Raw genomic sequence first — 72,089 nt, forward strand, 5'->3', positions numbered from 1 at the left:
CATCAGGATGATCCTTGGTACATATAGGTTTTATTTATATTTTAACATTTCAACCCAGTAATTTGCTGAATAACACAGGTATTTTTTCTGTGTGAAAGGGTCAACTCGGGTCATAATTCCCAGGTCTCCAACCCTGGTAACTTCGAGGGTTGGAGACCTGTGATTTACAACCCAGGTTGACCCTTCTCCCACAGAAAAAAGGACCAGGGTCGAACCGCAAATTACCAGGTAGAATTGCTTCTCTCAGTAATTTGGTTTTCTCTGTGAAAGGGGTATGACATACAAGTGGCACTGAAATGTTATGAATTTTTAGCACTTCTGACCAACCATTAGAATTCACATACATTGTTAGAAAGGAAAATGGCATCATGAAATATGGATATTACATCTTTAAATTAGCCTTCTATGTCTTATTTATTTTTTAGAAGGTAACAGAATGTGGCAGCAGAAATGTGGGTGTGTCGAAACCCCCCGACACACCCACATTTCTGCTGCCACCTTCTGGAGTTTATTCTAGTTCATTCTTTCTGACAAAATCCTTCTTAGATGGACAAAACCATGTGCACTGCAGGGGGGCAGATGTAACATGTGCAGATAGAATTAGATTTGGGTGAGTTATTTTGTTTCTGTGCAGGGAAAATACTGACTGCTTTATTTTACACTGCAATATAGATCTCACTTTGAAGAAAAACCCCACCCAAATCTAAATCTCTCTGCACAAGTTACATCTGCCCCACCTGCAGTGCACATGGTTTTGTCCATCTAAGAAGGATTTTGTCAGAAAGAATGAACTAGAATAACCTCCTCTGTTACCTTCTAAAAAATGTTTAACCCATTTACAAGTTATTGAAGGAGCTTATTAGAAAGGGTTAACAGTATCTAGTTTGACAGTCAATAGGTCAACACCAAGTAGTCAACATGAACAAGATCAACATACACAAAAGGTCGAGACATAACAAGGTTGACATTAGTTGTTCATGTTGTTTTGGTGTCAGTATTCAGATTTCAGCACATAGACCCAAAATTAATGTACTGCATCCGAGTGGGTAATGAACCATTCCCTGATGCAGTCCATGTGGATTATAATTATAAAAAAATGAATAATGCTTGTCGACCTTTTCTTGTGTCGACCATTGCAATGTGAACCTTTGGTCCATGTCGGCCTTGTCAATGTTGACCGTATATTGTTCACCTATTGACTTTTCACCAATACAATGTTAACCTTCGACCAGATACCTTGCCAATGAATGCTCACTGTGAGTGTTATCACAAATTAATCATGTCAATAACATATTAACAGTTTATTAATAATCTTTCTTTGTGAAAATATCAGTGTATCAGTGTATCAGCTGTCAGCTTCGATCCTGCAAGCAGAAATCGCATCTCCTGCATGTCAGTTGCGATGGACATTCTGCGTTCTCATGGAGATAATTTTTTGTGATCTGCATTGAGGCAGCAAATTTGTACGCAGTTTTGGGCAGCTGTGAAGGCTTCGCAGAGCATTTCTATGCAAATCCCAGTGGCAGTTCAATTAGATTCTGCTGCAGTAATAGTGTACTACTAAGAATCAGGCACCAGTTAGGGAGGTATTCAATATGGGATTCCAACTATCGGAACGTCCTGACAGTCAGAATCCTTGGCCGTCTTAATGTAATCTGACAATAACTCGACAGTTGGAATTCAATGCTCCAGCTATCGAGTGTCGGAAAGTCCATGGATCATTGAGAATGGCTGCGGATTGTGGAAAAACCATTGTGAATTCGACAATCCATGGCCGTTTCCGACAAAACAGTTCCGACTTTAACCCTTTCAGTTCCAACGCTTAGTCAGGCTCAACATCCTTAGCGCTAGTAGCAGATCCAATGGTGATCCACTTTAAAATAAGAACGTTATCATCATTCAGCATTCAATGTAGACCATTTTTGAATAATAATAAAAAAAAAGCAATGAATTTAAACCGGACCGTTTGAATTGCAAAAACAAAAAATTTGGACTGCAAAAGGTTAAAAAAGTTGGATCTGACACCTTTCAATGCTGTTGTTAACGGCAGCATTAAATAAGCGAGCGCCAATATTTCCCCTGTCAGGAAATATTAGCACATATTAAATACCCCCTCCCATAAATGTACTGAGTCATGGTATAAAGTGCAGTCACCAACTAGGGTTACAATGGGCAGTGCCAGGAAAGAGAGAATACGCTTTCTGGCTGATCCACCCCATCACTTCCCATAGCCCATCTCTGCCATCTTCCAGCCAGTCCATACCCTTCATACCCCAACACATAGCTCCAATAGTGTGTGGCTAATTACTGTGTGCTGGGTCCACCTCTAAGACAAGCCATGCACTCTTTTTACCTCCCACTTCATATGCTCATCCAGTCTTAACCTGATCTCTCTCTTCATTCGTTCTCCCTTCCTTTTGTGGAGGGAGATATAAATATTATAGATTTAGGCTCCACTGCGGGTGAGTATGTTTTAAAATGTGTCAGTCAATAATGAACAAACTTGAGTCCTAGTATGGAGAAAACATGCACTGTTAGGGCTTCTGGAGGACTGGATTTGGGGTATATTATTTACAAAAGTTTGGGTTTATATAAGTAGAGGTGTTGCCTATAGCAACCAATCAGACTGTAGTTAATATGTTCTAGAAGGTGCTAGAATCTGATTGGTTGCTTTGGGCAACATCTCCACTTCTATAAACATTGTCTAGTAAATATACCCCTAATCTCTTACCCCTTAGTTGGCACTACTATGCTGTTCTTCAGATTATGGGGAAATTTACTAAAATGGGAGTTCTATTTCCCATGGGATGTTGCTATGGGCAACCAATCAGAATCTACTTTTTTATTTAGCACCTTCCGGAAGATACTAGATAGTACCTGATTAGTTGCCAGTAGCAACATTCCAACTGAAATAGAACTCAGATTTTATTACATTCCCCTCTATGCCTAAATTATGTTGCAATGTATGAAATGTTTGCATGTAACCAAGGGATGCAGTTTAAATCCCAGCGGTCGGGATCCCGGCGTTCAAAATCCCGACGCCGGAATCCCGAACGCCGAAATCCCAACACTTTCTCCCCCCGTGGGTGTCCACGACACCCTCGGAGGGAGAATAAATTAGTGTGCCGAGCGTAGCAAGGCACCGGGCCCGCTTTGTGGCGATCACAGCGAGCCCGCAAGGGGGGGCGATCCACGTCCCCCCCTTGTCGGGATTTCGGCGTTCGGGATTCCGGCGTCGGGATTTTGAACGCCGGGATCCCGACCGCAGGCTTTTCATGCTTAATCCGTAACCAAGTGTCACAAAACAGCATTTGCATTGTGTTTTTTCCCGTTGGTGTTTCCAGCAACTATCAAATAAAGATCCACACATACAGTAGGTTCCAGAGAAGACACCTATTGTTCTTTAAGTCTAACAATGTACAGTATTGTTTATGATCTACATATTATTTTTTATTACATGTGGAGACCTTAATACATTACACAGTATCACTCCACAACTGTACATAATATCATCTCTCATATGGAAAGAAAAGCAGCCAACACTGCCTGCCTCTGACAGACAGCTAAAACAATGGCAGAATTACTGCATACCTCGAAGCGTAGCAAATCAATCATCAGGAAAGATAACTTGTACAAGGGTTGTTCCGTCAAAAGAACTTGAACAAGACTTACTGTTCTAAAACATCAGCCTTAAATATCCAGCATAGCATTGACCCAGAAGAAAGACATAGCACAAAAATGATCAGGCTGAAATAAATACAACACAAAACAAATACATTATAGAAATATTATTTCATTCTACATTCAGCAATGTTTTCATCAGTGTAAAAAAAAACAAATATACAGTAAGATATATGGAAAGATCTACATTCTATCACTATGAATGTGTCACAGAACCAAACTTCCCAATTGAGGTTTACTCTTCAGCAGTTTCAGCAAGTGCTGTAGCAGGACTTGTCAAATGCCTACAAAAAAAGTATTCAGGGCCTAAAGAAAGGACAAGGATAACTTAAATGGATTTCTGTATGTAGCTCTTAATTGCAACCCGACTGTAATTCAGGGGCACATTCATCATGTAAAAATTCTCATTAGTGAATAATACGGATTGAACTCGCTGTGGTAAACAGTAAGTTTCCTGTAAATTCAGACTCATTCATTATGATTCATTTACCTAATTACCACTGCTCTTTCTGTGAAGACAGCTTTTTGGAAGTGCGAGACACTTTACTTTATGCAAAGAGAAGATGGCAGTGTGAGGATATGGACAGTAAGGAGAGGAGGGTTCAGCACTGAGGCTATGGACAGCTCCAATGTAGAGAGATTGTAGAAATACAGAGAAATTGATTTGGAATTGCTGGGACAGCAATCCGACAGCCAATGGTGTTATCCTGCCTCCAGTCACCATTGCTCATTGCATCCAATACCTGGGCTGATATGTGTATAGCAACACCCTGCTTTTACATCACATTACTGAATATGAGCTCTGCTGCCTCTGTCATTCCATTCTTTTATTGCAATTAGCAATGCTAATACCAGGGCATTTTTTCAATCCAGGAATCCCTTAAAAGAAAAACGAACCCATCCCCCACATTAACTTTCTTGTGGGAGTAGGGCAGTCGGCAGCAATGCGGCAGAGCCACCAGATGGAAGCAGTCAGTGTGTTTGATGCAAGGTAGCAGAGGGTCTTGTGTGCCACCGTAGTGGTCGGTCGGGTGGCGGAGGGTTCCGGCGGCAGAGGTGCGGCCTGCGCAGTGTGACCTATGACCAAGTCACACTGTGCAGAGCCGCACGCCAGGGTCGGGAACAGCCCGGTGTAAAACTGCTCAAGCTCAGTCTAATCCCAAAATCCGGGGATTGCATACTCCAAATCCCGGACATTTTGGGGCCAAATCCTGGGATCCCGATGATCCCGGGATTGGTTACCCTAATTGCAATGTGAAGGAAATAGTTACATAGCCATTTAGGTGTGATGGCTTCAATCTCCCTCCAGCTAGGAGACAAATACTGACAGGAGGGACCTGTTATTAATTCCTGAGTACGGTGCTGCTTAGCAACAGGCATCAGTCAGAATACAGTGCTGTAGCAGGTAGAGCCCCAGTCTGACTGGTCATGCGACTGCGGGTGCCATGGAAGGGAGGAAGGACTCGGATGGAGCAGTGAGGTCACAGTGTGGAAGGATTTGAAAACATCCCTCTCCTGTAAAAGCTGCTGTGTACAACAGCTTGTGAAGGCATTTAGGGGACTGTACACCATCTAAGAATGATGTACAGTTACACTACAGTATGGGGATTGTGGAAATTATTGGAGAAGAACTGTAGCCAGGTGATATTAGTGATATGTCCTGCATTACATGCTTAATGAATGGGCCCCTTAGAGAGTTAAATCAAACCTTTCTGATAAATTGTTATACTCAGCCAAATGACCCTATGTGTTAACTTCTCTGTTTCAAAAAAGGCCCCCAGGGAAGTCCCATCAGAAGTTACAGCTTATTTTACACTACAAAAGAAAGTAATAATAATAATAATAATAATAATAATAATAATAATAATAATAATAATAATAAAAAACCATCACTTATGCATTGTTCTAGATTCACAGTTGTTGAGGTGCACTATTTAGTTCTCATATCACTAGATCATACTACATGACCATAGTAACTACTCCACCATTCTTGTTAGCACAAGACTGCCACCCTGTACCCAAATGCACAGTCTTGCCACATATCACTTACTTTTAAAAGCAAACTGCAGCCAAACTACCGAATACAAACTGTCAAGAAGACATATCCCACATTGGGGCAGATGTATTAAGCCTTAACAAGAGATAAATGCAAGGGTGATAGGGGGCGGGATTCTCTAATAAAGGTGGCTGCACATCGCAGGCATTCGCATAGTTAATAATCGCATATGCACTAACATATGCGATTATTAAGTCAAAAGACAGCTCTTGCAATAAGAGATGTCCTTTGCGTTCTGGCCTGCTATGTGCAGTGGTTCCCCCCTCCCTCCCTGGACCCATATCTGGCTCCGCTTCCTCCTACCTGCACTTGGAAGAGGTGAAGGGAGGAGGAGAAAACTGGTCTGGGCAGCACAGCAGGAGGCTGCCGGACACAGATGTGGGGGGGGGGGGGTGGCGCAGATCGGCAGGGGGTGCTCGCGGGGCTGCGGGGGATGTGAAGGGTTCCATGGGGTTATGCCATCTAGAACTGGCGTAACCCCCTGCAGCAAAGCCTTGGTGGCCGGGCTTTGCTGCATATGAAAATGCGGTAAAACCCCCCGAAAACTGGGTGTTTACAGCATTTTTGGTTTGCAGCATCTCGCCCAAAGAGAGATAAACATCCAGCCAATCACCATCTAACTGACTTTTTTCAAACACAGCCTGTAATATGGCAGTTAGCAGGTGATTGGCTGGACGTTTATCTCTCTTTATCACCCTTGCATTTATCTCTTGTTAAGGCTTAATATATCTGCCCCAATAGCTGAGATGCTAGGACATAATATTTTCTACAACAAATGTAAAGCAAGCAAAATGATGCCATTCACATAGAAGAAACAGAAACCTCATTCTATCTTGATAAAGACTAAGAAAATTTCATACGAAAGCAGCAATGGGATAAATTTACTAAGATGGAAGTTCTATTGAGGATGGGAAGTTGCCCATAGTGAATTACTCTTTATGCAATATTGAATGTCATTCTCAGTAACTGTACACATAGGCGAGCATTACAGCACCCTTCTTTCCAGGTGCTTTGATCTCTAGCTGCTCACTTATAGACCAAATGAGAACATTAGCTGTGAGAGAAGGGGAATTACCTCATTACCTCCCTCTCGTGATGCATTGAATTAAAAAATTAGGGTACTTGTTTCCTAGAACGGCCACACCGATTTTGATCGGGTCGGAAAAAATTGCGTCGATCGCATCGCATGCGACCAAATCGCAGGCGATGCGACCGACGCGATGGACCCGATTTTTACATTGATTCAAATGTGAATAGGGTCCCTGGGACCCTATTTTACATTGGATTCAATGTAAAATTGTCCCCAGACCCCAATTTTAACCCCCCTGATGGCTCAATTGCCCCCATTGTGAACGGCACCCCATGATTGACGCCAACCCGAAGCGTGGCGAGCGTAGCAAGCCCACGAGGGGCGGCGGTATGCGTCCTCCAACCTTTTCATACCCCTACTATCCACGTCGGCGTGGAGCTGAGAATACAAAGTGTGGCAAGCGCAGTGAGCCATCGAGCCCGAAGAGTGGCGAGCGCAGCGAGCCCCGCGAGGGGACGCGCATAACTTCACAGGTATACGCGTCCCCTCGCGGGGCTTGCTGCGCTCACCACGCTTCGGGCTCGGTGGCTCGCTGCGCCCGCCACACTTTATATTCTCAACTCCACGCCGACGTGGATAGTAGGGGTATGAAAAGGTCGGAGGACGCGTTAATCATGGGGTGCCGTTCACAATGGTAGGGCATTAATTAATAGCCATGACAAGGGCATATACAATGAGAAATGGGCCATATTGGGCCATTTCCCATTGTTTGCTATGTAAAATGTTGTTTATCGCGTCCATCGCATCTTGTGCCATTATAATGGCACAAGACCGACGCGATCAACGCGATTTCAATGTTAAAAATATTTTAACATTGAACCCTATGGCAAAATCGCGTTGATCGCGTCGGTCGCGTCGCGTGCCATGTTAGGGCACGCGACCGACGCGATCAACGCGATTTTGCCTTTGCCGGCAAAAAGCACCTGATTTCAAAGGAAATCGGGTCCATCGCGTTAGTCGTGTACCTTAACTTAAGGTACACTAATACTAACGATTGTGGCCGTTCTAGGAAACAAGTGCCGAAATTAGCATAGTGATCTCAGGCCTTTCAGAAATCACTTATTGCAGAATATTTACTAGTAACCAGAGTGTTGGTCTCTTACAATAATTCCTTACAGTGAGAATTAAATCCCTTATACTTTGAGCCTACATTAGAGTACAATGTGTTTCTAAAACAATTGCAAATAGCAATAGGTAAGAATATATAATGGATAAATCGAAAATTTTGGCCAAGGAAAATATAGTGTTGTGGTTATTAATTCATTTAATTCATTATTTAATAATGCTGTTATTCTATGCTTGTTGTATAAACCTTTCACTGCTACTGTTAAGAATTTAATTCCGGATTGTTATAATACATGCTGACACAAGATGGCAGTATAATAGAACTTATCAGCATCATATACAGTACATTAAAATGTCCTACTGGGATGCAGGTAATGTAAATGTAAACAAAATGTTGATATTGGTGTTTCAGCAATTTATATGTATTAATATAACAATGTTTTATAAATGATTATGGATCATAACTTTGGTAAAAAATATACTATGTTTAGGATATAAGTTAATTAAGAGTGACATTTAAAAAAAAAAAAAAAAACAACAGTTTTAAGAGATATTCACCCAAATTATAATTTGTAATCAATATGTCACAGACATAGGGCCTAATTCAGACTTGATCGCAGAGCACATTTTGTTTGCAAATGGAAAAAAAACACGTGCCCTTCAGGTGGGGCAGATGTTATGTGCAGTGAGATTTGGGTGAGTTACTATGTTTCTGTGCAGGGTAAATACTAGCTGAATTATTTTTACACTGCAATTTAGATTTCAGTTTCAACACATGCCACCCAAATTTAACTCTCTGCGCATGTTACATCTGCCCCACCTGCAGTGCACATGGTTTTGTCCATTTGCAAACAAAGTGTGCCCTGCAATCAGGTCTGAATTAGGTGCAATTAGGTGGCATTCCATGGAACGTGGCTAAGTCAAAGATTTTATTGACAGAAATTGGCAATTGTCATGATGTAATGCTTGAGATGCACAAAACATAATTTTGTTCTTCACTGTAATTTACAGGAGACATAAAATACTTTGCTGAATAACTTTTGGTTCATAGGATAACTATGGAAGTATAGCAATGTAATGTTAAAGATGAGTAAATCTCCTGACTCCCAACACTTATTTAGGCCGGAATAGAGACTGGAAAAGACTAAGCAAAACACTGGAAAAATTAACATTATAGAAGACATATAATTAATAGAGATGAGCGGGTCCGGATCTCCGGGATCCGACAGATCCGAATATCGCGTTTCGAGTCTGGATCCGAGCCGACTCGGGAGTTCCCGCCTAAATTCCGGACCAAAAACGAGGCAAAACATCATCATCGCGCTGTCGTATTCTCGCGGGATCTGGATTCTATATAAGACGCACGCGCGCCCCGCCATCTTTACTCCAGCATAGGAGAGGGAAGAGGGTGGTTGTGCTCTGTGCTGTATGCTGTGCTATAATAATAATATATTATTTTGCTGCTGCTCACTCGATTAGGGTCTGCAGGGGCTGCTGTACACAAGTCCAGTGTACAGGGGCTGCAGGCTGCAGTGGCCAGTGTACAAGGGGCTGTACAGGGGCTGTGTTCAGTGTGACAGGGCTTGTGTCCAGTGTGACAGGGCCTGAGTACAGTCTGACTGGGTCTGTGGCTAGTGTACAGGGTTTGTGTCCAGTGTACAGGGCAGCGGCATAACTATAGCACCGCAGTCCTTGCCACCGCGGGGGGCGCTGTGCATGTGGGGGCGCCGGGGGCTGTGGTGCTATAGTTACACCCCCCCCCCCAATCCCCCGCAGACTTACCTATCTCGCTGGTCCCGGTGGCTCCGTTCTTCTACTGAGGACCACCACAAAATGGCCGCCCCCATATAGCTCACTGTTCTCTGAAACTGTCTGCTGTATGGGGGCGGCCATTTTGTTGGTGTCCTCAGCAGAAGAAGAACGGAGCTGCCGGGACCAGCGTGATAGGTAAGGCTGCAGGGGATTGGGGGGAGGGTTGCATGGGCGGCGGGGCGGCAGGGGATTGGGGGTGCTTGGCTGGGTGGCGGCGGCGGGGGGCGCCCCCCCCTAACGGCGGGGGGGCACCCCAAAACTTAGTTACGCCACTGGTACAGGGGTTGTGTCCAGTGTACAGCGGCTGTGTCCAGTGTACAGGGGCTGTGTACAGGGGCTGTGTCCAGTGTACAGGGGTTGTGTCCAGTGTACAGGGGCTGCGTACAGGGGCTGTGTCCAGTGTACAGGGGCTGTGTCCAGGGGCAGTGTCCAGTGAACAGGGGCTGTGTACAGGGGTTGTGTCCAGTGTGACAGGGCCTGTGTCCAGTGTGACAGGGGCTGTGTCCAGTGTACAGGGGCTGTGTACAGGGGCTGTGTCTAGTGTACAGGGGTTGTGTCCAGTGTACAGGAGCTGTGTCCAGGGGCAGTGTCCAGTGTACAAGGGCTGTGTACAGGGGTTGTGTCCAGTGTGACAGGGCCTGTGTCCAGTGTGACAGGGGCTGTGTCCAGTGTACAGGAGCTGTGTCCAGAGGCTGTGTCAATTGTCCAGGGGCTGTGTCCAGGGTGACGGGCTGTGTCCAGTGTCCAGGGGCTGTGTCCAGGGGCAGTGTCCAGTGTCCAAGGGGCTGTGTCCAGTGTGACAGGCTGTGTCCAGTGTAAAGTAAGGAAAATAAATAAAAGTAATAAATAAAATAAAAACACATTTTTGGAGGATGATGGAGGAGGAAATAGTGGGAGATCAGCAACCTGATAGAAGTGCTGAAGCTGCTACCACCAGTCATGACAAGGCCGATACCTCTTTGTATTTTTTGCTCTTTGGAGCATTTCTCTTTTTTTGGGATAGTTTATTAAACTGCCACCCTGTCTGCCCCCGCAGTGCCGCTCTGCTTCCAAGATGTACCAGGTTGGAAGTGTAAGGTCCACATGTATGTGATGCCCACTGCTGTCGCTTAGTTTAGTAATCCAGCTACCTCGGTATACCCTTTTGGCCCAACTACAGTAAATGAAAACAATTTTGTAAGCTGTGAAGTGATCAAAATTGACTAGAAATGAGTGGAAACTAATGTTATTGAGGTCAATAATACTTTAGGGGCAAAAACAGGCCCAAATTCTGTTATTTTAGCCATTTTTAGCATTTTTTTCATAAAAATCCAGATCCAAAACCAAAACCCACAAGGGTGGTTTTGCCAAAACCAATCCAGATCCAAAACACGAAGGGAGATCCAGATCCAAAACCAAAACCCGAAAAAGTGGCAGCCGCACATCTCTAATAATTAATAACTAAATTTGCTATTCGCATGTATCACCCTCTACACGTGGACACATCTCCTGTATGTTGGTATTTAAGTTGATTTAGCTCCAAAAAAAAACACCAAAATACTAGGCCTTGCAAATTTATTTTTTCTCTAATGGACAAAACTATGCTCCAGTTAAATATGGGTGATGTTTTGTTTCTGTGCAGAGTAAATACTGGCTGCTTTATTTTTACACTGCAATATAGATATCAGTTTGAAGTACAAACCCAAATCCAACTCTAACTCTCTCTGCACGTGTTACATCTGCCCCACATGCCTGTTCTAGAGTCTTTTCTCTCTAGTGCACATCCGTCATCTTCCCTCAAGCAGGATACGAGTACTCTCTAATGCCCCGCAACATTTTTAACATTCTGCCCCCTTTTTGGTCCTTTTCTTTAGTATTTTTGTATGCTTGACAGTTTCATGGTATTGACATTATCCAACTCCAACAACTCCAATGCACTTGTTGTATTGCAAATTTGATGGTAAATTGTAGCAGATGATAACCTCACGGGATGCTGACTGGACTCGTAATACCAAAAACTTGGATTAAAGACATGGCATTTATAGGAGGGAGACGATGAATCAATAGCACAGTATATGCTGCTTTTATACACCTTTTGTTTATTTTTGCATTCAGCATATCATTCAGAACATTGGCTGGCAGATGGCAGCAGAGAGCTTCAAATGTTAGTGTTCTTTCATTGCACTGCGGCATTCTCTAATCAGCTCCCAAATTGAGGATTTTCAGCAGTACAGAGACACATTTGTCAAAGCAATGAACAACAGAGAGACTTTCATATTACTAGATTTACTCCATGAAATCTATGCAGACAACTGTTAGGCTTTTGTCATGTTTAAGTGGCACGCTCCTGAAGTATAAGGTCTACGAGGTTCATGTAAGGTTCATGTAAGGCAGTCAACTATTCAGTAGGTCATTGAAACACTATATTTGTCTAATTATCTTCATAAAGATTTATTGGCCAACTCGTCTCTTACCTCTTAACCTCTCACTTAAGTTGCCCATACACTAGTCCAGTTTGCCCATTTTTCACCTGATTCCGTCCCATCAGGCTGAGAAATCGGTTGAAGTGGCCAGATCAGATGGTTTTTATATTCGATCCAATGCGCTGACATGTGCGCATCGGGTCATAGTTGGCCCTGCTGCATGTCCGACCACCAACTCAGAATCCATCCTGGCAGCAGGGAAAGGGATTGCATGTGATATATCCAGTGGCGGATTAAGGCGGGGGCGATAGGGGAGGTCGCCCCGGGCCCCCACACATCAGCGGGCCCCCACACTCACGGCACCGCTGCCAAATGATACCGGGCAGCATCTGAGCGAGTGCTTAGACGCTGCCCAGGAGTTCCCAATCTCCGGCCCGCAGTCTGAAGCGGGTATAGGCAGTCCGACCTGTGCAGCGTAACCTCTGACCACCACGCTGCGCAGGCCACACCGCCCATATCCGCTCCAGAGTGATCCCTCAGACCTCACCAGTCCTGTTGCAGCTGCGGCCGTCTGTCCTACGGGTGGCTCTGCTGCTGCTGGTGCCGGCAGCACCCACCCGCTCCTGTCTGCCCTGCTCCCGCTGATGTCTGCCCTGCTCCCAGCTGCACTCCCACCCTCCCATGTAAGTAAATTAATGTGTGGGGCGGCCTGGGGGGGACATCGTCGGCGTGATCTGGGGGGGGGGCATCATCGGTGTGATCTGGGGGGGGCACAGGGGGTATCGTCAGCGTGATCTGTGTGGGGCCCAAACAAATTTGTTGTCCAGGGCTCCCACAGACCTTAATCTGGCCCTGGATATATCACATGTAAAAAGACCGCATGTGATATATAAATCATAAATCTGCCCTGAACTAACTTTATTCTACTTTTCCTGTCTGAGGACTATACAAGCTTTGTGCCTCATCATTGAATATGCATCTAGACTCAAAAGTAGTTAACATAATAATTCATATTCACTAGCCCAAAGCTAATCCCTGATCACTTTACTAACTTTCTTCCATTGCTTGAAATAATCACAAATATTTTTACTCATTTCAGTTCAAAAGTTTTCAGCACTAAGGGGGTGATTCAAGACTATTCAGAACCATCCGTTTCGATTTTGGAGGGTCTGCGTATGTGCAATCATATATTTGCGCATGCGCAGACCCCGGCAAAAAAATGCTTCAGCGAGTTGCACACTCACTGGGCCGTTCGTTGGGGGGAGGGAGTGCCGGTGGCAGACGGCGGCAGGAATGGGGCTTGCCCATGGGAAAGCCCAGCGTTTTATGGACACCTCCTTGAAAATGCTGGACGGACCCTTGTGAATGCAGGTGAGCAGGATAAATCATTTGATGGTCGGCTAGGTTGTACACATTACACCACACAGCAGTATCTGTTATAGACATTACACAACAGAATAGTGTCCATCATACACATTACACAACAGAGTAATGTCCACTATTCACATTACACCACACAGTATTGTTTGTTATTGACATTGTGCACATAAAAGTAATCATTATACTCATTACTGTATGCCATGGTAGAGCATCTTATACACCTTATACACATTATCCCCATGGTAGAGCCGCTTATAGACATTATACCATTGTAGAGCCCCTTATAGGAGATGTAGACAGCATCTTGGCGATCAGGATGCCAGCATTCACTATACCAATGCTGCCATCCCGACTACTCCATGACCTAGGATTCTGGTGCGGGAATCCAGATTGCCGGGATGCCGAAAAGTATGTGGAGAGCTCTAGCATGCGGGGAGGGTTAGGACACTAAGGATGAGGATGTTTTTTGCTGTTTTTATTTATTTTCAAGAAATCCCAAACCCCAGATTCAGATTTTAAATCAGAATTCTGAAACAGAAACTGATTCATTTCAGGTTGTAATTGCAAGGATTTGCAGAACTTTAACACGAATTGGTAGCATGCAGGGGGCTGCCATTACAATGCAAGGCTGCCCCATGATACAAACGCGAAATTTTGGGTTTGTATTGCTTTCATGTGCTTTGCTATATAGCGAACAGTTCAGGCGCTACCAATAGCTACCAATAGCCTCCAGTCCACGTCCTTTTCCGCTCCACCAGCTGTTCGTCTCCTCAAATGTAAACAAAGGGAACTCCACCGACGCGTTTCGAACCTGGAAGTGGACAATGAACAGGGGGCCCCGGTAAGACCTTGTTCCACATATCTCAGAACATCTTTCCGTCCAGCCCTAACCGGTTCCACACAGCCCAGTAGTCTCACTCAATCTATTTCTGTTTTTAAAACTGTATGTTTTATAATAAAGGATACTTGTTTAAATATACAGGAATCCAGAATTCATTCCTTGGTTCGGGAGAAAAACCCACAGGAGAAAGAATTTGCTGTATGCGCTTTGATATCCACTACACTGTGAGTACATAGCTTAGGGGGAGACTCCGATTTATACCATCCGATTGCAGTTTCCTGATGACTCTGGAAATATCTGTTTGAAATGCGATTTGATCTACTCTTTTTGTGAGTGTAATTGTAAGGGGGAGATACCCCGGTATATTGAATATTTGCTAAAAATACCGTTCATATCATTAGATAAAGTGATTTGTATACCAAAGCAGGATTACACGAGGAGCACGGCTCTCTCTCTTTTTCATTTCATATACCACAACAAGAAAAATACTACGGAGATATTTATCGGGAGCTACCAGAAGTTACAGGGGAGTACTAGCCTCTCTTTCTTTCCGTTCCACAACCATTAGCGCCCATATTCTTATTTCAAAACACTCTTCCCAACACGAGGAATCAAACGGTCTCTAAGCATCTGGTAGAAAGCTGCTCCAAAGCCATCTGGGCCGGGGAATTTACCTTTCTCTAGGGATTTAATAAGAAATAATAATTCCCGTTCAGTAACAGGATCGGTAAGAGAGTCCCTTTCTTCACTGGTAAGCGATGGTAAGTTAGCTTGTTGTAAGAACTGTAAACCCTCAAGGCGGTCTATCAGATGGGGTCTCATATAAATGTTTGTAATAAGACTGAAACGCAGCCGAAATTTCAGGGGTCCCCGAAGCTAGAGATCCAGAAGGGCTGGCAATCTGTAAAATGTTTAGGGGTGTGGACTGTGATCGCACCAAATTGGCCAGCAATCTCCCAGATTTGTTACAACCTCCAAAATACTTATTGCGGTGAATATCATATGTAAATTGGGCTCGCTCTATACACAGCGCATCATAGGCATGTTTGGCTTCAATATAAAGTTTCCGTGCTGTCTCAGAATTGGTCAAGATCAAATCATTGTAGGCCATGGACAAACGCCTACTGTGTTCAGCAATGATTAGGTTCATTTTTTTGCATCTCCTGGCCACATACTCCATTATCCTGCCCTAATAATTGGCTTGGATGCTGCCCAAAATAGCTGAATATCCTCTAGATGTGACTCGTTATCAGAAGAATATGTAAGGAATGCATTTTCTAAGTGTGCCTTAAAGTCCGTAGAGCGAGCCAAATATGCTGGGAATCTCCAATTATATGATGTGACTATGGAGTTATGAAGAGACAGTGTAAACCATATCGGAGCATGGTCCGACAAATCAATAAGACCTATCCCTGAATCTATAACCCATTGATAAAGGGAGTTTGAAACCAGTCAAAGATCAATACAGGACGAAGTATGATGGGGGTGGGAAAAGAATGTGTACTCTCGCGATACAGGATGTTGGCACCTCCAGGGATCACATAGCTGCAACGGGTCAAGCAATAACAGTAGGGGGGAAGGACAGCTCCTGCCCCCAGTAGATAACTACTATTTTAATATTTAATGTCCAATTTTTTTTTATAAACACTACTGAAGCCCTCACCGTTTTTGCCTTTGCCACTGAGAAAGCCTCTGCTTTGAGTCTTCCTCACCAAGAGTGCTAGCACTAAGGTACACTTCTACCCACAAACCCACAGTGCCGTTTGCCAGCCTTTAGGAATCCAGGATCTATAGGATAATTTGTGGGGGGCAACATCCTATCTTCCCATCAATATTGGTGTAAATGTGAGGTGTGTGTAAAATAAAGTTATACTTTTCTGTGTGTGTGTGTGTGTGTGTGTGTCTTTTCTTTTAACATTCTATTTACAGGTGGACTACAAGTCCCAGCGGGCCCATTAATGCCCCGTATGCTGGGACTTGTGGTTCTCCAAGTCCCAGCATGTGGGGGAGGACTGCTGGCACTTGTAGTTCTCCTGCATAAAGCAGTGTTACGTATGTGAGATTTAACCCTATCAGGCCGGCATCCACTAGCCACGGATGCCGGTGACAGCCCCAGGCTTCAGCCCTGGAAGGGTGAAGCCTTTGGGGGACCCCTTTATTGGGGGGGGGGTCCCCACTCCTTCAGGTACCGCGTCCAAGGCTGACCAGCCACGGTGCTTATGTTTCGGCCGGGGGACCTTATATAAAAAGTGTCCCCCGCCTGTGGCATGACATTGCGGGCTGTTGGAGCCCAGTGCTGGTTTCAAAATACGGGGGACCCCCATATTTTTTGTCCCACGTATTTATGCTCAGGAGGGGGGACCCCACGCCATTTTTTTCCCCAAAAAACACTTTAACACATTTTTTAACACAGGACCATGCACAGATCGCAATGATCTGTGCAGGGTTGTGGCCAATTCGCATATCAGAACCTGATATGCGGCCGATTTGGGCGAAAATATCGCAAAGTCAGATTTTTGCATCTCATTATATGTCACCCCAGATGTTTAAGTGTCAATCCACAATCCAGTACAACTCCAAGATTCCGCACATGATCAGAGTTTTGTAATTCTGTACCTCCAAGTGTCAGTCCAGTTGGGTGGCTGTGCTGCAGTCTTGTCCTTTGATGTTGAGGTCCTATCATAAGGACCTCTGTTTTATCAGGATTCAGTCTCAGCCAACTGGCACTCATCCATTCCTGGAGCTCAGCTAGACAGCCATTTAGGGTTGTTATTGGGTTTTCAGTGCCCGGAGCAAAGGACAAGTACAGCTGTGTGTCATCTGCATAGCAGTGGTAGACAAGGCCATGGCGCCTAAATATTTCACCCAGTGGCAGCATGTACACTGCAAAAAGCATGGGGGATAATTCTATTCCATTCTCCCCCATAGAGGGAGAATAGAATAGGTGGCAAGCGTAGTAAGCCACTGTACTCGCAGCATGGCGAGCGTAGCGAGCCCGCAAGGGGCTTCCTTGTGCTCTCCCCGCTGTCTGAGTCCGGGCAGTTAGGATCCTGATGTCAGGCTAATGACTGTCAGGATCCCGACTGTCAGGGTCCTGTACAACACCCCTATGATTTGCATCAGTTCCTACCCCATGGAGCTTACAATTTCAATTTCCTTAGACATACAGGCAATGGAAGGGGGCAGGGGCAGCAGATCTGTTGGAGTGGTTTGAATCCCCCTCACCCACTGCAGACTAGAGAGAACTGCCACTGCAGCAGCCATTCTCTCTCCATCACACTGCTCAGTGCGGAGAGGCAGCTGCAGTGGTATACGGCCACTAGGTCAGTCACAGAAAGGTCGGCATTCATTAGGTCAACACCCTCAAAAGGTTGACATGACTTTAGGTCGACATTGTCATTAGGTCGACACAAAGCATTAGGTCGACATGTGCAAAGTTGACAGTCAAAAGGTCGACATGGGTTTTTCATGTGTTGTTTTTTATATTTGAGCCGACAGGTGGTATTTCATGCCTGACTAAGGCATGGAGGGGGAATAAAATAGTGTGCTGAGTGTATTAAGGCACTGTGCCCGAAACATGGCAAGCACAGCGAGCCATGGGAGGGGATGCGGTGCACCAATATGGTGTCCGTGTCAACAGTGTTGACATCCAGGATAAAAACACATGAAAAACCTATGTCGACCTTTTGACTTTTTAGCTTGACCATGTTGACCTAATGCTTGTATCGACCTAATGACCCTGTCGACCTAACCCATTTTGACCTTTAGAGGGTGTCATCCTAAGGCCTGTTGACCTTCAATGGTCGACCTAATGAATTTCAACCTTCCTGTGATTGACCTAATGATCCCAACCCTCTTTGGTTTTGAAGCATTGGCTTATCTATATTGGGTGTGCAGTGCACATGGGCCCCCTATGTCCAGATGGGCCACAGAACACACCATGCACTCATCTAATTATATTGACAGATGTGTCCTCCCTCACAACATGCATGTTGCAGGATAGCCGGAGCACACATACTGTATGCATGCACCGACTATGCATTTAATATACATGGGGACAATGTAGTGAAGTATGCTGACATGCATACACATCACGGGAGTGCTATGAAACACACATACCACTGCAAACTATGAAGACATATCTGTATGCCTCTGGAGTCCATCAGCAGCCATGATGCAGACAGGAATTACTGGGAGAATGGAGCAGCAGCAATTTTCCTGGTTATGTGCATAGGGGTAGGGATTTCCCATAGACCTGCTCATGCACAGTAGATTTAGATTTTAGATATAGAATTTACTTTGTTGCCAGAGAAAAGGAGGCTGGCACATAGATCACTTTTAGGGGGTTATTCTAATTCAATAGGTCCCCCGCACGTTCTCACGCGGTAGGGGGAAGGGCAATTGTTCAAAACTGCGAATGCACATAGGTTTTTATGCGCATGTGCAGCCAATGTCTGCAAGCGTTCACAGTGTTCGCACACAGAAGTATAGGTAGGGGGTGCAAAGAGGCGTGGGGCAGCGATGACGTGGGTGCAGATGTCAGTGGATGTCAGCTTCCCGCACAGGGCGCTCACAGGTCTGAGACACCATTAAAGTTGTCTCAGATCTGCGAGCGCTAAAGAAATCTTTCGATGATCGCCGAACATCGAATGATTTCTACCCCGTACCCAAGGCTGCGAATGGATGATTATGCAAATCATTGGTATGCCTGTGGGGGTTCGGGGGGGGGGGGGGCAGGCTGCCATGCGGGCAGCGTCTGGGGGGACACGCAAGGCAGCAAATTTTGGACTTTAAAACCTCTCTTAAACCAGGAATTCTACAGTAAATGATATAACCTGGTTAATACATTATCGTAATTGTTTCTCATCTTTCTCAGTATGCCTCAATGACTAAATCACTTTGAGAGTATGAACTCTGTCAAATGTTTAATGTTTGTTTTTAACAATATAATGACAAGGTTGGTTGACAACACTAATTAATATCTCCTAACGTTTGTTACGAAAGACAGGTTCTTGGTATTTCTTTTCAAAATAAATATTTATTGAAACAGAGGAATCATAATATACAAATGGAAAATATAATATTTACAGTTTCAGTAATATATTTAAACAAATATACAAAACAAGTAGCATATATTTACATAATAGTCAACAAATTACATTAACAAGAATGCAAATTAAATGATAGGAGGATAATGTGCAATCTTACAAACATTGTCTTTTTACTAATATATATATATATATATATATATATATATATATATATATATATATATATATATATATAATGTGTTGTTTGTTTATTACATGATGGGTTTGCGATTGATCATGTATGCACATTTACCAGTCTATCAAATGTTAAGTGAATGCTGTTTAATTAAAGAACAAGTTATATAAATATCTTCTCATTTAAGAAGTTTTTTCTTTGTTTTGCATTTACATGAGGGAGTTTTGTTTCCTTAATACACCAGAGCTTTTTGGTTTCTTTTAAGCACCACTCACTCTATACATACTGTTTGTGCCCTAATGTTGCAAATTAGATTATTTGGGCCATAAAGATGCTATAGAAGGTACTTACTGGGATCAGGGGTTTCCATCAATGTTCTTACAGAGGACTGGAAGACCTGACGCTAACACTGGGGTTCTAGGTCACAGTGTATGAAAGCAGGTGTAATCAATAATGTTTGCATTGCCATAAGTACTACCAACAAGCCTGGTAGATACCTATTGTACAGTATATTAGCTTAACGCAGAGACCTCTACCTCCAACATGCTGTGATATGTAATTGTTCCAATACCTTTCCCATTAAAGATTAAAAGGTGGTTGCGATTTCACATGGTTGTAATGAGATTGGTGGACAATAATTTGATTCCTGATATCCTCTAGATTGTCTGGGAGGAGATAGTGTGGATCCTCTGTTTTGCAGATCCCGTTTGAGTTCTCTGTGCATCCGCTCATCTGGTATGCTGTTAATATGGTAATAAGTGTCCTTTAGTGTATAGTTAGGGATATGAACATTAGGCACTCTGGGGTGATAATAAGGGTTGTAGTAAGTGGGAACTAATGAATAAGACATTGAATATCCCTTTTCACATTGATCTGTGAAATTTCCATGGTAAGGAACTTTTTTGCTTTGATGATTAAAATGACTTTCTGCTCCTTGACATATTGCAGAGCTTCCGACATATGTGGAACCTTAAATAGAAAAGAAATCAGTGTTATTAGTCTATAGAGCTGAAACTGTAATGTTATAAAACTATAGATATCATTTGTTCAAAGGAAAACAACATGGAGCTCTAGTCTTATAGGAGATGTATGTAATATTTGTCCACATTTTTATTAAACCTCAACGTGTAAATATAAATATAGACCAAGTTATAAATTCTTTTTATATTGAAGTATAAAAAAATACTCAATAAAAACTTACTTATTCTGTACAAATATTTCTTATTTCACATTAATGCATATTGACCTCAGTATCAAAAATAAAAAAGGATGTACAATATACCTGAAAAAGATGTTCTTAAGATGACTAAAGTAAGTGGTGAAGGTGTTTCTTTACCATAGATATCTCCCAAAGACATCGACAGTAAGTGGCCCATATATGCATATGCACATACAGTATGCACACTATCTGGGTAGAACAGTAGTGTATGACAAGTGTCTAGCTGACCATGAACTGCTTGTGCTTACATTCCTAAGCAACATGTGTCACCCTGTATTCTTATTTTGCAAACAACACACTTTGATAAATTAATGTTGTATTCTTTACTATGAGTCTTTCTTTGAGAATAGTTGGCAAGTAGAAGTGTGTATATGTAATAACTATCTGTAATAACCACGGGCATTTTAAGAGAGGAGAGGGCCCTTGTGCAGACTCCAATGAAGCCCCTCCTCTCCGTCAGTGCAGTAGACTATTGTGCATATGTCTTCGGGAACATGGTGCCTGCCCTAATTTCCTGAGGACCCCCCTATTGCCCATGTGCGAATACACCAAACAAAGCCTGCAGTGGCCATTTTCCCAGAGATGTTTGCTACTGCGCTGCTGGACTGACAGAGAGGTGAATATGATTAATAAGGTACAGTGTTTGCAACGTGTGTGCCCCCCTGGGCCCAGGGGCATGTGTGAACAGCACATACTGCACCCATTATAGAGATGTCAGTGGTAATAACTGTGGGGCAGATTTAATAAGCCTAGTAAAATGATAATGTGGCTGGTACCTTATTACCGGCCAATCAGCCCCCAACTGTCTTTTTTTTCTTTAAACCTAGCCTGTAACTTTAGAGTTAGGAGCAGATTGGCCACTGATAAAATATCAGCCACTTTATCACTTAACAGAACTTAATAAATTTGCACCTTAGTTAGGTGCATAAATAGTATCAGCAGTTTAAAAGTCTCTGATACAAAAATATGAGCAAGCTATATACTAAATACTAAATACTATATTTACTGTGCATGAGTATTGGTTTTTGTATTGTGTATTCCCTAGTGATAACTCTAAATGAGCAGCAAACAGCTATAAAAGAAAAAGTACAGTTGTTACACAAATCTGCTTGAGCTAAAACTTACTGGTTGGTTTCTGCATGGTCACGCCATAGTCCTTCTTCCCACTTTCTCCACTGGTGTCAAAGTCACTGTCATTGAAGTCACTGTCTCCTTTGCCACTGTCCTTTGTACTAAGTTGTTCCACTTGACAACTCACACTGGAAAAAGAAAAATTATTACAGCTCCAGAGTCTATTTAATTCAGGGCAAATAGTATTGCTTGGTCCATGAACCAAACGTTGTAAATAAACTAATATTCAAATAACTTTCTACAGTAATTGTCTTTCTTTATAGCCAAATTGATATTGACAATACAGGTTAAGTAACATGGTTCTAGAAAAGGAATGCATGTATTCAGTGTTTCCCAACTATTATCACATCTGCCCATGCTACAGTATGTGGTCCATTCACAATTATTGAAATGCGATTTTACCATGCAACATTTCCATAAATTCTGTAATTAATTTAAACCAGTTAATCAAATTAACATAAAGAAATCTATACCCTCCAGCAATTTACTTCTCTGTAACCTTTTATTGTCTACTATTTCTATGGAACCTTAAATGATCAGTTTTATTAAATGGCTCTAGAAAAATAACTGATTAATGCTCTTGATAATAGCAGTTATTGATCTTTTATTTACCTTAGACTCCTTGTAGTGCTGTCTCGGTCCAAACTGGAGGAGTTATATATCCGTGCAGAATCTGAACTCTGAAAGAAAAAGTAGTAACATAAGCATAAACTAAAAATGCAAATCCATCAAATATGTACCTCATCTGCATTACAGTCACCTTGGTAAAGCCATGTTGTACTATAGGTGGGAGATTTAAATATTACAGAGAAAACACTAGGCAATAATTTAAATGATTTTGCCGATTAGGATGGGTCGGAGGGACATAATGTTTAAAACCTTGACAATGCAGCTGTTGTTGAACTACACATCCCAGCATGCCCTGCATCAGTTTTAGCATGGCCAAATAGTCAAACTGTAGCAGGGCATGCTGGGATGTGTAGTTCAACAACAGCTGGAGTGTCAAAGTTAGCCTAATATGTACCCAACTTTAGATTTAGGATTTCTTATGTCAGGGCATCTTGGCCCATCTAGTTTGTCCCTTATAGGCATTTGTGTGCTACTTGCAAAAACACTCAAATTTACATATAAAACACTTAGGGGGAAATGTACTAACATGTGTATTCTACTTCACATGTGATGTTGCTATGGGCAACCAATCAGATCCTGTCTACTATCTTCTAGAGGGTGCTAAATAAATAGGAAGTAGATTCTGATTGGTTGCCAATAGCAACATCACATGTGGGGGGAAATTTAATAGGATGAGAGATTCAGAAAGTGAGAGATTTGGTAAGAAATCTCCAGTTTTTTTAAAGCGGCAATCATTTACACTTCAGAATCAAACTGGTTTTGCAGTGTAAATGATTGCTGCTTTAAGAAAACTGGAGATTTCGTACCAAATCTCTCACTTTCTGAATCTCTCATCCTATTACATTTCACCCATGAAGTACAATACACATGTTAATACATTTCCCGCTTAGAATACATTATGACTTTGTATACTGTTTACAGTATATATTAAATACTATGGGGGAAATTTACAAAGAAGGAAGTTCTCTTTCACATGGGATCAGAATCTTCTTTTTTATCTAGCACCTTCTAGCAGATAATAAAAAGTATCTGTTGCCATAGTTACATCCCATCTGAAATATAACTCCCATTTAGTAAATTTCACCCTATGTGATATGTAATATGCAATTACACGCCATACTTTGCTAGGGAAAAAAAAACATAGCTAACTATTGTAGATGAAGTATGGCAATGTACTGTAACATAATAATATTGCTATCCACTTTGAGGAATTCTAAAGGAACCAAATAAAAGTATTACTTACATTTGAAGCTGTCTGGAAGTCCTTGCCATGGTCTGTGCTCGATAATAAACTGCCATCCTCTGACTCAGTGTTGATTGACAGCTGACAAGAGTCAGACTTAGACATTGAAGAGTTGTATAAGGTATCTTTAGTTGGAGCCGTCTTGTTTAGTAGCTGGTCTTTAACTTCTTTTGTCCTTTGCTGGTCAACATCTAGCTTAGAATTACTAGATTTTCTTTTACAAGAGCAGGCGACAAATAAAATGGCAAAAAGAAGCAAAGAGCAACCCCCAGATAATACTGCAATGAAGATAATCGACAAGTCCTTCTGTTGCTGTTCTTCTGCGGATGATTGCATTATAACTATCTCTACACTGGAGGGTAGTGAGTCTGTCAGAGTAAACTGCAAAGTAGCATTGCAATGCAGTGAAGGCCTTCCACTGTCATGGACTGCAATTACAGCACTGAGGTCCTTAACATGGAATGAATCCATTTTTCTGGTTAATGATAACTCACCAGTCACTCTGTTTATAGCAAAGAGTCTTTGGGTGTCTTGTACAATAGAGTAAAACAGCTGAGCGTTCAGCCCTTCATCCTTATCTGTTCCTTTCATCTGCAAAACTAGATAATTTTCTGGAGCAGTGATTGGCAGTATAATTTCAGCAGAGCCATTGTCAAGCACGGGGAATGTAATAACAGGTGCATTGTCATTGACATCAATTATCTTGATTTTAATCTGTGTACGAGTTGAAAGCAATGGTACACCATTGTCAACAGCCTCTACTTCAAAGTCCAGTTGTTTAAGTTTTTCATAGTCCAAAGACCTCACAGCACGTAGTACACCTGACTCCGAATCAATGGCAACAAATGTAGACAAGGATTGTCCCATGATTTTTGCATCAACCAGTCTGTAAGATATTTTGCCGTTGAAGCCAAAATCAGGGTCTCTGGCCACCACAGTGGTAAGGTAAGCCCCAGCAGAATTATTTTCCAGAATAGATACTGCATACATTTGCTTAGTGAATTCAGGAGCATTGTCATTTTCATCACTTACCCTAATAGTGTACTGCTTTATTGTCTTCAGTGAAGAGAATCCCAGATCTTCAGCGACCACTGTCAGGTTGTACTCTGCTATCTTCTCTCGGTCTAGAGAGGAAGTGGTAACGATCATGAAGCTCTCCTCATAGGCTTGCTGCAGTTTAAAATGTTCGTGCCCATAGAGTGTACAGTGAACTTTGCCATTTGGGCCAGAATCTCTGTCTGTGGTGCTGATTAGTGCCACAAAGCTGTCCTTAGCCGCTGCTTCACTGATGTAGGATATGCCCTTTTTCACAGAAGTCAGTGGTGTGATGGTGATAGCAGGGGAATTATCATTGACATCTATGACATGGACAGTTACTTTACATGTAGCTGTTAAGGGGTTAGAACTCAGATCCTGAGCTTGTACATCAAATTCATAGGTTTGTTTCGTTTCATAGTCAACTTTACCTTCAAGAGTTACACTGCCTGATTTGGGATCAAGTTTAAAAAGATGACATACCTCTGGCGAGACTTGGGGGCTGAAGCTATAAACTATTTCTCCATTAGCCCCTTCATCATCGTCAGCTGCATTCAGGTCCATTAGCACGTACCCCACAGGAGCATCCTCCATTATGTCTACTGTGACAGCACTCTTCTCAAAAACAGGGCTGTTGTCATTAAAGTCCAGAACACGAACCTTAACCACTGCACTGCCTGAAAGTGGCGGGCTTCCTCCATCCATAGCAATCAGTTCCAGGGTGTAGGTGGATTCTCTTTCTCTATCCAACTCATTCATGAGTACCAAATCGGCATATTTAACCCCATCCGCTCTGGTCTGCACATCAATACTGAATTGACTATTCGCAGAGAGTTCATAGTTCACGATTGAATTTGTTCCAATATCTTCATCTATTGCTATTGGCAAAGGAAACCTGGAACCCACAGGGGAATTTTCAGAAATGTCCACATGTATCTCAGAGCTGGAAAAGTGAGGTCTGTTATCATTAATGTCTCTTACCTCTAATTTCACATTAATTAGCTTTAGCTGGTCTTTGGAAAAACTGACCACATCCAGGGCAAGGATACAGTTTAGAGACTGTTGGCATATGTGTTCTCTGTCTATCTTCTCTCCAATACTTAGCTGCCCGTCACTTTCCTGGACAAGAACAATTGAGCTGTTAAACTGCTTCATGAGATGGAAATTGCTCGCAGGTCCGTCTCTGGAGTTAAACATAAAGTGGTCTGACAAAACTGCAATTACTGTTCCTGGGGCTTCTTCTTCATAGATGTAGTAATGAGCAATTTCTCCAAAGGAGAGTGAAGTCATCAGACCCAGCAAGAGTACTGGCAGGAATCTTAAAAGTTTCAACATTTTCAGTTCTCCTCTTTTGATTTAAACCTTTTCAAAAAGCAGAGTTAAAAGTCTTGTGGTCTTGTATCTTGCAGAGTAAAAAAGTTGCATCAATGAAGTCTGCCAGCTGTGAAGTCACTCGGCACAATCCTGTTAAGTGGCTCCTGTGTTCAGGACTGGAGAGTGTGGATAACTGCCTGGCCTGATCTCTTTCCTCAGGTTATATGCTCAAGGATATGTAAATTAACCTCCCCCTTCACCAAGTTCTTGTGCCCCCAAGACAAATGGTCACTGAGGCTGAGCAAATGAGGCTGTCATTAACAGAGATCTCAGTTGGAGGCCAACTAATATACAGTTATATTTTGTGACATCTTAACAAACCCATGTTTTTCTACAATACAAGTAATCAGCAAATGCCAAATGATATAGAACACATAGAAAATTCAATAAACCATTGCTAAATACTACATTATATGAAGGTTGCCATTGATTGTAAATGTTGCTGAAAAAAGCAATATATGTTTTTAATGCTATAAATTACAACTAAGAAAAAAAGAGTTTATTTTAATTGCAGAAAAAATATAAATAAAAAAAACACACATAGAAATCCAGACAAAAACACACAAATATACTTATATATAAACAAACATACAAACAAACAAACAAACAAAGAAACAAACAAACACCTATACTAATCACTTTCTGTGCCCTTTCATTAGCATTCCATTTGTATTTCATGAGCTAAAATACTGTAGAATGTTGAATTTAAAACACATACAATTAAAGTGATTATTCTCTAATTGGTACTTGTGTAGTTTCACGGCTCCCGATATATCGGATGCGATATCGGCCAATATATCGATGCGATCCAAAGCAATTTTTTACCTGTTCATAACCCCACTATCCACTACATGCAGAGTTAATTTTATATAGTGTGGCGAGCGCAACGAGCCACCGAGTCCGAAGCGTGGTGACCCAGCAAGGGAACGCGGATTACTGCGCTCGCCACACTATATAAAATCAACTCCATGCGTAGTGGATAGTGGGGTTATGAACAGGTCAAAAATCGCTTCGGATCGCATCCAATATATCGTCCGATATCGCATCTGATATATCAGGCACTGTGCAACTACACAAGTACCCTCTAATTATATAGACACAACATACAAATGGAGCCCCTCTTCTTCAGCTCCAGGGCTCACCAGAATGATGCCGCTGGCTGAGAGGGACTCCATCTGACTGGGACGCACAAGCGTCTCACACGCACGTGCGTCTCACGCGCACGTGCGTCTGAATCACTCGCCGTCGGGGATCGGGAACCTTGGCCATCTCTTCTTCAGGGAGATGGGCAGGGTTAGGGGGGCGATCCGGGGAGGCAATGGGGACCTCCGTCAGAATGGGGTGCGCGCCCCCTTCCAGCGGCGGATGGTGGAGGCTGGCTGTTGTCGATTTGATCGCCAGCACGAGCCTGAATCAGAGGGGCTCCATCTGCACATGGGTCCAGAAAACTTGTGGTCTATATATTTTGTTAACTTTATAAGGGTTATTGAGAGAATATACAGTTACTATATACATTGATTAGCATGGCACATTTTGCACACCACGTAAATGCAATAAATTCTATAACTCTTTATTTGAAATTACAATATGGGAATCACATGTTGGTAGATGGCAGGAATTTGTACAGTATAGCGGCCAATTGGGGTTGGACCGCGATGTTAGCAAAGTTCCTCCAAACTGCATGGTATGCACCCTCTCTTGCATTTGAATTGCTTAAGGGTCACATATGATAAGCTTCTGCGAGCAGCTTACTATATGCGATCCAAGCTGAATCAGGCCCATAGATGATGAATATGTGATCTATTGTACTGCATAGTTAGGTCTACTAATTGTGGGAAACGTGTCTGTTTGAACCCTTTCCTTCATTTTGCTGGTAGTGGTAGCATACACCGATGCTTCATCACTCACTTTGGAGGCAATATTAAAGTGGAGAGTCTCCACCATTGGCAGCTTCTACCTCTGTGTAAGAGGGGGGATGATGCTAGCCACAATGCTGACCCCCCCCCCCCCCTCCCTCGGTTGCCGCCGCTACTGGTCCCGGACGATCCCTTCTGCTGCTGCCCCCGCCCTCACCAGTCGCCACTGTGGTTGTGGGACCGGCGAATGCTCAGTATCATCATCAGGACTGTGCTTGCGCTGGCCCCCAGCTTCTATGAGCCGATTTGGCAGCAGCCCACAGTAGCTAAATCCCGGTCCCAGCGCATGTTCACTGCAGATGACAGGCACCAGGACCAGCCTATGCACAGTATTGGCCGTGGTACACATATCCCGAATTCTATGGGCTGCAGACGAAGCATAGGACTGTGCATAGGACTGGCGCAAGATTTTATGGTGTGACCAATGGTGGTGTCCAAAGACACATTAAGTGGTATTTGAGTACCTCCATTGTCAGTCCTTGCCCAATTGGACATATTGCTATACACCAGGGAAGGGATAGCACTAATGCAGTACAGTATGCTGCAGATGCAATTAATTGTTATATCGCACCCAAATTTGATTCAGTTCCTGTTTTAAAAATGTTTTTAAATACTGTAGGACAAAAACCTTTTTATCTTGTAAAGTATTTATAATACTGTAATACAATACAAATTCCAATGTGAAGAGAGATTTCAGATTCATCTAAAATATCTAAAAATATATTTTCCATAGCAGCACCGATATATGTCAAGCAGCACAAACCTCCACTTTAATACATAAAGGAGGTCATTCGGTTCATTCACACAGGGGCCGATGTTTTTGTTGTGTGCATGCGCATAATGATTTAGGGGCATGTGCAGGGTCCCTGGGCGAACGGACTCGTCGACTTGCATACTCACCAAGCCGTTTACAAGGAGCAGTGCGGGCCTGGGAGTAGGGCGCGGAGTTGGGTGACCCCATGAAAACGTTGGGCGTTCCCATGGAATTGCGGGCAAGAAGAGGTGTGACAGCCCTGTCTTCGACCAGAAGCCACTGACTTATATTTGTGACCCCTGGAGAAATCATTCGATGGTTGCCGACCATTGAATGATTTTTCTGGATGCGGACACATGCGAGGGGATGTTTCTTTGTGTGGCATAGTTGCAAGTGAAAATGGCAGTGGGGGGGTGTATTCGCCTGGGCAGCGTTACAAGGACTCGGTAAGCGGCGAGCTTCATCACTTACCAAGTCAATTAGAATCAGGGCCAATGTGTGCTAAAAAATGTCCTTTGTAAGCAGACAAATTTTGTATCTGTCCCAAAGTATTAAAGGTGTTATAGTGCGTACACACTGGGCAATTTTCAGCACCGCCTATATCGTAAATGTATACAAATCGTTTAGTAAAATCACATAATGTGTACCCAGCTTTACTTTAATAACTAGGAAAATATATTAAAAAATCATATACGGCACTAAACAAAAACATGTAAATCTATATTATACATATGCAGAGGCTACATCCCAATAATTAGGGGAAATTCTAAGAAACTAAAATAAAAAGCCAAACCTATTAACAATAACTAACAATATGATAAAACAGTATAATTCAAAATAGACTTATGCCCTGGAAGCAATTACTATAAATAATACGCATTTATTATAAAAAATATATTTAAACCCTTTTTAATAATTTTACAAATATCACATTAGATAAAAAAAATCCTGGTACTTGTGTATTATAGCGGCGCCCATCGCATCGCATACCATAAGGCATGCGATGGTATGCGATGCGACGCAATATCACGCGATATTGTACAAGCCCGAGCCCGAACTTTGCAAGCGCAGCGTGACCCGCGAGGTGACGCGGATACCTTCACAGGTATCGGCGTCCCCTCGCAGGCTTCAGAGGTATTCGCGGCCCCTCGCGGGGCTCGCTGCGCTCGCCTCGCTTCGGGCTCGGTGGCTCGCTGCGCTCGCCACACTTTCTATTCTCAACTCCACGCCGACGTGGATAGTGGGGGTATGAAAAGGTCGGAGGACGCGTACCGCCACCCCTCAAATGGCTTGCTGCGCTCGCCACGCTTCGGGTTCACGTTTATAGTGGGGGGGGTGGCGTGGGGGTGCATTTAACATTAGGGTGCTTATACAATGTTTCATCGCATAGGGGGCAAAAATCGCGTCGCATCGCATCGCATGCCATCGGGTGCACGGCATGCGATAAAAACATTGCGCGATGTACATCGGGGGCGCCGCTATAATACACAAGTACCAAAATCCTTGATAAAATATGAAATGCTTGGAATTCTACTATATATAAATCAATAGCTTTTTCAGTAGAGCACCATTGTCCCCTCTTAATACCCTTTCACATCACAAAGCCAAGTCGGACCTGGGATCGCAATCCAGGGTCCATCCCAAGTCCAGTGCTTTCACACTGAACCCAGTTACCCATTATACATAGGATGACACGGGTTTAACCCTTCTTATAACCTGGGTCGAATTATCGGGTTGCTTGACCTGGGTTATAAGCTATGATTCTTTCACAGTGCACCTCGACTCGGGTCCATACGTCACCAACCCAGGAATAACCCGGGTCCGATGTGAAAGTAGAAACCAATTATTTTAATTAGAGGGAAAAGTATGTTTAATGTGTATAATTGAAGGTTCAGATTAGTTTTTGTTACTTCATACCCTGTATTTTAAAGTATATTTTTAGAGCTCTCTTTAAATAGAGAAATTATATTCCAATTGTGATAGATTTTAACTTTGTCGCCGACAGTCGAATGATGTTTTTAGGGTTTTGCAAATAAAAGTCAGTTTAGTCTTTTATTTGACATGTAAATGGCTGAGAACAGGGCAGTCCGCTGACGTCATGTGACGACAGGCGTCCTTCTCATGCAAGCTTTGACCTACCTGCGTTCGCATGGGGGCACCCAGCGTTTTTCTGGGCACACTCACCCTTTTTGTGGACATGTCCAGGAAACGCTGGGCGTCCGCATGCGCCAGCCTCCTTGTCCACCCACTGCCTGCCAACCTCTGTGTGTGCACCTCGGCATCTGTGATAGTGGCCGAAGGCGTTCACACAGCAACGCTGCACATGCGTATATTCACCGATACGCATGCGCAGAGCCGCAACTTCGGCCCCTATCAAAATTCGCTGTGGGACGCAGGAAGCTGAATCACCCCTAATATATAGTCCCTCCATTGCTATAAAAAGTCATTAAAACAGAGAGTGATTAGAGGTAATCATTGTTCAAATGTTTGTGTGTATGTGTGTGTGTGTGTATGTGTGTTTGTGTGTATGTGTATATGAGTGGGTGTATGTTTGTGCATGTGGGTCTGTGTTATTTTATTCATTACTCTTATATATTCTGGTTCATTACAAATTAATATAATGGCGAGGACTGAGGGCTGTTTCCTCTTTGGAAGCTCATTGATAGCAGGACAGTACTCTCCATTCATTGAAGCAATACCCTGAAGTTATCAGTTCAATCACATACAAATGAACAGGTAATTAGACCAAATGCCTTTAGGTCATGTAATACAAAGACAGTATACATCCTAGGTACAGCGATCCCATGTGTTTACCAGATTCTGAGTAACAGATAACAATTCATTACTATATGTGTGCTCTTAATTGGAAGGATAGATACTCAGTCTTTCCAATTGATTTCTTAATGATAAACCAGTAAATGTTAATGCCAATATCAGTATAATGGATAGGGCATATGACTACAATAGTACAATACAGTACTGTAGGTTTGACACATTTGCTCCTTTTGGGGACCATTTGGAATATTAGCAACATGCTGCATCTTTTGGTGAACATTCTGTAGACTTTTGTCGGACAGTTTGTATGGTGAATTATCCACTTACACGTGAGCACATGCTGTATGTTTTACAGCTCCCAGAAAAAACACATAAGTGACAAGAGGGCACGTGATAGACATGACAATTTGTTCCTCCTGCTCAATTTGCTTTAGTCTTGCTGCTGTCACCAGCAAAGCTGAAAAACATTTCCCCCCCGTAGAGCGATCTGTTGTCTCCCAAACAGGAGCCAGTTATACACTAATTCCTCCAACCCACTTCTAATTTAGACCAGAAAATTGGATTTTAACCATGAAACCAGCAATATAAGCACTGAGATAATAGAAAGCTCTGTTTAGTTGGATTAAAACTAGCAGATGGCAAATTTTGCACGAACACACAGAATGGGAAAGTAGTTTTATATAGAGCCATTATACAATATAACAATGTAACAAAATGTTGTCTGTTGCAGAGGAGAGCTATCACAAAATCCCAAATATGTCTCATAAACCAAGGCGGTACAGAGATTATCAGTCTGCTGAGACTGATAGTTCTACAGGGGATAGGGATCTGCAGGCTGCTAACCTCTGCTCTAAAATATCAGGTACTATATGTGTTTAACTGTTTAGAGATACATGGCTGACTTGGGAATGATTCAGAGATGGACGCAAAGTAGATTCTGTATGTAGGGGAGCAGTTATTACAACTATGAATGCACCTAAAGGGCCATACACACTAGGCTGACAGTGACCCAGCCAACACAGATATTGGTGGCGGCAGGACTGGCATCGGCAAGTGCATACACACAAGGGGGACCGTGTGTATGCACTTGTCGTTATCGCTGCGAGTGAGCTTGTGTCGTTACCGATGCACAGCGTACACAGCGTTCAGAATGTGACCAATATCATCTAGTGTTTATAGGCCTTAAATCACACTTAGCATGTGCTGCAATGGTCTTGTGGCAGCAATCGTAGAGATCATTGATTTGCAAAATGATTGACAGTCGGACAATTTATAGGAGTTGAAGGAGGAGTGCTGACTTAAACGCAGGCATGCCGTGATTATTTCAGAGGAATGGCATATATATATATATATATATATATATATATATATATATATATATATGGTACTGCTTCCCTAGCACGGCGCCCGTCTCATTGATTGTATGCCTTAAGTTTAAGGTACTTAAGGTATACAATCAACGCGATGGACCCGATTTTTTAATCTCATGGATCTTATGCATCCATAATATGCATGAGATCCATGAGATAAAAAATCGTGAGCCCCCAATAACCATTGTTAACGCCACCAGCACTATCAACGCCAACCCGAAGCGTGGCGAGCGCAGCGAGCCGGCGAGGGGCGGCGGTACGCGTCCTCCGACCTTTTCATACCCCCACTATCCACGTCGGCGTGGAGTTGATCTTATATAGTGTGGCGAGTGCAGCGAGACACCGTGCCCAAAGCGTGGCGAGCGGACGCGGACTACTTTACATGTATTCCGCGTCCCCTCGCGGGGATCGCTGCGCTCGCCACACTATATAGAATCAACTCCACGCCGACGTGGATAGTGGGGGTATGAAAAGGTTGGAGGACGCGTACCGCCGCCCCTCACGGGCTCGCTGCGCACACCACGCTTCGGGTTGGTGTCAATAGTGGGGTGGCGTTAACAATAGGGGGGCATTTCACCTATGAGGGGGGGTTTTCAATTTAAATTGGGGTTTGGGGGGCTTTTTACATTGATTCCAATGTAAAAATCTCATCGATCGCGTCGATTGCATCATCTCATGCATCTTATGCCGCACAAACACATAAGATGCATGAGATGCTTGAGATATCAACCCCACACATACAATCTAGATCGTGGGCGCCGTGCTAGGAAAGCAGTACCATATATATATATATATATATATATATATATATATATATATATATATATATATATATATATAGTCCATAAGGCTTGCACTCACATCTAGTACATGTTAGTTTGCTGGGGTGACATCTATAGCCATAGGTTGTATTGCAAACCTTATGGTAAATACATATTCCAAAAGATGATATGCGGTGTAAATATGGATATCAGAAAGACATATCTGTACTTCCAGTAACCATGCCATGTGACCACAAGATTGCTCATAGGGTTGATGTTTGACCGATGTACAGTACATCCAGTGGTTGCATATTTGTACACTGTCCACAGCTTAACAGCAAAACCTGGTGGTTTCAATATTTGCAAATTTTCAATAGATATATGAATCCACTCAAATTTTGTTGGTCAGAACAAAACCCAGTCTACATCTCCCGAGAATATCTTATCCGAACAGTTCTGGTTCAGATCTTCCCATGGTTCATAATTCAGATTTAAAATCTGAATATCAGGTTTTGGATTACAAAAATGACATGATTTTAGCCTTTTTAAAGGATTTTTTTAGCAATGATTATTGATTATTTTATCGATTGTTAACTGATCCAAAAACTAAATCTGAACCAAAGCACTTGAGGCTGTTTGGCAAAAACTAAAACCCAAACACAGGGTTCCACACACATTTAAGTTTTTCGCACTGCTAATATGTCCAAATTTGCTACTGCAGGGCCATAGGCATACATCTCTCAATCAGGCCCTTGGTTATTAATTATTATTTTCACAAAGTTAATGAGTTTTCCTTAGAAAGTGTAAAAAGTTTTATATGGAGACGTCAGTTCTGGATAATCTATTTTAAATCCAAGCATAAATTTCAATTTAAGTTTGGTACATTCACTGTACAACTTGTTCTTCAGTTAATTTACTCAGTTGCATCAGACAGTGAAAGTATAAAATATATTAACAGGACGTATTTATGGAGCTCTACAAATATATTACAGTACTGTTGGTTTATATAATTTATTAGACAAGGAGTTTCATGTTACTACAGAAATGTGAAGATGTCATAGTGTCTCACTGTTCTTATTAACAATGAAGAATCAATGTAATATATTTACTGCATCCTGAACTTTGGTAATTCAAGTCAAGGTATGCCAAGCAGTTATGATAAAGGAAAGGATCCAATAATGAAACCCTACAGTACCTCCAGACTCTTATTTTTGTTCACATCCCTATAGAGCTGCACACAAAAATCTGTGAGGCCGAAGTCAGATCAGGCTGCATAGGGAGCACATTGCAGTAAAGGTGTTAGCATTAATTCTCCTTTGCATTTAATTGGATTGACCCCCACAGAGTTCCAATGTAGTACAGTTTCCAGACCTTGTCAGTAGTTGAAAATACAGATTTTTCTACCACTTTAGATTTGGGGGAATAGAAAAGCAGGACTTGTCACTTTTCTGTTGTTCTACAATAAGCATTCTGGTTATGTATGGAATTATCCTGATGATGTTTCATAGAACAGTCCCAAGCATTCAAGCTGCTTGTCTCATGTTCTATTGCAGCAGTGGTAGAAGTGCCAGAGACAATGGAGTTTGTTTCCACTGGGCACCAGTTATAAAGGGGGCACCCTTAACTTCTCCATTGCCTTTGGTGAGCTCTAGGGACTTCAATCCTGGGCTATTTTTTCCGTTGCAGATTTGGGAATGAAAAACACTTGAGCCAGGAATTACAGAATGGTTTGTTTTAAGTAATAGGGTGACTGGGTTTGGGAACCAGTGAGGAAGGGTGTAGGGAGCAGCAAGTGCAGATGATGTCAAGCATCCGCTGACATCAGCTGCCCGCCCCCTGTACCTGCGTCATTGGGCCATTTACATGGGAGTTCCCATGGGTGTTCCCATGGGCGCAGCCTGTCTCCGCCACCCACTCCCCCTGTCCGCACTGCTAGGTGTGAACGGGACAACGAACAAGCAGTTTGCCGTGCCCGCTCGCACCAAGCAGCTGCATATGCACATAAATGTATATGTGCATGCGCAGTCGTGAAACGAATACGCAGGGGAGCGAAAGGACCAGAATAAGGTCCTTAGTGTAGAGAGTCGTAAAGGAGGGTGGGTTTAGGGAGCAGTGAGGAAGAGTGCAGGGAAAAGGCAGATGCAGTAGAGAGCAATGAGTGTGATTGTATGGGAAACACAGACAGAATGGATGTAGGGAGTACAGTATGTACTTGGTGCTTAGGTGAGCAGCCATTGAGAAACACACTTCCATAATCCCTTAATGCTAGTAGCTGCAGGGCAGCTGTAGGCAAGTCATTATGTATCCAGAGAGGAAAGGGAGAGACAGAGAGAGGTATAATGTCTCTGTTGATCGCCTCCATGTGTGCGTGGTGAAACAGGATGAATTATCAATCAAAAGTGAACAGTACAAATTACAGAAAGGGTGTGAGAAAGGGCAGTGTGGCACCTTTTCCTAGAATGTCTGGATTTTCGTATTAATGATTAATGATTTAATCCTGTAAACTCACATGTTGGCTACATGATGCAAGGCAATCAATGGACAGCGCCATAAGAAATTATGCTATCTGACAGTCCAGCAGCCAATCAGGAGGCGCTGCTGTGGCTGCTTCTCTAATTGTCTGCCAGTCCTCTAGCTCCGATTGGCATGGTGGCCAGCACTACTTTTCAAATGCAGCCAGTGCTGCTATCTGTGTGTCTGTGGCTAGTGGCCTGAGCGCAATATACACCAGTGACTCTTGGGCTGCATAACTGGATAGCATCTGAGCCAACTGTTGCTAGCGATCAGTGCTGCCTGGTGCAACTGCGCATATGCAACCTAATCCCTAAAGAATCCTGGCATATTTTTGGGATAAAATTCTGGGATCCTGCAAACCCAGGATTGGCCTTCCTTGTAATAACTATATATGATATTTAAAAATGACATAAGAAAAAACTGCAGTATTACATTAAATAAAACCTGTTAGACATGAAGACATTAAAGGCAGATGTTTATATATACTGTTTAATCTCAAGTGAAGTACTATTGAATTAGTAGAAGCACTGCCTTTACCCTGAAGTATTAGACAATTTTTCCATTCTGGTTTATTGGGTATAAGTGCTCATTAAACATAATAGTATATTATGTTCCCTTTCAGTATCAGAAAGCATGGGTGTATTAGGGGGGAGGACACCCGTGTGCAGCCTTCCCCGTCCGGGCCCCCTCATTTCTGCCTGCACCCATGCAGTGTAGCACTATAGAGTCTGCGCACTAGAGGGCTTTGATATTAATTTGCATCTGTTGCGGTGGCCATTTTTGTGGTGATTTCTGCAACCCTGCTGTGGTCATCACAGGAAATGGAAGATGTGCATGTTATGTAGGTCCCCATGTGCACCCATCATTATTATTACTTGCAGTAATCTTCATATGACAAATGCTTTCTGTCTCTTCTTCCAGCCACAAGCAGCTTACAGTACATTCTGTAGCTCCTGTGACTTTTATGCACAATTTTACCATTCTCTGCAAAACAAGAACCTCTTATAATAAATGGGAATCTCACTAGGCCGCAGGCTACAACCATACATTGTCCCCTTATCAATACCTTACACTGGTTACTCAGTATGCTCACATTTGCTGACAGCAAGAGGAGATCTATAGTGATTGATCTTCTCATTCACCAATCACCTTGCACCTCCTCCTGCTTTATATTGATATATTACCCCCTGAAAGCATAATTAACTGATGCATAATCTCATTATAATGGTCAGTTCAGAATAAGAAACAAGAGGGTTCCACTTCCTATCTGAGACATTCTCTGTAAAACACTGTAGGTTGGTGTTATATAATAAAAGTAATAAGAAATACAAGAACTCATACATGATTTATATTTATGTTTTCTTTAATATTATTTCTACAGAGGTATGTATTGTGTGCTGTCTGGTGGTTCTGTGATCCACTCAGATTCCAGTCATGCACTTATTAATAGATCTTAAGTGCACCACCTTCTTCCTACTGAATTCTGCATAATTGGGGGCAGTACTGATGATTGCATGGGTTTCCTCCAAGTACTCTGATTTCCTCCCACAATCCAAAAATATACTGGTAGGTTAATTGGTTCCCAACAAAAAAATAACCCTAGAATGTCTGTGTGTGCGTGTACATGTGGTAGGAAATATAAATTGTAAGCTCCACTGGGGCAGGGACTGATGTGAATGTTCAAATATTCTGTGTGAAACGCTGCGGAATATGTCTTTGCACAATATAAGAAACTTACTCACTTAGAAAATACTTGGAGCTGTCCAAGAGTGTTACTGTCAGATGCCAAATTCCAGTGTGGTGTTTAATGCAGCAATTGTATATGTAAGGAACGTGTAGATAACATAGCAGTGAGTAGCTAATGTGGATCACCTACAGCTTTTCAAGGCCACTGAAAAAGCTGGAGCACACTTTTGATTAGGACTGCATTTTGATTGTGTATTTTTCCACAGGTTGCGCCTAACATTTGGGGTGACATCAGTTAGCTGCTGACCCCATCTATTCCTGTAATGGGAGACGCAGCACTGACAATACAATATAAAGCTTACCACTGCATGCCACAGCTTGAATGCTGTTGCATTTCAAGCAGCCTGTGATAGAGCCATTTTTCCTCACAAACCCATAGTGCTGATACTTAACAGAGGAATAACTTGAGCCTATCACACTATATACGTGATTATTGTACTAGATAATACTGGGGCTATAGTGTTAATCACATGCATTGTAAATTGGCACACATATACATACAGCAAGTGTTGAAGCTTTACCTATTAACAGCCAGGGCCACCGACAGGGGGGTGCCCTGGGTACAGCTGTCCCGGGCCCCGGCCTCTGGAGGGGCCCAGGCAGCTGCCCACAGTGGTGCCAAACCTCCCCCCGGGCACCCGCACACCGCCTCCCCCTCCCGGCACCGGCGCCCCCCCAGCCAGGCACGCACAGTGCAGCCTGCAGAGCACCGAGCCTAGCACACAGAGGGGCTCGGCGCTCTGCAGGCTGCACATCACTGTGCAGTGTGCGCACTGACGTTCTGGAGTCTGGACCTGACCTGACTGACGGTGGAGGGAGGCGGAAGGAGCGATGCCGCGTGATGGTAAGTGATGGGGTAGGGGGAGGCGGGCTGCCGGCAGGCGCTGGCTGGCGGGCACGCGCGCGCGTGTGTGTGGGGGGGTGAGGATGGTAATGTAGGGCGCTGTGCCGCTGGGGGCCTGGACTGTAGGTCAGACAAGGGCCCCAACAATTCTAATGTTAACAACTATATATATATATAAAACCTATAGATGTCGACATCTAAGTGTCGACACGTGAGTCAACTCTACCCCAGTTATTATATGAACATTTTTACGTGAAGATACCACCTATTACTAATACAAATACAAACATATATTTCAGTCCAAGGGCCCATGGTGCATCACCAGTCCACATGATGTCGACAATTAGAATTTAAACAGGCATATGCTAATAAATCTTTGTGGGAGATATTTATTATCATCATACATAGAAGGCCTGTTTATCAGCGAGCTCTCTATAAAGATACTCTGTTGCACGACATTGTAACATTGAATTGCAACATTTCTCCACAGATTTTAATATACTGGAAGAGACAGCTCTTGTAAAAGATAATAATTGGGCCAGATTCTGTAAGCTTCAAAAGTGATAAAATGAAGAGTGATAAACAGCCAGCCAATCAGCTCCTACCTGCCATGTCACAGACTGTGTTTGAAACATGTCAGGCAGGTGCTGATTGGCTGGCTGTTTATCACTTTTGAAGCTTACAGAATCTGGCCCATAAGAGAGAGGACTGAGGAATAACCCCTCAATATATTAGTATAAATTCCAGGAGGGACCTCAATATTATAGGTGAATACACATGGGTCCTAGATGGTATATATGAGCTGGCATCTTCATCTTTCATATTTCTATCTTGAATAATATTTCACACCCCAATGAAATAGGCGACACAAATACACAACAGACACAAACTTAGACACAACAAAACAAACTTATTTTGAATCTATTTAATATACAAGTGTCAAAGTGAGAAACCTGTTTATATATTGATATAATATAAAATTATTTATTTATCTATTTATTAACAGTTTCTTATATAGCGCTCACATATTACGCAGCACTTTACAAAGTTGCGAGCAAAAACACATACCGAATTACAGTACAAGACAGTTTAGGACAAGTTCATGGTTAATATGGATAGTTGCAACAGAGGACAGGACACTGAAACAATCATCACGGTGGCAGAGGTTTATACATTCTAAGAAAGGCACATGAGGAAAGAGGGCCCTGCTCATGAGGGTTAGACAGACAGGGGTGACACAGAAGGGAAAGAAGTGACTATAAACAGGTTAGGATGAGAGATGGTCAGGTTTTATGCAGGAGGGCGGGAAGAGGTCAACTTAGTCTTTGATATTTTAAGTCTAAAAAAGCCCTGGGTCTTCCAAGAGTAGATAGCAGAGAGACAGTGGGAGATATGAGTGAGGAAAGAGGGAGAGAGAGATCAGGAAAGGAGCAGTAGATTTCATTATTATCAGCATAGATGTGATAGTGGAAGTCGAGTGAGCAAATAAACTCACCCAGAGAGGACGTGTACAGATAGAGAAGAAGAGGGCCAAGAATAAAATGTTGGGGGACACCTACTATCGATGGAAGGGCAGGAGAGGTACAGCTGTGCATTTTCAAAACAGGCAGTGCACATACAAGCATAAAGAGTGATATTCAAGTTTTAGCAGTTGTAGAAATTGTGATATTATGGATGAATAGCCAGATTAAGCAGCCAGGAGAAGTATGTTGTAAGTATGAAGTGAGCTCACTCAAAGCAGTCCCTTGGTTGAGTTGCTGTTGTTTTCTGTCTTTCTGTGTCACTTTGATACCAAGTTGTCAAGTTTTTGGCAGTTTCTGTCCAGTTTAAGTCCAGGCTAAATCCAGGCTTTAAGCTATGTAACTGTTTTCTCCCTACTTAAAAATCTTCCTACTTTAAAATCTAACAAATGGTCACCTAGGCTGTGGTCAGCCTGGTATTCTCAATTAATACTAAAAGCTGTTTCTATGTTAATTGATTGAGACTCCATCCAGCCAGTGCCCCTCTCCCACTAGCAATAAAACTAAGATAAACAAATGGTAAGAGGTTACAAACCATCCCAGCCACTAATACATTCTAACTCACTTTAATTCTTAATACAATTGCACAAATACCTATAATAATGCAATATGCAAGGCAGAATGATGCTGACTCAATACTGACAATGGCATGTAAAGTAAAATACCTATAATAATGCAGTATGCAAGGCAGAATGATTCTGACTCAATACTCAATAAGATAGTGCGTAGTCAGTAAAACACACTTTATCCTTCCCTTGTATTCACTTATTGTTGTTTCGTGTGTGTTTCTCATATTTCACTAGTTTTAACGACAATAATAAAGGTTATATTTTAACTTGTAAAAGACCAAATAGGTGCACCCCTTTTAAAGACAATCTCTCTCTCTCTCTCTCTCTCTCTCTCTCTCTCTCTCTCTCTCTCTCTCTCTTGTTTATGATTACCCTATGTCTTGTCTAGTTGTGGCACACCTCCCATCAATATAAGTATTGGAACATAACAATATAAACGTTATTAAGGAGGGTCCTTCTTTCCTCAAACACAATGAGGGTCCTGTGCGGGTAACAACCCTTTCTTGCTATCCTTGGCTCTCCAAATATACCCAGTTCTTTTGTAAATGCAAACACGCTACTCAATGCCACTAGAGGAACACTTGCTCCATGTCAAATTTCCTCCACTTCAAGTTTATCCACAATTTCTACAGTACAGCCCTCTCTCTTTTACCAAGCAATCTTTCTCCAAGCCCCTCCAATCCCATCCCCCTTTTATCACATTCAGCGCATCCATCTGTCCCCCTCCTTCTATCACATCCTCCATTATTGCCACTGACTTTGATTCCCTTTTCCCTTAAAATATTGAGGCCATCACTACATCGCTACCCTTTTGTCCCTCTTACCACTTGCCCTTGTTTTTCTTTCACCCCACCATATTATATTATTCTATCTACTGTCATCTTCTATTGTCTCACCTATTCTACTAAAAAAAAACAACCCTCAGCTCCATCTCACTTGCTTATTAACGCCCCATTCATTTTTCCTTTTGCCTCTAAATTACTTGACTGGCTTTCTTACATACATTTTGCCTGCTACCACCCTGATAACTCTTTCCTTCATCTTCAATCTGGCTTCTTCCCCCTCCACTTCACTGATATTGTCCTGGCCAAAGTTACCAATTTTTTTTTTCCATCAAAACAGTACTGATTCTCCCGTCTTGTCTTCCTGGACCTCTCTGCTGCCTTTGACACTGTGGACCACCATCTCTTATTGCATACCCTTTAGACCATGGGCCACTCTTAAACCATACTTTTATGGTTCACCTTCTACATTACCAACCACTCTATCTCTATCTCTTGTTCGGCATTCCCTGCATCCAATCTTCCTGTGGGTGTCCCCTAGGGTTCTGCCCTTGGTCCTTCTCTGCACATTTCCTCCCTGATTGAACTCATACAGTAAGTTCCTTTAGCCTCCAGTATCACCTTTATGCCAATGACACTCAACTCTACCTCTTGCTTCCTGATTTCTTCTCTTCCTCCTGGATGTCTAAGCACTTTATCAAGCTTAACATGGGCAAAACTGAACTTTTTATCTTCCCTTAATCTAAAGTTTCCTCCCCTCCCGAACCCTCTATAATTGTCAAAAACACCACCTTCTCCTCTGTTTCTAAACTCTGCCACATGGGAGACATTCTTGAATCTCTCCTCTCCTTTGCCCCTACACCCAAGTTCTTGCCATATCTTGTTCGTTCCAGCTCCACAACAGCACTTGGGTCAGACCTTTACTTCCCCATGATCCCAGCAAAACCATTTTCAGCTCACTGATATCTCTTGTTTTGACTACTGCAACCATCTCCTAACTATACTATATGCTGTATAATACATATATACTGTACCTTGTTCCCTTCTTGCTAATCTGCAATTGTGCTTAATGCTGCAGATACATTCTTTTTTCACACTGCTTCAACTCTGTCTCTTCCCTCTGTCAAGCCCCCAATTCCACTACTTCAAAATCCTCACCTGACATTCAAAGACCTATCCTACAGTATTAAACTGCTCCATATACCTACCACCTCATCTCCCTACATACTTCTTCCCTTCTGGTCCATGAATGATTGCTGCCTTTCCTCCCTAATGTTAGCATTTCTCACCCCAGAATACAAGATTTCTCCTATGCAGCCCTCCTATAAAGGAATTGACGGAGTGCATTGAAAACCTTTTTGTTCATAAAATAATTTCTGTCCACCATTTAACCATGTCTACTTCCCCTTCCTGCACCCTGCAATTTTCTCACTCCTGCTTTCTGTACTTAGCCAGCTACAATGCTTGTGAGCAGGGCTCTCCTACCTTTTAAACTGTCTGTAAATATCCAGTTGTTGCATCATTGTTTCCTATTGTAAAAATGCAATGAAATTAGCTAAATAAATACAATGGTTTATGCCATATGTTATGGGTTAGTTGTCCCTCATTTAGACTATAAGAGTCTATACATTACTAGAGTGGATAGCTTTAGGCTTTGGATAAGTAAAGTAACCATAGTGAGGCTTCTTGATCACAGTACATGCTATGTGCTATCTTGCTGATAAGGTAATAGAAAAAGGTTATGACCTCGGCTTAGTTTAAAGCCCTGAGATAACCTGAAGACTGGTAATGAAACATAGAACAGAAATAAGTGCAGACAATATATTTGTGGAGCAAAGTGACACTTGTTGTATTAGGAAGGTCTCACAAAGATTCATTGTTGTGGCTTCTATATGAGCCATTTATTTAGCCAAATAAACATTAATTGTAGAAATCTGTAAAGGAATAGTCTAAAGTAAAAGAAGGCATGGCTTTGTAGTCATGATTGGACTGTCTACCGGTGAACAAGATGAGGTGCTACTGCCCGGTAGCACATCTCCTCTGCAAATCAGGTTACAGACTGCGCATTTGAATTAAACATAATACATACAGTATGTTACCTTATACTGCATAGGACCAAGGTGTATTTTCTGCAGTGCATTGATGTTATTGAGCTGGCTCTCAAGACCCACTTCCTTAAGCCCAGCCACCTCTCACCCTACATTTGTCCGACTTGTCATAAGGACAAGTCGGACCCGATTGTCCCAGCAGCTTCCCGGGAGTGATCACATGCGATGGCACTTCATGTGCCAAGTTTTGCATGTGATAAATCGCATGCAATTTATCACATGCAACTCCCAGGGAGCTGCAGGGACAATGGGAGCGGGGGACAGCAGCGGGGATTATGCCCGCGACCAGAGAGCAGGCGGGGTTGGGGCGCAGGGAGCCGGGCAAGAAACCGCTGGGCAGGGAGCAGGGGGGTCGGCGCAGAGTACCAGGAAGCCGGGCAGGAGAAGACGCTGCAGCAGCGCGAGTGGTGGGAGCAGCAGAGCACTTCCAAAAAAATGGCTTCCTATACGTTTGTATGGGCTTTTTTTTTGGAAGTGCTCTGCTGCTGCTCTAGCCACTCGCGCTGCCGCTGCAGCGTCTTCTCCTGCCCGACTCCCTGGTACTCTGTGCCGCCCCCCTGCTCCCGCTGATGGCAGCGGCTTCTTCCTCTGCCTGGCTCCCTGTGCCTGATCCCTCCGTCCGGCTCTGGTAGGTCCCTCGTTGCGGGGGAGCACGGCTCCGGGCAGCACATAAGATTTAGCAAATCTTATGCAAATCTTATGTGCAGCACGTCCGACCTCCCGACTCCGATCCGATGCTCAGGGGGCTGTGCCCAAATCGCATAATGTATGGATGACTTAACTGTCTGTTTATGCTCACTTCTACCCCTCCTGTGTCATTCCTGTCTGTCTGACCCTCCCCTTTAAAATGTACACTCTCTTTTCCTCTCTTAAGCCCGATACAAACAACACAACACGTGTACCCATCGGTGGCAACAGTGGAGACCCGTCGGGATTCCAGCAACGGCACATGTATACACACATACAGGGCAAAGGAGGACATCGTTAAAGACCCCAGGGAACAAGAGATCTTAACAATATAGTGTGTACACACTAGAAAAGTGGTTGGGGAACCAGGGGAAAATTACCCCAAATGGGTTGAAAATGAAATTCCTAAGGGTAATGGATGGTCGCGCTGCCGAGACACAGCCAAGCATGCATATAATTCTATATACATTCCCGGCTGTGTCTCTGCAGGGCGACCATCCCTGCCTGGTACGCTGTGCTTGCCTCCTTCGGCTGCCCGGCGGGACGTCAGGATGTCACTCCACTTGGCGCACGTTCAAATATGCACAGGAGGCAGTGTGCAAAGTATTCTGGAAAAGGATGAGTCTGATGATGCCTGCAGCCTGCCATTTGCCACTCCCGGCCTGTTGAAGATGACAAGACTTCAGGGTCACCGATTTATATTTTTTCCGGTGGGTCCCAGCAGTGGATATGCCATCAGAAGCAGGGTCCCTGCGGAAGATGGGAACTAGCAGCGGTATTAATACTGCTACTAGTTCCCATCTGCCGCAGGGACCCCTGCTGATGACAGCATATTTGTTGCTGGGACCCCTCAATGTTTGGGGTATAATTTAATTATCCCTATCAGCTGGCACTATCAAGGACTGTGTTTGTTTCATCTGCCCGGGGATAGAACAAACACAATCCATGAAAAATACTATTTTTTACACTCACGTTGCGAAAACCTAGGGATAAACTTTAAAAACGCACGAAAACAAAACTTTTTGTGGCAAATTATGCAATGATCAATTTACCCTCCCCCTTAATCTTATATACAGTACATGTTACTTTTACTAAGGTGAGATAAACTCGATTATATTATATTATACCCTCTCTCTGTACATGTTACAGCATAATAGAAATATGTTATAAAAAGCTTTCCTAATAATATACAGATAAGAGTAATATCATAATCATCATCACGGTGTCCCTTCAAAACAATGTGCAAATAAATATCAAATTTTATGCACATATGCAATTCATGTTTTTGTTTGTTTGTGTTCTTGTTTTTTCGTTTTTCTTTGCTTAAATGAAAAAGCCTTATGTTAGCGTTTTGGCAATACCAACAGTACTGGGATAACATGCTTGGAGAAGTTTCAAACAACTCCCATACACACATAATAAATTGAGAGTTTTGAAGCGGAACAGGCAGCTTGCTTTACCACTGGGTGTAATGACATTCCTCACTGTATTCCTCTGTTAACTCCTTGTGGAATAAATAGTCTATGATTAGATCTGGGAAGATAATGGTCAATTAATTTGGTTTCATAGCAGAATGTGCAAAGTTATGCTGGCAAGCAGAGTTTACTTGTAATAAACTCCACACTTTAAATTGCTAACATTTCCATATGTATATCGATTCCCACCATGGCCCTAACTGTGCAGAGTTTGTACATTTTTCCCATTCTTGCATGGGTTTCCTCCTGGTACTCCGGTTTCCTCCCACAATCCAACAATATACTGGTAGGCTAAATGGCTCCCATCAAAATTAACCCTAGAATGTCTCTGTTTTTATACATGTGGTAGGGAATAGAGTAGAGATTGTAAGCTCCACTGGGGCAGGGAATTATGTGAATGTTCAAATATTCGCCATAAAGCGCTGCAGAATATGTGTGCGCTATATAAGAAACTGTTAATAAATAAATTATATATATATATATATATATTTGTTTACAACTCTAAGTGATGAGTAGGACATGCAGTAGAATGCAATGATCACATCTGTTTATTATTGTGAGATTATGGATTTGTCTTTAGACACACACACACACCCACACACGCACATATATATTATATTATATTCTTTCCTCAGGCAAATTCAATGTAGCATCTTCATTTGTATTCAGTAAAAAAGAATAACAGCCACATGGTATTTTTCCTGACAAAATACATACATGTTCTCATTTACTTTGCATTATCTTGCAGCAATGAGAAAAGCAACATATGTTCCTGACATTCGGTGGAAGATTGCAGGTTTATTTCCCAGCACTGTGATGATAAAATAATGAGTTTTTATTATGGCTGTTCTCAAAGTGGCATGGCGTGCATATGTGCTGGCTGCTGAGCAGAGCATCTAGTGACAGGAGAGGTATTCCCAACTACCCCCCCCCCCACCCCACACACACACACACATCACTGCCTTCCACAGATGGGACACAGGACAGTTACGGAAATTAATCACGACTGTCCCACAAGAATCGTGACAGAACACTTGCAGGAACAGTCAGCAGTAGCTATCTCCCCCAGTTCTATTAAATATGGGATGTTGCAGCAACCAATCAGATTCAACTTCTTATTTATTTAGCAAAGATATTTTGTTTATAAAGGATCATACTGCAAAACAGAATGGGTGGAATGTAGCGCTGCCCAAGTACGGTGGCAGTGCAGGGTGTCGGACGAACTCGAGCGTTTTTGGAAAAGGGGCAATTACTTGCAAGCATGGTTTTGCTTTGTAAATGATTGCTCCTTTAAAAAAAAAAGTCTGAGCTCGGCTGGCATTCTGCACTGCCACTGTACTCGGGTAGCTCTACATTCCGTCCAATGTATTCAAAGGAAATGGAGAACAAACAGTGCGAAACATGGAAAAGCCAACATGGAAGAAAACTGGATAATCCAGAAAACATGTCATGGACAGGCAAAGTGGTATTAAATGAAACACTGCATATCCAGTGTCAAGACTAGTGATCCACTGTGATTCTAGTTAAAATAGTTTGTGTGATCGATCACCGCCCCTAACCAGAGGGGTCAGATGGTCAAGTATCCTGTACCTAAGAAAGGATAAATTCTGGTTATCCAAGGCGAAGGGCCCGGCCACTGGCGGATGCTCACTAGAGCAAAATTGCAATAATGCCTGTATCGCTGAACAGTGCTGGGCCAATCTTTCTCTAAGGTGCATTCAGTTTTGCCAATATTTTCCTTGGAGCATCTTGGTCCAGCACAAAATATTCTAATAGAAAAGCATTATAATTTGCAGGGGGTGCCAAAAATCCTACCACTGGACCTGGCTCTGTCTAATGGGGGAGGGGAAAGGGGGAATTAAGCAACAGAGGGAAAATGAGTTCCACCACCTCTCCAGGACCACTTTAATCCCTGGGACAAATACACTATGAATTTGTTTGTGTGTGAAATATGGTAACGAATATGGTATTTAACAACCGAATAAGAGTGAAAAATGTTGGGCCAGTTTGTAAGCAGCTGCACAATGGCCTTTATTCAGCTCTGATCGCAGTACAAATTTGTTTGGAGAATGGGAAAAACCATGTGCACTGTAGGTGGGGCAGATGTAATATGTATAGAGAGAGTTAGATTTGGGTGAGTTATTTCTCTTTCAATGGTCCTGGTGACACAGCTCAACATTGGGATGTAGGAGGGTCCGAAGGAGCCAGGCACCTATCCTAAAGCTTTAGAGGGTAGGCTCCTCCCCTACTGCATCCCAGACTCTTCAGTTCATGTTAGGTGCCCACTGGAGTGGGTGCTATTCTAAAGGGCTGCGGGAGCAGCCGAAGAATTAGAGTAGTTAGGGTTTTTTATTATTTTATTAACTTTTCACTCTAGCTAGGTAGGCACAGTGTGAGGATTCTCATTAGTGAATCCTCACACTGCTAGCGCAGCAGGAGCTGACAGAAGCGCATCCTGTCAGCTCGCTGTGCACAGGGGAGACGCTGTCTGGCCTCCCTGTGCAGCGCTTACAGCTTCTTTTAAGAAGCTGCCTGGGCTCCGGAGCGCTCTGAAACCGGCTTCACGCTAGGTGGGGATCATGGGGGACAGGCGCTCCGTGATGGCGGCGGCCATTTTCTGCGGAGCTTACACACTGAACTCCTATATGAGAGGACAGCAGTGTGTTACAGGCATGTTCCAAGTGGCCGAGGGGGAGATACTGGAACTAGGAGATCCTACTAAGGGAGCGGCTGTCTGGGGGTGGTTGGCGCCAAAAGTCACGGACCCCGCAGCAGCAGGGACTTGGTCTCTTCCCTCACTCTGTTTTGGCGCCATTCGGAACGCTTGCAGCGGAGCTGAGCTGGCTGACAGATCCTGACAGAGTGATTGGATTTCCTGGGCATCGCTTTCCCTATCTGAACACTACAGACAGCTAAGTGACTGAGTACATTGGCTCTGTGTAAACGCCTGTACATTTGCACTGTGACCGTGTTAATTGTGAACATCATGTCTGTGCATCAGTCTGTGGTTTTAGGGGAGGGAGCCCCAGATACATTGAGCGCTTGCAGTGTTTGTACACTGAAATTTATCCCTGAGCAGATGGCCAAGGGGGGCTTGTGTATTGCTTGCGCTGCTGTGAAACCCATGGGGAGTGAACCCCAGAGGGTAGAGCAATTGGAACCAGCGTGGGCCAGTGCCCTGGGCAGGTCGGTTAATGCTTTAGTGCAATTGCTGGACAGACAGAGTGATGTCTTGGTAGATTCTCAGAGACCTATGTCATCATCTCAGCAGTCCTCTGGCTCCTTGCCTCTTACCCAGGCAGATCCTGCTTTCATACAGGTGATGCAGGATACTGCAAAGGGGATCAACAGGTTTAGTTAATTGCTAGACAAAATTGATGTTGATGCTGTGGGGACCCCTAAAAGGTCTTACTCAGTGCCTTTAATGGTTGATGAAGAGGATGGAGCATATGCAGACATCCCCTGGGAGCAGGGTGATGATTCTGAGGATTCCTCAGCCGCAGGGGTGGAGGATTTGATTACAGCTGTTAAACAGGCATTAAATTTGTCTGTGGAAGATAAAACTCCTGCTAAAGGGGTATTTAAACGGCAGCGTAAGGAAGCTGTTACCTTCCCTTCAGACGAAGGTTTACAGGATTTATTGGAAGGGGCTTGGAAAATGCCCGATAAAAGGCTGCTGATGCCTAAGAGATTGTTAAGTCTGTACCCCATGCCTGAGTCTCATGCGGATCTCTGGGAGAAAGTTCCAGTGGTTGATGCTTCTGTGGCACGTTTGTCAAAAGCTACTGTTTTACCAGTGCGAGGGGGAGCAGCTTTTAAGGACCCCGTAGACAAAAAGCTAGAGGGTAACCTCAAAGCAATATTTGAAGGGGTGGGATACACCCTTCGTCCTCTGATTGCTTCAGCCTGGGTCTCTAAGGCCATGATTGTGTGGGCTAATGATTTGTGCACTATTTTACATGCTGACCCTTGTGTGTTGTTGCTTGCGGAGAAGCTTAAAGCAGCAGCAGAGTATGTGCTGGAGGCTGAGGAGGAAGCTCTCAAAATGGCTGCTAGAGTTTCCACAGTGTCTGTCAATGCCAGGAGAGTGCTCTGGCTTAAGGCTTGGGAGGCAGATAATGAGTCTAAAAAGGCCTTAGAGGCATTAGCTTTTAAGGGAAAGCTATTATTTGGATCTGAGCTGGAAGAGATTATTAAGCAGGCCACAGGTGGCAAAAGTACCTTCCTGCCTGCCCCCGCAGCCAAGCAGACATCAAGATTTTCTGCTTTCAGGCCGTCCTTTCGGCCCTCCCCTACAGGAGGTGCGTCCTTTCGAGGACAGTCATTTAGGGGAAAGTTTCAGTCCTCCAGGGGTAATCCCCCAAAGTCAAAATTTGGTTCCTTTCATAAGAAACCAAACACCAAAGGAGAGGACAAACCCTCCGCATGACTGTCAAGGGGATTTGCACGGCGGAGGTCAAGGTGGGGGGGCGTCTGTCACAGTTCAGGGATGCATGGGCATTGTTAGACCAGGATTCCTGGGTATTAGACATTATAGCCCAGGGTTACAGAATTCCCTTCAAAGGTCTTCCTCTGAGAAGATTCATTCCCACCCCATTATCAAAGGAGGCTCGGCTCCGTACGGCTCTTTTGGGAGCGGCTCACTCTCTCTTAGAGAAGGGGGTGGTGATCCCTGTTCCCAGAGCGGAGTGGAAAAGAGGCTTTTATTCCACTTTGTTTCTAGTGCCCAAACCAGATGGGTCCTTCAGACCAATTCTGAATTTAAAGTCACTAAATGTCCATTTGTGGGTAGATCATTTCAAAATGGAGTCTCTACGGTCAGTGCTACTAAGCCTGGACCAGGGAGAATTTTTGGCGTCCATGGATGTCCAGGACGCGTACCTTCATGTTCCTATACACCCAGAACATCAGGCTCTGTTGAGGTTTGCTATAGGAGACCTGCACTTGCAATTCCAGGTGTTGCCCTTTGGACTGGCCACAGCGCCAAGGGTATTCACCAAAATAATGTCTGTAATGGCGGCTGTGCTTCGACTGAGGGGAATCACGGTGATACCATATTTGGACGACCTGCTGTTCAAAGCGGAGTCAGCAGACATGTTGCAGAGTCACTTGGCAGAAGCCATCAGTTTTTTGCAGGCTCACGGCTGGCTTTTAAACTTACAAAAGTCACAGTTGGTGCCGTCACAGAGACTCCAATTCCTGGGAGTTGTGCTGGATACCCACCTACATCGGGTATTTTTACTAGAGGCAAAGGCCAGGGATCTGGCTGCCTTGGTCCAGGAGATTCTTGGCTCTCTGAGCACATCGGTATGGAGGTGCCTCAAGCTGCTGGGGAAGATGGTGGCGTCTTTCGAGACGTTGCAGTTCGCCAGGTTCCACTCTCGAGTGTTCCAGTGGAACATTTTGACGACTTGGTCAGGAAACATGCAGACCATGAAGTCAGAACAGATAGTGTTGTCTTCAGAAACTCAATCCTCCCTGATATGGTGGACAGAGGTGGAATCCCTTCAGTGGGGTCGGTCCCTGCAGTCCTGGAGCTGGCTGGTAGTCACTGCCGACGCCAGTCTCAGGGGCTGGGGGGCAGTAGTCTTGGACCTGCGTCTGCAGGGCTTGTGGACTCCAGAGGAGTCTGCCTTACCGATCAACATCTTGGAACTGAGAGCTGTGTGGAAGGTGATTTCTCTGGCGGGAGACAGGTTACAGAGGCTCCCTTTAAGGATTCAGACCGACAACACCACAGCTGTGGCATATCTGAATCACCAGGGAGGCACACGCAGCAAGCTGGCTATGTGGGAGGTGTCCAGAATCTTCTTGTGGGCGGAACAGAATGTTCCAGCATTATCAGCTATATTCATACCAGGAGTGGAGAATATAGATGCCGACTTCCTGAGCAGGGAGGAGCTGAAGGAAGGGGAATGGAGCCTGAACCCACAAGTATTTCATCAGATTACTTTGAGGTGGGGAACCCCGGATGTGGACCTGATGGCATCCAGGTTCAACCATCAGGTACCCAGGTTTTATGCCAGGATGAGGGACCCACTGGCAGAGGCAGTGGATGCCATGACTATTCCCTGGGAGGGGAATCTTCTTTATGTTTTTCCGCCAGTTCCAATGCTGGCAAGAGTGTTGAAAAAGATACAGGCCCAGGCAATCCCAGTGATTTTAGTGGCCCCAGATTGGCCAAGGAGGTCATGGTACTCGAGGCTTCAGAGATTGTCTGTGGACTCGTGGCGTCTACCTCTGAGGTCAGACCTTCTAAAACAAGGACCGTTCAACCATCGAGATTCAGCTCGATTAATTTTGACGGCCTGGCTGTTGAAACCGCCATTTTGAGGAATAAAGGATTCTCAGAAGCAGTGGTTAACACAATGATAAAAGCCAGAAAGTCAGTGTCTTCTGCAAATTATTATAGGGTCTGGAAGACCTATATTCGATGGTGTGAAAGACAAAAGTCACACACATCACGATTTAAATTGGCAAAATTGTTGGAGTTTTTGCAGGATGGCTTTTCCTCCGGGTTAAGCCTTCAGTCACTCAAAGTACAGATCTCGGCCTTGTCTATTTACTTCCAAAGAAGGATTGCATTATTACCAGAAGTACAGACCTTCCTGCAGGGGGTGTCTCGGTTGAAACCTCCCTACAAACAACCAGTAGCACCATGGGATTTATCTCTGGTTTTGGAGTGTCTTCAAAAGGCACCTTTTGAACCATTAAGGTCGGCTGACCTTAAATTCCTTACATGGAAACTGGTATTTTTGTTGGCAGTGGCGTCAGCAAAGAGAGTATCGGAGTTGGGAGCATTGTCATGCAAGTCTCCCTTCCTTATATTTCACGATGATAGGGCTGTCCTTCGGACAGTACCCCAATTTTTACCAAAAGTAGTCTCTGCTTTTCATATAAATCAGGAGATTGTTCTGCCTGTGTTCCAACCCCCAGAGGGTTCAAGGAAAAGGGACAAATTGAGAAATTTGGATGTTGTGCGCGCCTTGCGCATTTATGTGGACAGAGATAAGAGTGTCAGGAAGACTGATACTTTGCTTGTTTTGTATGACATACACAAAATTGGTTGGCCTGCTTCTAAGCAGACCATTGCTAGGTGGTTGCGCTCTGTTATAGCGTTTGCATATACTAAAGTTGGTAGGCCTGTACCGGCCAGGATTAATGCGCATACCACCAGGTCGGTTGCCACCTCTTGGGCGGTTCGACATGGGGCAACAGCTGAGCAGGTTTGCAGGGCTGCCACTTGGTCATCTGTTCATACTTTTGCCAAATTCTATAGGTTCCATGAGTTCGCGTCGGGGGACACATCATTCGGGCGAGCAGTAATGAGAGCTGCAGACCTGAGCGTACCCACCCAAAGGACCGGCTCTGGAACGTCCCAATGTTGAGCTGTGTCACCAGGACCATTGAAAGAGAAAAAGGGATTTTTGTAAGAACTTACCGTTCAAATCCCTTTCTCTGATATGGTCCTGGTGACACAGCGATCCCTCCCTTACGCTCAGTAAGTATGCCAGGTTCATGATATTTCATGTTATATGGTTAAAAGTTATTTTTGAAAAATGTGCATATTATGTGTGCAGGCGTTTGTACTGAGTTAATGTATTCCAGTGGCTTTAAAAGATTGAACTGAAGAGTCTGGGATGCAGTAGGGGAGGAGCCTACCCTCTAAAGCTTTAGGATAGGTGCCTGGCTCCTTCGGACCCTCCTACATCCCAATGTTGAGCTGTGTCACCAGGACCATATCAGAGAAAGGGATTCGAACGGTAAGTTCTTACAAAAATCCCTTTTTGTTTCTGTGCAGGGTAAATACTGGATGATTTATTCTTACACTGCAATTTAGATTTCAGTTTCAACACACACCACCCAAATGTAACTCTCTCTGCGCGTTACATCTGCCCCACCTGCAGTGCACATGGTTTTGCCCATTTTCCAAACAAATTTGTACTGCAATCAGATCGAATTAAGGGCCATAGTGCATTTAGGACATTTAAAACACCCTAATTTTGGTTTACCCAAAAAGATGTCACTGGATTTGTTACCCAATTGACAAATATCATTACGGACAAAATAGTACCTTACTTTTTTTTCTCTGGGTAACATGACACAGATATTAAAATGTGCCACAGGGTTTTAACTTAACAGTTTACTGTAATGCTCATATGGTTACATTTGTTTACCCATATGTATTTGTTGGTTTTCTATTATTTTTCTGAAAAGTCAGTAGCTGGTCATATGTAATAGATAACACCTTGGAATTGGCATGGTCCAACCTGCAGAGATCCTATCCACTCTGCAAAAAATTATCATACATGCTGTCAATCTGTCTAATGCCTGGTCACGGTTATAATTCTCATTGCTCTCAAAAACTGTGAGCAAGGCAGGGCATTTCTGAAGGGGGCAGGATGAGCACTACTTGCTTGCAGAATGTTGTTTTGCCCATCACAAGCACCAGCAGCCATGACCTCACCCCCCCCACCACCACACCATGGCTCCCCCCGGCACCCCACAATGCCAGCACCTCCTGCACTGCTGACACAGCCAGCACCTCCCGTGCTGCCACCCCCGCTTTTACCCCTACCTTGCGAAATCGCACAACTGTGATCAGGTCTAAATAACCCCCTTAGAGTAATGCATCCAGACACACATTTTATAAATCCAATTAAATGGTGTTCAGCAAGACTGTGTATAATTATTACACGTTTCTGAGAGCATAATTAGAGGAACACAGTCTATGGAATAGTATTAATTGGAGGGTGTCCAGATCAGAGCCCACCTCAGAATGCTCACTCAGCGAAACAGGCTCCTTCCGTTGTGACATGCTGACTTTGGTGGATGTCAGTGGAGAGATCTTACCTGCTTTAGCTATGGAACCTTCTTGACACTGTGTCACCAGGTGGATTCAGGCTGCTCCTCTTTTAGGCTTCTTGTACCAAGGCAAAAGGACACAGGACACCCCAAAAGCCCAATACATATGAGTTATTATAAAGTTCGCACAGTGGACCGATGTTTTCTCTCTGCGCATGTGCATATTCACATATGCGCCCGTGCAGGGCTGCTGTGCGAGTGCCTTTGGCATCCTGCATAGTCAACGTGGCGCTTGCACAGGGGGGCGAGATGGAGGCAGGCAGGGGGCATTCACATGGGAACACCCTGCATTTCCTAGGCGTACCCACGAAAACGCTGGGTACACCCAGGAAAACACTGGCCATCACCATGCAAACACAGACGCGCACCTGCCTGCTGGAGCAGGCGGCTGACATCACAGGACGTCAGCCACCTACCCAGTTTTAGGACCCGGACACCGCAAGTCAAGTCAGCCCAGGCAGGGTAGAAATAATTTAATGGTCGGCAAAAATCTAATGATTTCGGCCCTGCACACTACCCTGTGAATGGATGTTTAAGCAGAACATCCATTCACAAAGCTGCGGGGATATTCCCATGGCAATGAACTTTCGCTGCTTAGCGAGCCAACCAGAATGAAGCCAATAGATTGATGTGCAGTGTTGGGTATTCTGCTCTGTGAACAGGAACATTTTTGCTTGTGTGTGAGACATATGGGGGACAGGGCCACCACTCTGGACAGGTGGACTCATAGGTGCGTTGTGTCCCCGGAATCTTCTCAGTAAGGTCTATGGCCAATCCTTGCATGGTTGTATCTAATGCCATCTGTCAGAAAATGGTTATAGGAAGAGACTCTTCATGCATTTTCTGTTCTGAGAGGAACTTCTGGTGCCTCTGCTTCCTAGTCACCCCACCACCACCCCTTCCAGTGCCTGGCGTGCTACAGATCACTGCTGTTAATCACCCCCCATCATGTAGCTACAGATATTAGTGAATCAAGTGCCCGGGGAACAGAGGTCACAATATTCCAGTGATTTGTTTTCTGATTTTTTTTGGAAAACAATTTGCCAGTTACAGTAAGTGGTTAAACTATATTTCTACCTTAATAGTTCAGCCCACATATATTCATACATTTAAATACGGAACTAATTTACATTTCTCTATAATTATCTCAGACCCTTATGTTTTCCTTAACCTTGATGTGAAATGAAAACTAAGCCTAATTAGGAATAGTGATTCTATTTTCTATAATGTAATGTAAAACTTACTAAGAAATATTTATCCTTGCTATGATACTTGATATTAAATGGACATTAACATATTATTGCCATGGAAATCACCAGTAATCTTTTGCTTGAATAATTGCCATGATAATTCTTGTGTTTGTATGTAAGGGCAACATCAGCTCTGCAAGCCTTGTATCTGCAATCAACTCATAGAAGCTTTACTTTTTACCCAATAAATAAGGTAATGATCCTTTCTAAGTCTAAAAAAAAAAAAAAAAAAAACATCTAAACTTTGGGGTTGAACCAAGTACTGGATCTTGGATCTACAAAAAAATCTCATGTGTTTTGATTAGCATGCAAGTTACTTCCTCCTGATGTGAGGTTGCATATAAAATAGGATCTGAGTTTGCTGCAGGTTCTGGATGCCGTACAATATCGGATATTATTTTAAATCAGCAATCATTAGCAAGGCATGGGTTTGCCTTGTAATTTGCTGGGTGGGGCACAGCACTTTGTGGGAGCCGTCTGGACAACACAGCTGTGTCCAGACCGCTTGGAGATAGCCGCAGGCGGCTGATTGAAAGGACACCCTACCGCTGTGGCTGAAAACTAGGCTGCGCAGCCAGGGGGAAGCGATATACAGAAAAGCTCTCGCACTTTTGTGAGATTTGTCTGCATCATTTTGCTGCCACATCGTGTGGAGTACTCTGGCAAATGGGGCGGTTTTGTCCTGTGCTGGGCGACCTCACACGGCAGCCTAGCGACAGGAGTTGCATTGCGACTTGGTCTGAATCAGGCCACAGTTCTCAATACCACTCTTTGGACTGGTTAAGCTGGAAATGGTTAGCTTATTACATAACAAAATGGGATTTGCACAAATTGTCAGACTTTTCCAGCATCATCTTCGAAATGGAAACCAATACATACAGTATGAGTGCTGGGTTAGGTGCAAGTCCTGCAAAAAGTTTACAATGTACAGTAAAATATGAGGTTTTTTTTGATACAGTAAAACCCGGCTTTAATTGTTGTAAAGTACAATGGTTCTCAACCTCGGGCCTCAAGTACCCCTCGGTCCTCAAGTACCCCCAGTCTCTTCGATTTCAAATAGGAGACAAATAGAAGCAGTACCCAACAGATGACCCTGTGCTTTGAAGTACAGATTTGTAAATTCTCACTCTGTGTATGACATCCAAAGTGCCAACACACACAACTTAAAGAAAATTGCAGGCCCTCTGGTATGTACCATCAGGTCCGTCCTTTGTAATGCCAGATCTATAAAAAACGAGAGTGCTACAATTGCTGACCTTATAGAATCGTCAGATCTAGCCTGTATTACTGAGACTTGGCTGGATGAAAATGCAGCACCTATCCTAAAAGCTGCAGTTCCAACAAACTAATCTGTCATTCACAACCCCAGACTGGACCGCAGGGGAGGCGGGGTGGCCACCTGCTTTAAAAACTTAGGGTCTGCCCAATGGAAATGACTCACTCATTTGAGTGCATTGCTGCCCGGAGTTCTGCACAATTAGGTTTCAGAGTACTTCTGATCTATCGGCCCCCTGGAGATGGAAAGACATTTCTACAAGAGTTTGCAGATATTGTTGCTTGGCTAGTTCTAGAGCACCAAAGATGGCTCATCCTCGGGGATTTCAATGCATGGGTCGTTGATGAGCTTTCACGCCTTGGCCAAGATATCAGGTGCACAATGAATGCTCTCGGGCTCATACAAGTCATCTGACCTAGTCAGAAGTCTCTGACCTAAAGATAAACCCAGTCACATGGTCAGACCACCACTCAATATGGTTCTCAGTCGCAACCCCTTAAAATAGATCTTTGCCCATGGAATTGACCAGATATCGCCCGAGGAGGGGTATGACTCCTCAGGCCATGGCAGCTAACTTGGACATCTCGGCAGTAATGGGGACCTGTAAAGATCCATGTTCCCTAGTCCATTATTAGGTACTTGTTTCCTAGCACGGCACCCACATTTTCTACGTACTGTACTGTACAGATATCGCATGCCGCGTTATAGTGAAATGCGATGCGTTGGATGCATGCGATTTCAGTACCATTCACGTTCGCGCTCACTGACATTCCCGCCCCCTGTTGGATTCTCTCATAAATCACTCTAAGGTGATTTTCTGTGACTAGTGGACGCAACACTCAGAGCTCCTGCTGTTTTATTGATATACGATATTAAATCTATTGATATGGCAGCATAATTGGATATATTCACGTTGCCTCAGTCCAAGGAAGAGGCGATTACATTTTTCAGGACCGTGGACTTCTCCCAGTCGCGCAGAATTGCACAAACGGCCACACAATGCGCCTTGCAGTTAAGGAGGGGATGTGGCGGTGACACGTGAAGGCGTGCCGACTTAAGGTCAGCTTGCGAGCTGCGCAATGGTTCCCTGGCTGCCGCTTACGTTTTCTCACATTGCTAGAGTTCCTGTACTCATGGGCCCAGGAGATGACGTCTGTGGAGTATTGTGCGCAGCAGCTCCACATCTCCAAGAAGACCACAGTGCTGTACAACCGCTGGGTCAGGGAGGCATGTGCCCTAGATGTAATGGCGCAGCCACAGCGCCACATCGGTGGGCCAGGAATCATCGTGGAATGCGATGAGACATTGTTTGTGAAAAGAAAAAGTAATGCCGGACGAATTTTGCCGCAACAGTGGGTCTTTGGCGGTATATGCCGGGAAACTGGACAATGTTTCTGGAAAAGGCGGCCACCCGGGATGCGGCCACATTAATCAACTGAATCATCCAGAATGTAGAGGCAGGCACAAATGTGTATACAAATAGAACAGGCTGGTTACCACCATTTAACTGTAAATCATAGATATAACGTCATTGATCCAGCAACAGGTGTTCACAGACAAACTGTCGAGAGGTTGTGGGGCCAATGCAAATGGTGCAACAAGCACCTAAGAGGAACAGCCAGGCATCACCTGCAATCTTACCTCACAGAATACATGTGGCGAAAGACACTGGGAGCTGAGGATCCTTTCAAAAGGATTCTGGAAGCACTTAAACTGCTCCCAAAGGCCGATTAACTGTGTGTGAAAGTTTCCATTAATATTGACTTTTTAATAGTTAATGTTTACTTAATGTTATCTTTTCTTGTTCTAATCAATGATCAATCATTGTTGTAATCGATGTTATTAATTATTTATGATTATTTAATGAGATTCTTTAAGTAAATATCAGTTTAACGTTAACACATGTCGTCATTACTTTGTCAAATATATGAAAATGCAGGTGTGAAATTGTTCCTAAAACACCTCCACTATCCACGCCACCCCGAAGCGTGGCAAGTGATGGCAGAACACGTCCTCCGACTTTTTCATACCCCCACTATCCACATCGGCGTGGAGTTGATTTTATATAGTGAGGCAAGCGCATCGAGCCACCGAGCCCAAAGTGTGGCGAGCAGACGCATAATACATGTAAAGTAATCCGCGTCCCCTTGCCACGCTTTGGGCGCGGTGGCTCGCTGCGCTCGCCACACTATATTAAATCAACTCCACGCATACGTGGATAGTGGGGGTATGAAAAGGTCGGAGGACGCGTTCCGCTGCGCTCGCCACGCTAAACAATGGCATAGGTGCAGGTGCTTACAATTGTAAGCACCCATCACATCTCATACTATGGACACATCACATCTCATACCATCACATCAAATTTTAAGCAACCATCACATCTCGTGGCATGGGTGCTTGTACAATGAAATATCGCATCACATCGCAATTGGTGCCATGCGATACCATGCAATATTTAATTGTATAAGCACTCCTGTGCACTTAATATGGACATCGCATTGCACAGCACAGCACTATACACCCTATGCGATGCAATGCGAGAAAAGCACAAACTTGCCATAAAACACGGCAAATTTTTCTCATTGAATACTGCCCATTGAGTCCTCTTCCCAATCAGCTGGTTGGAGTTAGCATGTGCCCAGTTTTCCAGATAGTTTTCCTGGGTGTCGGGGGGACAGATAGTGAGCCTTAGTGGGCTAAGTAGATTGTGGATCTCCCGGCAGGTGTGTAAGATGGATCCTCTCTAGTAGGTGACCTGGAAATAGATGGAGTAGGTTCCGCGGCCACTGGAGGTTTTCCAAAAGGTGCTTCCCACAGCTTGCTGGGTAGTGGTTGAGTGGTGGTCTATCCAATGGATTGGGACAGTGTCCCCATACCCTTTAGCTGTGGGACGGTGGCAGGCAGGGAGATGGAAGTCTCCCTGCCTGCCCCAGAACGTATGTGGGGGGAAGGTGGGCTCCTCGGGACCCAGGCAGCACAGGCTTCCCCCCGGGAGAGCCAACAGGGGACCGGGTATTCACTGTACCCGATCGTGCATATGTAATGATCGGGTGCAGTGAATATATGAATATGTAATGAGCGGCTCTCGGGTTGACAGAACTTAGGTTTATGTCATTAGGTCGACACATAAAAAAGGGTGCTATGCATTAGGTTGACATGGTCATTAAGGTGCCCATAGACGTGCCGATTCCGGCGCCGCGATATGATGTGCTTTGAGATGCGCGCTCCCGCGGCACCTCATCGCACAGTACAAAAAGTATGTGCTGCACATACTTTTTGTATTTGCTTTTTAGCGCATCGCATTGCATGCACTACGCATGCACAAGGCATGCAATGCGATGAGATGCGATGCTATTTAAGCCCAAAACGCACGGCCGAATCGGCACGTGTATTGGCACCTTTAGGCTGACACAGTCATTAGGTCAACACAAGCATTAAGTCGACATGGATAGGTCGACATGATTTTTCATGTATTTTTGTTTGTTTCTATTTCGACAATGGAACTTTACCGCGTCTCCTCACTCGGCACACTATTATATTATCACTCTATGCCCACCTGGATAGTAAAGTATGAAAAACCACCTTTAGAAAAACAATAAAAACGCATGTTGACCTTTTTCGTGTCAACCTTTCCCATGTCGACCTAATGCTTGTAGACCTATGACCGCATCCCGTCTTGTAACGCAGCACCAATTAGCAGGGAATATTGTGATCCTGCCACAAGCTGATGACTGCAATGGGTAAATTAGTTGTGGAGACAATCTGCTGTTACTCTTGAAGTCTGAATTGAAACTATAATCAGGAGACATATTGTAACTGTAATAAACACATACATTGTCTGAATTTATTAGGAGACAGCAAATTAGGATGTCTATCTTTTCTAAGCAGTCGAATACTTCTGTATCCTGAGTTGTGTGCGATTGCTTGTGTCACCGTAGTTTTACCCTACTTGACAATATGAAAGGAGACTATTTTTCTGCCAAAGAGCACTCCAGTGACAACTTCCAAAGAGCCAGATGGAGCTGCATCTATCACAGTGGCATTTTAATTCTCTGATTGCCTTCCAAGAGCACAATGACAGTATTACAGAGTCACAAGCCAGCATTTCCCTCATACAAGTCTTATAAAGTAATTACTTATTTCCAGCATTGTATAAGGCACATTGAAGTTTTATGTAGAGATTAATTATCATGTCATTAGCAGTGCATTTATGTGTATTAAGAGTACAATAAACACTGCTGAGGTAGAATGTGATGTTCCTTTGTGCATCTTAATCCACAAGAGATAATAGGCATCAAACATCACACAACTGTTCTCCTTGTACAAATGAACTAAACCATAACAGTGACAAATTCATAGCAATATATTAGGAAAAAGAAGAAATGAACTCTGTAAGGAATGAAAGGACTGGAACATCAATTATGAATCTAACACTATGGGCTAAATGTAATAGGGTGTGAGAATCAAAAATTTAGAGATTTTGGGAGAGATTTCCCTTTTTTTTTTTTATAAAGCGGCAATCATTTACACTGGAAAACCAGGTTGATTTTGTCATGTAATTGATTGCCGCTTTAAAAAAGATGGGAAAACTCTCCCAAAATCTCTCACTTTCTGATTTTCACACCCTATTACATTTGGCCATATAAATAAAGGCTCAAATTGGAAATTTAAAGTAGCCCTGGAAAATATTTCAAAGTTTTCCTCATGTTTTAGGTTGTGCCGTATATTCTGATGCTGTTGGTCTCTTTATAACTAATTAAGTTGTTCATGGAAACTGGGGACAAGGACATCATAAATGGACATTAAAAGGAGATGTCATGATCATTGGAGACTTTAACTTACCTGATGTTAGCTGGGAGATGTCTGTTGTAAATTCCACTAGATTGGGACATTTTCGCACTGAAAATCCCTAAAGTAATTGGTGAGAGAGCCCACTCACATAGACGCTATTTTGGACTTGATACAGTAATTTATTTTATTTATTAACAGTTTCTTATATAGCGCACACATATTCCGCAGCGCTTCACAGAGAATATTTGAACATTCACATCAGTCCTTGCCCCAGTGGAGCTTACAATCTATATTCCCTACCACATGTACATGCACACACAGACATTCTAGGGTTAATTTTGTTGGAAGCCAATTAACCTACCTGTATATTTTTGGATTGTGGGAGAAAACCGGAGTACCCAGAGTAAACCCACGCAAGCACGTGGAGAATATACCAACTCCGCACAGTTTGAGCCATGGTGGGGATCGAACCCATGACGTCAGCGCAGTGAGGCAGTAATGCTAACCACTACACCATCCGTGCTGCCCAGTAATTACAAATTGTGACAGGATATCAAGTGTTAATGTGGGTAAGAACCTAGGATCCAGTCATCATCAAGCAGCAGGGACGGCTCAAGGCACGTTCCTTAGGAGCGGCCACACTGGGCACCGACTCCTAAGGGCGGCCTCATTCAGTGACGGAGGGGGGCCAGATGTACTAAGCCTTGAAAAGTGATGAAATGGAGAGTGATAAACCCCCAGCCAATCTACCTGCCATGTCACAGGATGTGTTTGAAAAAAAACAGGTAGGAGCTGAGTGGTTGGTAGTTTATCACTCTCCATTTTATCACTTTTTCAAGGCTTAATGCATCTTGCCCTAGGAGAGGCGAGGCGGGCGATCGCTCACCCCCAGAAGACTCCACATTGTGTATGCATGTACCCTTCACGTGTCCCTGCCGCCTGCCTCAGTGCTGCTGCTGATGTGACTGACACCTGGCCACTGCTGGCAAAGAGGAGAGAGCAGGGGAAGGCTCAGCTCAGCCCCGGACCTGCGATCGCCCACCAGTACCTGCCATCGCCTCCTCCAGCTGCCCGCTGTGTACTGCTATAGCAGCGGTACTGCAGGTAGGGGCAGAACCGGACACACAGTGGTTCTTGTAAAGGGTTCTTTTGTGGAGGTGGAGGGGGATAAATATATAAGAATTAGAAATTGATTGGTTGCTATGGGCAACATCCCATCTTCAATAAAACTCTAATCTTAGTAGATTATTCTGGGGAGAGAGGTCAAATGTACACTTACTGTAGGAAGCCAGGAGGCAGAGGCACTCGTGGGGTTGGGGGGCAGGAGGCACACTTGGAGAGGCAAGGGGCAGAGGCTCTAGACCAGGCATGACCACACTATGGCCCTCCAGCTGTTGTGAAACTACACATCCCAGCATGCCTTGCCATAGGTTTAGCATTCCTTAATAACAAAACTGTGGCAAGGTATGATGGGACTTGTAGTTTCACAACAGCTGGAGGGCCATAGCTTGGACATGCCTGCTCTAGACTGTCAATCTCAAGTATACATTATAGATATTTTACATTATACTGCACAGGACTGTGAAGTATTTTATACAGTACTGTACGTTGCTGTTATTAATCTGGTACAGTATCATGCATGGTGTAGCATGCATCAAACTACATCTACATTTATCAAGGAGCCCAGACCATGGTCATCTAACTACAGAAAAATAGTGGCCACAGATTTAATGGGGTTTCATACATTTCTGTTCTTGTTCAGAATGTTCCTGTTATTACTCTACTAATGAATCCTACAAATATCTTCAGAAACACATTGCAGCCCTCCCCTGGCAACAGATTTGTTTCATCACCTGCAGAGTGCACAGAAACCCAACTAATAATACAAAATTGAAGCCTTTATACATTTCCATAGTTACTATGCCAGGCAGAATTTTCATGAAATCTCATCAATGTACATCAGAGCTAGAGTTTGCCAAATGTGCAGATGGGGGACACCTGTGTCTACCAGCAGATGACACAGCCAGATAAACAATTATTGTTTTCAGGGCTAAGTGTTAAGATGTCAACAATTTCAGCTAATGGAAAAGGCATTATTATTTTTTACATTTATTTACAATATTATTAGTTGAGTTTATGATGCTTGTGACAGTTGCGATTTGTTTTTGATTGCACAATATGTTCAACAACAAAAACTGTGTACGGAGCGTTTTAAATAGGTCGGTGTTTTCCTGACTGATAACTGAATTCGGTGAAAGGAGAAATTAAATATACATAGAAATGTTTCCCAAAACTTCTGTTTTTTTTTTTTAATATATATATTTTAGCAATCTATTTCTGTTGAATTATATAATACTTTTATGTATACAAGCAAGCATTGGACTCATACTTTTCTACATTAAATATAATTTTAACCAACCTCCTGTAGCTTGATAAGGGAGAACATTGCATATGTATTAGGGGCATCCATAAATCCATTGCTACGACAACATTAGCATGAAATTGCCCAATAATGTTGTTACTATTGTGCTCAGGTCCCAGCAACTGGGGAAACATCATATAATCTATAAAACGAGGACATAATACATGGTAGATACAGATGCGAGAGAGCGTAGAATCAAGAGAGAATGGAAGCAATTGAGGTTCTAAGTGGAGATCTTGAAAATATTCAGAATATTCAGTAGTAGTATAGGTGAAAATGTGATTAGCATTATTAAAGTTATGGTTTAAGGCAGTGGTAGCCAACCCTAGCCTACGAGAGCTACCAACAGTGCACATTTTCCAGACAACCTAACTGCTGCACAGCTGCACTCATTAATCACTGACACATTTTAAAAGATACACAGATGGAGCTAATTAGCTCACTTGTGATTCTGTGAGGAGACCTGCAAAACATGCACTGTTTAAGGAGTGTTGTCATACAGAAGGTGAGTTCTAGTTTAGAGGCATATTTAGGCAGACACGATTCTTATTTTGGCCGGAATCAAAATAAAACATTGAATTTCCCGACCTTAGCGTTGGCAGAACGGGGAATTGGGGCAAACTATTTCCACTGTATCTAGTACATTAGTCATTTAAATTTGCTTTTGATGGATAGATGGAGCCAATACAGAGATTTTCAGAACTGTGCGGCTATTGTGGAGCCGCTAGTTAGCAAAGGTGCCTGTATGAGGATTTATCTTTGAGTATTTCTATCACTCTAGTCTGATGCCAGAGGTCAGGTCCCAAAACAGAAGGTGTCTGCAGTCAGAGCGGGGCCAGATAAAGGCTTTTGGAGCCCCCAGATAACCAAGTTATGGTGGCACCCTCCATTAAAATGTCCATGAACTTTCCTCCCGACCAATATGGCCCCAGTGTCTTCCCCCATATATGCTACGAAGTTCAACCCGCATGGCCCCTTCTCCATGCCCCCCTGAGTACTGACCACCTGTGGTGATCCTTTGGCTCTTGCTGTGGCTCTGATCTACATGCACGCCAGCCCAGAAGTGGAACTACCATTGTTGCAGCGGGTGCATTGCACCGGGGCCCCTGGGGACTAAGGGGCCCACTGCTGTCACCCTCTGCTGTGTGGCTTATTGTAAACCTGGGTTAGAGTAGAGGAGGTGGGCTCAAATTGTATTTTTGAACATGGGACATCCACTCACAGGTTCGGCCTTGGCGCCAGCTAACAAAGAATTACAAAGCAGAGCTCATGAGTCCTCTCGTCAGGGGCAAGCATATGATGTGTCATGTGACGCTGATGAAGTGAATTGGGAGCCGCTCTTCCCTGCATTCTGTCTGTCTATGCAGAGCTACTGCAGCCCCTGGCACTGTGCAACTATTCTCAGCAATTAAAGAGTCAGGGTGACCCTGTGTGGGCCCCTCTGTGTGTGACCTCCCCTTTTGTGCCCAAATCACCATCATTGATCTGGCCCTGAGCAGTAGCAGCAAAACTTCAGTTCTCATATTTATTTATTATTTATTAACAGTTTCTTATATAGTGTAGGGTATTCCGCAGCGCTTTGCAATAGAAGACAGTGATAAAACAAACTGGGTATTTACAGACAGTCAAAGGTAGCAATCTTACAATCTATCACTGATGCCTCCACTGTGTAGGCTGATACAGAAATAGGCCTGCCATCAGGACATCACCCGTATCTGCAATGGCCTAACTAGAATTTTTGCTCCCCCCTGCCAAACAAATTCTGGCACCACAGCCCTTTCCATTTTCCTGCATTACCTTGAAATGTTTCTAAAACCTACCATAAATACAAACAGGACATACATGCACACATCACATACACGCACATCACATACATACACACATACATACACATATACAGTAATCGCACACATACCATACAGACACGCAGAACATACACTCACACATACCATACAGACACACAGGACATACACGCGCACATACCATACAGACACACAGGACATACACTCGCACATACCATACAGACACACAGGACATACACACGCACATACCAGACACACAGGACATACACAAGCACATACCATACACACACACACAGGACATACACGCGCACATACCATACACACACACACATACAGGACATACACGCACATACCATACAGACACACAGGACATACACACGCACATACCATACAGACACACAGGACATACACACGCACATACCATACAGACACACAGGACATACACGCGCACATACCATACACACACAGGACATACACGCACATACCATACAGACACACAGGACATACACACGCACATACCATACATACACACAGGACATACACGCACACATACCATACAGACACACAGGACATACACGCGCACATACCATACACACACACAGTACACACACACAGGACATACACACCAAGGACATACACGCACACACACACATGGCATACAGGCACAGATACAATACATACACACACACACACACACTGCTTATTTATAAACATACACAAGCGAAAGACACACATAGCATATACAAAGGACATACACACACACACCAGGCTTGCTTACCCTCCCGGTATTGCCGGGAGTCTCCCAAAAATCGGGTCCCTCTCCCGGCCCCCCCCAGCGAAGGTTGGCAATCCTCCCGCAATTGCCAGGCAGCTCCCGCACCCCCCTTCGGTGCCGCACTGATTACCGGGTTTTCGCACGTCCGCGGCAAGGGGCGGGACTAAAATGACGCACATTGCATAATTTCGCATCATTTTAGCCCCGCCCCTACTCAAGATCATTGAATTGCGGCGTTTGCATGGATTTGAGAGGCTATCAAAAAAGTCGGAAAGTATGACACACACACACACACACACATAGCATAAACATATACAGTAGCATACACACAAAGTATACATACATACACACATAGATAGAGTACATGCACACACAGCATACTTACAAAACACCAATACTAAAGCAAATAACCCCCACATACAGAGGGCACCCAGTTTCCACATACCCAGTCCTCCCCCTTCCCACTGCAGCTACCATGACATCATAGTTCTCAGTGGACCAGCATACATTAAGGGTGCCCACACTCTTTACCCCCCTGCCCACACACCTGGTTCTGGGAACTTCTGGAGAGTCAGCCTGTCATATGTCCTGAGAGCTTCCTGTTACCCGAGGAGCTGTGCGCAGCTCGGCATTACATACACAGCCTCCTCCCTACAGAGCTTATACAGGAGTCAGGACAGCCATCGGCTCCAGAGTGCGCCGTGACCCTGCTGTGCCCCGGTGGCGCCGGCTCCCCCCCCCCCCACCCGTGACCGTTAGGGCTGCCTACCCTTAGTTATGCCACTGCGTATCTGTCCCAAGAAACACATATCTATTGAATGCACAAACAGTGACCTCAGACTATGCATCGTCACATATACCAATGTCCATCAGATATACACTGAGTTTGAATTATGATAAATAGCTGCATTGCAAAACATTGGCCCTTATTCAGATCTGATTGCAGTACAAATTTGTTCTCAAAATGGGCAAAACCATGTGGAATGCAGGTGGGGCAATGGCAACATATATAGAGAGAGTTAGATTTGTGTGAGTTATTTTGTTTCTGTGCAGGGTAAATATTGGCTGCATTATTTTTACACTGCAATTTAGATTTCAGTTTCAACACATCCCACCCAAATTGAACTCTGCCCCACCTGCAGTGCATGTGGTTTTGCCCATTTTGAGAACAAATTTGTACTGCGCTCAGATCTGAATAAGGGCCATTATATATATTATATCCTAAAGTTCAAAAAAATCAATATGCATCTACTGCATTACCTGGTTAGCTTATCATTTATTCAAGAGCAATCAACATTAAAAGGGGACAGAACTTCTGCTCCGTCCCTTCCTATGCTCATTGTTATGACAAGCTCACAAATGTCTCTACCTGTAAGCTTTTCCATGTTACTATGCAAAGTCTGGGTTCTTAGAATCAATAAGTAGTTTATTAACTTACAGTGACATTTATCACATTGTGTATCTCTCCATCATAACGTCAGACAGGACAATCTGGCAGCAGACCAGGTCATCAATGTATCTCGCCAAAAACATTGTTTCAAACCAAGACCTTTATTGACTTTATACAAAGGGAAAAAAAAAATCAATTGCTTCAAAGGTAAGAAATGCTCACGCTACAATAAATTATAAAACGAAAGGACTTTCAATATTAGGAGGGCAATTCAATATTTATTGTAATTTTTCTTAAAATCTAGTTTATGATTCATATTGTTTATTTAGTATTTATTTCATACAACATTTGTAAACAAAAATGCCAAATAAAAAAAGGCCATATATAAACTGCACGATTTACCCAATTCTCTGATCCCTGATCCGATTTGCTGATTAATCTCCATTTCTCAATGATTAGTGAAATTCAACTTATACTGTACCCATTTCACATTGTCTCTAAAACCCGGGTTATTGCCAGGTTGCTGATTGGTGGACCCGGGTTGATGTGTTATGTGAAAGCACCAAACCTAATAACCCGGGACGGCCACCTGGGTAATTCGACACATGATATAAGATTGGTTAAACTCAGGCCACCCTGTGTGTTATGGGCAACCTGGGTTTAATGTGAAAGGATCCAACCTGGGTCGGCTATGAGATGTGAACGCGGTAATAGAGATCCCTGACTCACCTGAAAATCAACATACAACTCAAACTACAGAAAGTGTGATCATATTTGGCAAATGGAATTTACAGAATTTATCAGGATTAAACTACTGGCCCAAAATTGTAAAGGACACAAGCTTAATCTGCTACAGTTTTACAGATCTCGTTTATCCCATATAGGGGAAACCAGTTTTGGATACACTAGTTTTTTGGATAAAAATAGGGACTATTATTGTGAAATTAGCCCAATGGTCATTGTTTGGCTGTCCAATTATAAACCAATTTTTTTTTGGTGTGTGTGTGTGTGGGGGGGGGCTGAAAAATGACCTGGTTTTGGGAGATAATACACTCCCAAAGCATAAACGCGATCAGTGCCGGGTAGCGGGGGCTAATTGGATAGACCCTTGCAAATGCATTAGCTGTGGCATATTACTGCTACCAATGGGATCCTGCTGATAAATGTTATGCCGTCATGCAAGATCCTCTAATACCCTGAAATTTCCCCTTTAATACACTGCATTTGCAAACGGGATGCAGTTGTTATTTAAACAGTAAAAAGGTTGACAGTCATTAGGTCGACTACCATTGGTCGACAGTCAAAACGTGAACGTGACGTGAAAAAGATTGACATACTTTAGGTACACATGTTCAAAAGGTCAACACAAGCAAAATGTCGACATAGAAAAAGACAGATGTGAGTATTTCATGATTTTTTTCAAAAACTAACTTGTGAATACTTTATCATCCCAGTGGGCATAGAGAGAGACTATAACAGTGCCAAAGAATGTTGAGTGTGGTCCATGTCAACATTTCTTGACAGAGATACAAAAACACGAAGAACTCATGTCAACCTTTTCCCATGTGGACCTTTTGCTTGTGTCCACCTTTTGAATATGTCGACCTATCTATCTTTCTATCAAACATTTATACACACAGTATGATAGATCACTCTTGTAATTAATTCAGTGTAATTAATGATTCTGTTGTAAATACAACATACAGATTTGTTATCGTACATTGTTAAACATCTCCATACACGTTCCGTCCAGTTTTTGGAGGTAAATTCTGCACGTGCCAACATTTTCTGATTAGATCCTTAATGCTTTTGCAAGATTTTTAGGTACTCTTTACCTAGAACGGCGCCCGCGATTGAAATCGCGGGCGTCGGGGGTAAAAATCGCGGTGATCGCGGTCATCGCGGGCATCGCGGGTAAATCGGGATGGCCGCGATGCCCGCGATGACCGCGATCACCGCGATTTTCCCATAGGGAACAATGTTAAAACGGCAGATTGACCGCGATTTTACTATTAAATGCCTCAATGGACCCGATTTGGGGCCAAATAGGCCAAATTAACCCTTAAATGGCCCCCCAAATTTTTATCGCCACCCCACGATCCACGCCAACCCGAAGCGTGGCGAGCGCAGCGAGCCCGCGAGGGGCGGCGGTACGCGTCCTCCGACCTTTTCATGCCCTACTATCCACTAGGGCGTGGTGTGAGAATATAATAGTGTGGCGAGCGCAGCGAGCCACCGAGCCCGAAGCGTGGCGAGCGCAGCGAGCCCCGCGAGGGGACGCGGATACCTTCACAGGTAGACGCGTCCCCTCGCGGGCTTCACAGGTGTCCGCGTCGCCACGGACACCTGTGAAGCCCGCGAGGGGACGCGCATAACTGTGAAGGTATCCGCGTCCCCTCGCGGGGCGCGCTGCGCTCGCCACGCTTCGGGCTCGGTGGCTCGCTGCGCTCGCCACACTATTATATTCTCACACCACGCCCTAGTGGATAGTAGGGCATGAAAAGGTCGGAGGACGCGTACCGCCGCCCCTCGCGGGCACGCTGCGCTCGCCACGCTTCGGGTTGGCGTGAATCGTGGGGTGGCGTTAAAAATTTGGGGGGGCATTTAAGGGTTAATGGGCTCTGTGGCCCATTTAACATTGATTCCTATGGCCAAATCGGGTGGATTGAGCCATTTAACAGTAAATTCGGGTCCATCGCGCCTTTTAACATTGATTCCTATGGGAAATCGGGAGCATCGCGTCGCGGGCATCGCGGGTACATTTATGTGCGGCCGCGACGCGACCGACACGATTTCCATGTTTAACATGGGTTTCAATGGGAAATCGCGGGCATCGCGTCGGTCGCGTCGCGCCCGCACATAAATGTACCCGCGATGCCCGCGACGGGCGCCGTTCTAGGTAAAGAGTACCGATTTTTAGGTGTGGACTGTCTGTGTATAACCTCACCCAGTGTTTTCCTCCCAGCAAATGACTGCAAGGTTTAGCACTCTGTGGTGTTAAATACTTTCCATAGCTGTGTATGTGATCTGAGGTGTGCAGAAGTGTGTCTATACGTATGTGTCTAGTTAGAAGGCAAAAGGTAGTGTGATATTTTGCTCAGAGGCTATTTATATTGTAAACAGCTTGCACCACTTTAGAATATAATGCATGCAACATCATTTAGATTAACCTTTTCAGGTCCAATGTCCAGTCAGGCTCAACAGCAATAGGGCTAGTAGCAGATCCAATGGTTGGTCAGTCACTTTAAAATAAGAACATTGTTCAACATTCAATGTAGAGCATTTAATAAAAAATAAAAAAATACAAATAATTTAAACATTTAAACCAGACTGTTTGAATTGTCAAAAAAAATTGGACTGCAAAGGGTTAAAAGATTGATCCGCTGTGTATAGAAGCTTTGTGCTCTGTTGATGATAATAATTAATGAATATATATAATAATAAGTAAGCAATGTATAATTTATTTGAACCTTATTAGAATGCTTTCCATTTAAAATTGCAGTTCTTAATAT

General features: G+C 43.7%; 1 protein-coding gene across 1 annotated transcript; it reads right to left on the reverse strand.

Moving 5' to 3' along the window:
- Positions 1-19,627: 19,627 nt before the first annotated feature.
- On the reverse strand, positions 19,628-26,308 carry LOC146059082 (protocadherin-8-like). The gene is made up of 4 exons (XM_083171205.1): positions 23,777-26,308; positions 22,516-22,583; positions 21,898-22,031; positions 19,628-20,522 (listed from the first exon to the last, which is right to left on the reverse strand). Exons 1-4 carry the CDS (start codon positions 26,144-26,146, stop codon positions 20,140-20,142), a joined length of 2,955 nt encoding a protein of 984 aa, XP_083027331.1. The 5' UTR covers positions 26,147-26,308; the 3' UTR covers positions 19,628-20,139.
- Between the last annotated feature and the right edge of the window lie 45,781 nt (positions 26,309-72,089).

This window comes from Crinia signifera, chromosome 2 (assembly GCF_055691185.1).
Source record: "Crinia signifera chromosome 2, ASM5569118v1, whole genome shotgun sequence".
Lineage (NCBI taxonomy): Eukaryota > Metazoa > Chordata > Amphibia > Anura > Myobatrachidae > Crinia > Crinia signifera.

Bases quoted from the DNA above. Each gene is read 5' to 3' on its own strand.
- LOC146059082 (XM_083171205.1), bottom strand. From the start codon at position 26,146: ATGTTGAAACTTTTAAGATTCCTGCCAGTACTCTTGCTGGGTCTGATG. The intron at 22,032-22,515 runs GTAAATAAAAGA...TTCTTTTTCCAG, and splicing joins AGCACTACAAGGAGTCTAAG to TGTGAGTTGTCAAGTGGAAC. The intron at 20,523-21,897 runs GTAAGTTTTAGC...TTTCTATTTAAG, and splicing joins GACCATGCAGAAACCAACCA to GTTCCACATATGTCGGAAGC.